Genomic DNA, 72,089 nt, shown 5'->3' on the forward strand with positions numbered 1-72,089 from the left:
TTTTATATCATGCTCATCCGCACTTCACCATAGTCAATATTAGGTTGTTCTCTAAATGTTTTTGGCACATAGGCTTCAACTTAGGTTTACTGAGTAGGTCTTAAAATATCTCTAGAACTATGATATTCATAAAACTGGGTAAATCTGGGTAATTTATGGCGAATTTTAGGAAATACCCATTTGAGATATAGAAGATGAAAATATTTTAGGGTTTGAAACCAAGTTGCTTAGGGGGCACGCTTCTTGGATGGTTTTTCTCTAAATCGCCCCCCAAGGATAGTAGTGGCCTGATTTTCTGATACACAGATCCCTAAACATCAAGGGTATGTTACGAAACTAAGGCGCATAGCGTAGGGTAACGCGTGGCATCTCGCAACGGACTGAGACTAACCCATCTTGTATATCAGATACATCATTCTCCTTCGTACTTCCATGTCATAACCTTTACAAACTCTTAGGTCGCCTACTAAGTAACTCATCATTATTGTTCGTTAGGCGATCTAATGGCACCCAAGAAGAATGCACCAAAGAAGAATGCTCCCAGCTCGTCTACTCAACAAACAAACAAAGGGAAAGAGATCGCCTCAGAATCTCCCCTTCCTCACTTCGACCCAATGGTGAAGAGGGAAGTTGTGGTTGACCCCAATGCTTTCTTCGAGGCAGAGACAATCGCTTCTAAGATTACGACCCAAGGAAGGGTCAACAAAATTATGTTGAGCCATAATATTGAGGTCGAATCTAGAGTCTTTATTGCCCGACCTCTGTTCGAAGGGGAACGGAGCTGCTTCCCTCTCCAGGACGACTTCGCGGCCTAGAGTGACGAGCATTTGAAGGCGGGGGCCTTTCTTCCCCTGGATCAATAATTTTCTGACTTCCTAAATTATGTGAAGTTTGCACCTATTTAGCTGCCCCCAAATTCTTACAAGCTTTTGGCGGGGTTGAAATACTTATTTTTGAAGCATGAGTGGGAGGTCCCCACTCCGGCAAATATACTATATTTTTTCTGCCTTAAAGCCAACCCGAAACAAAAGGGTCGAGGCGATGGATTCTACTACCCCGCTAGATTCCCAAACTCTGCTTCGGTCATCAAGCTCCCAAGCCACCCCAACGACTACAAAGACCAGTTCTTTATGTCGAACGAGTTCCGAAACTGTGAGCAACGATACTTCAACCGTCCTTGTAAGTTTTTTTTATTTTCTCTGATCTCAGCTCGTAAAATTTTTCTCTTTTCAAGACATTTTCCTTGTGCATGTGCTAATGGAGTTTACTTTTTGTGCAGCCATATTTGCGAGGACGGGGAAGTCAGTGACCCTTGGGAGTCAATATGAAACATTGTCTGGGCTCCCACCCAGCAAGAAGGATTACCACTAACTCGTGAATGATGCCAGGATGCTGGCGTGTAAGTTGATTGGCAAAGGCCAAACGCTGACCTTAAGAAGGACCCGGGCTACCCTTCCGATAATCCACGAGCTCCCGCCTTCTCAAGAAGAGGACTCACCGGCCACTGAAGGCGAGGAGTAAGAAGAGGACGAGGTGCCTCTTGTGCAGAAGAGGCGGGTTCCCGAGGCTGTTCGGGAACCGTATTTAGAACGAGCTGGATCAGGGGCAGCAACCGGCCCCTCCGGCCAAGGTAACCCATATCCTTATAGGGAACTAGATAGGGCTGTTGCTAATTTTAGGTTAGTTAGATTTAATCCAAATCATCTCGTCCATTGTCACCCTAATAATCCAGACCGTAATGTTACCCTGCTCCAGTGTGTGGATCACTTAGTGTTGCGTCATGATAATAGCTACCCTAAGGGCACCATTGTTGTAGATAACACCTTAAATTTTAGGTCCACCATCTTTGAGGAGTATGGGACCAATCGTAGGAGCTGGCCTTCTCTGCTCTAGGGCACCTTTGCCCTTGGAATTAGACAGTATGTAGATGAGTCCAACCCCAAGGTGGAACTTGAACCTGAACCTCCTAGAGTCCAAGAAATATTAGACTTACATTCTCCTTCTCCTCTAGTAGTCCCAAGGCCGGAGTTCGTGATAATAGACTCCTCCCCCAGCCCGGAGGGTAGGACCTTTATTTATTTCCTTTGTGTATGTTTTTTACTTTACTTGTGAACTAATCCCCTTTTTGTTCTTTTTAGGCAACGAGATGGAACAACCCGGAGCTCCTGACCTCCGTACGGCTTTCCAGGGCGGGAAATCCGACTCCGGCTCTGTCATGAAAAGTCCTCGATATACAATGAAAGCCCATCCTGCGGTAGGAAATACATCAAAATCCCCTGCTAAGCGGAAAGGCACGAGCTCGACAGCTCCAGAGTCTATTGTCAATGAGAGGAGGATTCCTCCTCCTCCTCCACCTCAGTTCACACTTGCTTAGGATCAGTTAATACAAGTTGATCCTCCAGCTCCTCCTGCCCCAGTTACTACTGCCCACATACCAGTTGATCCCCATGATCTAGAGAAGATCCTCGAAGCCTTTTGGGGAATCCTCTACGAGACGGCAAGCCACATGGTGGGGCATGCTTATAGAGCCAACTCGAGGGACTTGAGGACGATCAAGGAGCAGAGCCCATAAAACGCCATGGATTCAGCCTTGGGGATGACCCTCACAGTAAGTTATCATTCCTTGGTGACATTTTTCTCTTTATCTTGCCAAAGGATACATTTAACTTGCCTTGTTATTTTGCAGTTTTCCTTGGCTCAGCACCGCAGCATAGCCCGGGCTAGGGCTAGAAATGATGAGCTCCAGGTCGAACTCAATGCCGCCAAGACCGCCCTGGCCGCTGCTCAAGAAGGCGAGCAAGCCGCCAAAGCTGCCTTTGCGGCTACTCAAAAGAGTGAGTACGATGCCAAGTTTGCCCTTGCCTTGTCTCAAGAAAGTGAGCAGGCCGCAAAGATTTCCTTGGCTGCTCTCCAGGCCCGAACTGCCCTGCTCCAGGCCGAGGTTGTTGAGGCCAAAGAAAAATAGCTAGGGGTCGAGGCTGCAGTTAAAGAAGAGAAGGTGACCTCACTGTCCTCCATGGAAGATATGTTGTACCATTACTAGGCTTTTAACCAGGATGGCAACTTTTCTTTCATGGCTCCCATGCTGTGGGATCCATACCTTGAAAAATTCAAGGCCCGGATCTTGCAAGAGCCGTCAGAAATGGGGAATGCTTCTACAGCGGGTGAGTAAGAAGGCGAGGAGATCACGTCCTCAGAGCATCCTAGAGGGGCTCAATGACAGTCTTTCTTGTTTTCTTATATTTATTTGTAAACAATTTCCCTTGGGCTTGGTTCGAGGTTTTTCTCCTTGAGACAAATTTAATTTCAATTTATATATCTAACTTTTAGTCTATTTATCTTTCCTTGATTATCTCTCATTGTTTATGCATTCTTAGACTTGTACATTCGATATTTTAGGAATCAATTTTTAGATTAGGATAGATATCTTGAGTTCGGTTATATCCAAACTTAATGTGTTGATTTATATCATACCTGTTAAGAATCAGGCCTTGGATCCGATTCTATCTGGGATTTTAAATATTTTAAACTTAGTTCGTGTTAGGTTTATTAATAACACGAGCTTTAAAAGCCCTTTATTTAAAAAAATTCCCAACTTTCAAAGTTTTTGGACCTGGTTGTATCCAGGGCTTTTAGTGATTTAAACTTAGTTCGTGCTAGGTTCTTTGACATCTCGAGCTCTTAGAAAGTTTTCGAATAATCAATTTTCCAAGCTTCTAAGTTTCTGACCTTGTTGTATCTAGGATAGTTTTGTACCTGGTTGTGTCCAGGATTTTAAATGATTTATACTCGTCCAACGATCTAATTCTGATCCACTTCGGGTTATATGCCCCCTAAGTAACCAGAATGTAGAGACTTTCTTGGTTGCTTTTACAAACATTAACACACGAGCTAATACAACCTTACAAATAAAAAATTATTTAAAACCATTTCAACAAGAAAAATCATTTAATAATCCATCTGTTATTTAACTAAGTGGCTTTTATATTTAAGCCTTACATGGATGACTGTATTATTGATAATACTTTTTTAAGTGTATGGTGTTCCAGGTCCGTGGGACTATTTCTCCACTAAGCCGAGCTAACTTGAAAGTTTCCACACGCAAAACTTTCATGATCTAATATGGTCCTTCCCAGTTCGGGCCTAAAACGCCGTCCTTGGGATCCTTGTTTGCCAAAAAGACCCTTCGGAGAACCAGGTCGCCCAATCCAAAACTACGTCTCTTGACCTTAGAATTAAAGTAACGAGTGATTTTCTGTTGGTAATGTGCGAGCTATAACTATGAATCCTCTCGTTTATCATCAATTAGGTCGAGAGATGCGTTAAGTAGCTCATCATTCTGTTCCTGGCTGAATGTCCTTAGTCTGTGCGTGGCAACCAAAGCTTCGACGAGAAGGATGACCTCGCTTCCGAAGGTCAAGGAGAAAGGAGTGTGTCCTGTGGAGGTCCTGTGGGAAGTTCGGTATGCCCAAAGTACTTGCGAGAGCTACTCAGGCCAGACTCCTTTGGCCTCATCTAACCTCTTCTTAAGGCTCGCATTTAGGGCCTTATTCACAACCTTGACCTGTCCATTGGCCTGTGGATATGCTACCGAGGAAAAACTCTTAATAACGTCGTACTTTTCACAGAAGTTGGTGAAGAGATCACTGTTGAACTGGGTCCCATTATCTGACACGATCTCTTTAGGAAGCCTAAATCGACATACAATATTCTTCACCACAAAGTCCAGGACTCTCTTTGAAGTGATGGTTGCCAAAGGCTCGGCCTCTACCCATTTCGTGAAATAGTCAGCTGCTACCGCGTAACGAACTCCTCCCTTTCCCATACGTAAGGATCCTATTAGGTCAATTCCTCAGACTAAAAATGGCCACAGGGATGAGATCATTGTTATCTCGATTGGAGCAGCTCAGGCAACCGTGGTGAAGCGCTGGCATTTGTCGCATTTCTGAACACGGGAGATGGAGTCTTTCGTTAAAGTAGGCCAAAAATAGCTCTGCCTCAATATTTTCAATGCTAGGTTTTTCCCCCCAGCATGATCTCCACAAAATCCTTCATGCACTTCTTACAGAATTAGGAGAGGCAATGAATGACCACGTCCGTATAATGTACCATCCACTATTACATACCTCGGAGCTTGATAGAGTATTTTTCTTGCGTCCTTTCTTTCCTCAGGTAGCCTTCCCGACATAAGGTATTCCACTATGGGGGTCATCCAGGTCGGCCTTGCGTTGATCATCTCGACCTCTACCATTTTTTTTGTTAGGCTCGGACTCTCCAAAAATTCCACTGGCACTACATTCAAAGTCTCAGCTTCCTTGGTGGTGGCAATTCTTGCCAAAGCATCAGCATTAGAGTTCTGCTCACGAGGTATCTGTTCAATAGTATTGTACTCAAATTCTGATAGCTCCCCCTTCACCTTAGCCAGGTAAGCCGCCATCTTGGTACCATGAGCTTGATACTCCCCCAACACTTAATTGACCACGAGCTGGGAATCGCTATAACAATGTACGACCTTCGCTTTGAGCTCCTTCGCCACTCTAAGTCTAGCTAGCAAGGCTTCATATTCAGCTTCGTTGTTAGATGGTTCGAATTTGAATCTTAGAGCTGTATGGAATCGATGCCCTTCTGGAGAGATCAATATGATCCTAGATCCGGATCCATTCTCGTTCAATGAGCCATCTACGAATATTTTCCACAACTCCTGCACCGGTTCCTTCAAAAGCTCCTCTTGAAATCTGGTGCATTCAGCCACAAAATCATCAAGGGTCTGGCTTTTGATTGAGTTTTGTGGTACGTACAATATCTCGAACTAGCTGAGTTTGACCGCCCATTTTAAAAGACGTCCCAACATTTCAAGTTTTTGCAATACTGGCCTTAAAGGTTGGTCGGTCATGACGTGGATTGAATGGGACTGGAAATATGGTCGGAGCTTCCTGGAAGCCAATATCAGGCATAACGCCATCTTTTCTATTAGTGGATATCGTGATTCAGCTCTGAGAAGTCTCTTGCTTATTTAATACACCGGGTTTTGAGCACGGTCTTCTTATCAAACTAACATGGCACTGACTGCATTTTTGGTCACGGCCAAATAAAGGAGCAGAGGTTCTCCAGACATAGGCTTAGATAGTATTGGGGGCTCGACCAAGTGCATTTTTAGGTCGAGGAATGCCTGCTCGCACTCCTCAGTCCATTCAAATTTCTTGTTTCCTCTGAGTATGTTGTAGAACGGCAAGCACTTGTCAGTGGATTTTGAAATAAATCAGTTCAGGGCTGCCACCTTTCCAGTCAGACTCTAAACTTCTTTATGCGAGCTAGGTGAAGGCATTTCCAACAATGATCTGATTTTATCTGGGTTCGTCTTTATCCCCTTGTATTGACTATGAATCCCAGAAATTTTCTCGATGCCACTCCGAAAGTACATTTCTGGGGATTCAACCTCGTATTATACCTCCTCAAGATCTCAAAACATTCATTTAGATCGGATACATGATTATCGGCAGTCTTGGATTTGACTAGCATATCGTCGACATACACTTCCATATTTTTCCTGATCTGACCAATAAACATTCTGTTGACTAGCCATTGGTAGGTAGCTCCGACATTCTTCAGCCCGAAATGCATAACTTTATAACAATATACATTAGTTGGAGTCATAAAGATAGTATGCTCTTGGTCCGCAGGATTCATCGTGATCTAGTTATATCTAGAATACGCAACCATGAAGGACATGAGCTCACGTCCTGCGGTGGCATCTACCAACTGATCAATCATCGGCAGTGGAAAGCAATCTTTAGGACAAGCTTTGTTCAAGTAAGAGAAATCGATGCAGGTCCTCCACTTTTCGTGTGGCTTCGGGACCAAAACAGGCTTCGCGACCCAGATAGGATATTTTGCTTCACGAATAAACCCACACTTTAATAGCTGACCTACTTCTTCTTCCAATGCTTCAGCTCGGACTATTCCCAAACGCCTCTGTTTTGGGGATTTTGCAGGCACGCTTTTGTCCAAGTTTAGAGTGTGCATGATCACACTCGGGCTTATTCCCACCATGTCTTCATGCGACCAGGCGAAAACATTTAGATTCCCTTGTAAAAATTTAACCAGCTCCTTTTTCCTTTCATCACCAAGATTTTTCCCAATCTTAATGACTCTTGAAGCGTCTTTGGGATCTATGTTTATTTCATCGAGCTCCTCGATAGCTTGGAGCTCTGATCTGTCCGCGCCTATTCGTGGGTCGATATCATCACTTGGAGCGACGTCACTATCCTTTGTTTCTTGAGGTTCTTCCATCCCACAAGCAACTTCCACTTCCTGGGATTCCTCACCTCTATCACTTATGGCCATTGCTTGCTGCCCAGGTTGTGATTTTCCCTTCATAGAAATGCTATAGCATTCCCTGGCAGTGAGCTGATTGCCTTTGACGGTGCATATTCCCACAGATGAGAGGAATTTGATTGCTAGGTGGCGGGTAGAGGTTATGGCTTCAAACGCCATCAACGAAGGTCGGCCCAAAATAACATTGTACGCGGCTGGACAGTCGATGACCACGAACTCAAGCAACTTGGAGACAGTTCGTGGACCTTCACTAAATGTTACCACTAATTCGATCGTTCCGATGGCAGCCAACCCTTCACCAGAAAATCCATATAGAATCATTGAGGTTGCCTTCAGCTCGGTTACATACAATCCCATTTTTTTCTAAGGTGGACCTAAAAAGTAGATTCACAGAACTCCCGTTGTCTACTAGTGTCTTCCAAACTCTCTGGTTGGCAAGCTAAACAGTTATGACCAGAGGATCGTTATGTGGGAACTAGACATGGCTGGCATCTTCCTCCGTAAAAATTATTGGTTGTTTTTCCAATCGCTGCTGCTTCGATAACCTTTGTTCCGGGATGAACTCCACTCCGTTATGGGACTTTAGTTCATTGATGTACCTCTTCTGGGCACCTCTGCTCGTGCCTGCCAGATGAGGTCCTCCTGAAATGGTTGTTATATCTCCTCCTATTATCAGAGGAGGGGCGTCCTGATTCGCCTGGACTCCGGCTTGATTCATTGGAGCCTCAGGAACTGACGGAGGATTTTTCCTAGCGAGCTGACTAGGAGTCGATCTATTCCAGGCGTACTGGGCCAAAGGTCCCGCCCTGATGGGAGTCTTGATCTCATCCTTCAACTGTCTACAGTCATCAGTATTATGAGCGATATCATTGTGGAATCGGCAAAACTTCGAAGGATCTCTCTTCGCTCTTTGGTTTTTTAGTAGTTCTGGCTTCTTCCATGGAAGGCAAGTAGAATTAGCTAAGAAGATGTGTTCTCTAGTATCCGTGAGATTGGTATATGTTGTGTAGATCGGTTTAAATTTCTCCACGGACTTATTTTTATTTGTTCCGCTCTGGTCGCCCTCACCATTTCCCTTCCTCTTATTATTTCCCCCTTGGTTATTTTGGGCAACGGTTTGAGCCGTAGCTGCAACATCCGTTACCGCTCCAATGGGCTGGACAAGGACTTGGTTGGTTCCTGCGACGGAAGCTCGCGCCTCTTCCAGGTTAACCCACCTTTGAGCTCGTTTCAAGAACTCATCCACAGTAATAATTCCTTTCCTCTGTAGCTCTTGCCACAGGTCACCTCCAACAAGAATTCCCGTCCTCATTGCCATAATCTTGGAGCTTTCGTCGGCATCTCTAGCTCACGCAGCAACATTGGTAAACCTACTTAAATATGCTTTTAACGGTTCACCGGGCTGCTGCTTTACATTAGCCAAAGAGTCAGCCTTAATCCGAGCTGCCTGGGAAGCCCTGAATGCTCTCTTAAATTAGTGGAAAAATTCTTCCATGAGCTGATTGAATGCCTCTTATTGTTTGAACCACTGCCTGGCTGGCCCAATCAGAGTCGAGCGGAATATAAGGCACCTTAGCTCAGGCCCGATGTTGTGGGCCATCATTATGGTGTTGAACATCCCCATGTGATTAGATGGATCCCCATCTCCATCAAACTTTGACAAATGTGGCATCATGAAACCCACTGGATATGCATTCGCCACAATATTCGAGGCAAAAAGCTCGGGCTCATCCTCTAAGTCACACTCATCTTTCTCTTTCTCCGATAAAAGCTTCTTCATTAGCTCCTCCATCTGGGCTAGCCTTTCGATGGTTTGGTCCCTGGCTCCTATGTTATTCTGGGGTTGTTCAACAGCTCCCATCCTATCGTACGCATTCAGTGGGTTGTTGTCCCTCCATGTTCGAGCTTGGTTTTGTGGGACATTCCTGTTATCACGTACTTCGGAAGGACCTCCCTCTTGACGAGTGTAACTGACTCCTTCATTTTGAGCTGAATTTCTTCTCTGTGAATTCAGGCGATCTCGTAGATCAGGCTGTGGATCGTATTAAGGACTTTGTGCCGAACTTAGATGGTTTCTTAGATCGCCCTCGGACCTACCACTTCGACGACTTTCAGTCTAATAACTTCCGTTTGCGAAGCTTACTGCTCGCGTTTGAGACCGAGGATCTGGATTATCAACACGTGTTCGTGGGATATGGGCAGACGAAGGAGGGTTTCTCCTGCTGTCTCCATAAGAAGGAATGTCCCGTGTAGGACGAGGCGGTGTCGGATGTCTTATGGGTGATGGGAGATGCCTAACTGGCGAGGCAATTCTTGTCCCATCAGGGCGAACTAAATTAGCCCGCCTCTGTTCCACCTCATCATTTCTAGCTCTCTGTGCTTGGCAATCTGATTGTGACGCAGGAGGGTTGGCTAGAACATTTTGTCTTTGTGAGCCTGTTCCAGCTCTTTCCCATGGATTGCCATGGGTACCTCGAGGCGTTGGGGAAGGAGGTACCGAACTCGGGGTTGCGGTCCTAACTGACCGACTGACTTGCTGATGTCCTCTTCGAGGGCCACTAGGTTGAGCATTTTGGCAGTCTTGCGCCATAGGCACAGAGCTTGGGGTGGCAGTTCTGACTGACCAACATGGTTTGAATCGCCGAAGGCACCCAATAAGCTCGCGCTTTGCAACTTATGCATCCCTAGCTCGTATAATCATCGTGAAAACTGTGTTGTCCACACAGACAATAAATGGATTCCTTGGCTATTTCTTCCATGTATTTATTTGCTAGCTATACCCGAACTGAGTGAAAGACTCATGCTGAAATTAGGGTACACACTAACCCCTGCTTGAGGGTATGAGAGACATTCAGTTTTGGTATACCAGCCAAAGTGGGTAGTTCTCTGTCAAAAGTGTCAATGGGTGGACCAAAACTCAAGATTCAAAGTCGAGAGTGATATTTGGCGTAAATTTTGGCAGTTGAAGTTGCACATGAGACAAGCTACTCTTTTATGAAAGATTGGCTTCGGCTACTTGCAGACACATGGAGGAATCTTGCAACCATCTGTTTTGTCAATGTCCTATCACTAAAGGGTTGTGGTTCAAAAGTAAATGGGGAATAAGGATTGACAACTTATGGTCTAGTACAATGGACATGATTAAATGGTTGTGTGATTGCAAAGGTAGGGAAGTGATCATCTTTGCAGGCTGCTTATGCGAAGTTGTATGGAAATAGCATAATGCGGTCGTGGTGAGGAGAGACATGATGCCCTTTGAGACAATATGGCGGGACATTGAACAATGTTTCTTAAGTTCTCTGTGCTTCATCAAGAGAGAACAACACTCCTCAGGACGATGGTAGCTGGCTAGATGGAGCGGTTAACAAGGAATCCAATGTTGTAAGTATCCAGACAGATGCATCATTTTTTTAGGGCATAACAGGTCTGACTATGGTGGGCAGCAACATCCGACAATCCATAATGCAACAGATTATCGCAGATTGTGTACAAGTGAACAATGTGTTGGAAGCTAAATTGCTTGCTATCAAACTCGCCATTCAAACATCAATTAAGCAGGGGTGGAAGGAAGTTACCATAGAGTCGGACTCTAGGGAGGCGATTGAAGCTCTGCAGACCAAAACCATGTCTATCTGTTGGGGCTTTTTTTACTGCTTTTTCTTCATGTATTAACTTGTTATGTAATTTTGAGGATGTTTTGTTTGAGTTTATTCCTAGAAGGTATAATTGTATGGCTGATTCCTTAGATAAATAGGCGAGACTAACAAATGCTCATTTAAGAGGAAATCTCGAGGAGGTGGCCCTCATGTGGTTACCAATTTTTCCTTTTCTTAAATCTAATCCTTGAGGTTTATTCAGAAATAAAAAACCAAAATTTCGACTAATATCAACCAAAATTTTCAATTAACTAAAATTATATACTTTCATATCAACCCCACACACAATATTTATTTTTACGTACTTAGTAGTAATACCCATTAAAACCAAACCAACTTTGTTATTGTGACTTTGATAATTGTGATTGTGATGGTGGGTGATATTTTATTTTTATTATTTTAATCTTAATTGTAATAGGATGTAACATTTATAAAATTTTCCCCACCACATGTTAATATCATGAATAACCTTTTGTAGAAACCTGATTTGATAAAATTTAAAAAAGCAACAATAAAATTGTGTCTTGTACGTGTCTTGAATTCAACTTTACTCTAAGTCATATGATAAGACTTCACTCTCACTTCAATCCAACTCACTTTGTTTTCTTGCAGTCTCAGTTTCATATATTTACACATTTCCGTGTTACATTTTAGTTGTAAATGCTGTTTTAATTTACAGCTACTTATGCTCTCATAATAAAATTGCAAGGAAAAGAGAGGTGTTATTAGCAATCTGCAACTCTTGGGTAACTAGATTCTATGGCACTCGTGTAAAGCCACAACTTCAATTTTTCCTAGTAGAAAATCTCATTGTACAAACTAGCATTGGCTGCATATGTTTCACCATATGATATCCTCAACGTTCTGAGTGGTTTGATCTTCGTAAGTACAAGCTAACCAGTAGCACTTTCAGCTTGTTTGTATTAGAGGTCAAAATCATACAAGGTGCACAAAGCTTTGCTATGGATTGGGGTGTTCTCAAGAAAGCAACAGTTGTAGAAAGGTACAAAAGCATTACAGGCGCGAAGTAAATTTGCTAGGATTCCCAGTTCAAGCTGAGGAGTGATTCGATTGAGTTGGTGCCTCTCCTAATGGCGTTGTTGGATGCTTTCCTTTCCGGAGGTTGACATTTGTTACTCAAAAAGACACTGCTACAGAGCATCCATTGACACGAGACCCACATTGCAGAACATCTTTTAAATCGAATACGGATAAGCAATATAAATTGGTCAAATCCCCGTTTTCGAGTACGAATTCCAACACGCCAAGGACTAATTTTATAATGGTGGTTATGAGTAGAAGAATTTAGATCCTAATTTGACAGATAAATATGATGTCGTAGTTTGGATAATTTGACTAATATCATTCCTGTTACCCTGCTATACCCTGCTATACCTATACTAACAGTTGTAAATTATGTTCAACCCTCCAACGAATGGTATTGTTTGCTAACTATGCTTAACAACTAAACCCTTTAAGATGTTCACATTGGATTTGATTCGATTCTAAGAATAATAAAAAAAGTGAAAATTTTGGTACATATTCCTCGTTAGTCTTGCTTTTAATCTTCCTAGTGATATATTTTGAGTTAATTCAAGTCGTTTATTCATCCCATCTTGTATATAGTGACAACTTCCCTGATATAAATTTATATTAGAAAAGAACATGCCTAGTTTCAATGAGATTGCTAAAGACTCGTACTACTGCATGGCCACCTCGAAACTATGCCATCACAAGACCCTTCTCATAAAAAAAATTAAATAAAAAAAAAGGAAATGAAATGAATTGTGGACTGATATTAATTTCTGCACCAACCAAAAGAATCTGAAATGAAATTGGAAATGGTCACAGATTCAGATTTAGGCCATGTAATAGAGCTACATACAGTACAGATCCCTAATATAGCTTAAATTATCAGTCTCCAAAAAATAAAAAAATATCAGAAATGCACTTATGGTAAGTTACTATTCTAAAGTACCAAGAGCAGAATAGTTAAATATCCATATTGAAAGAAATGTTTCTTACTGCTGACACATCAGTACAAACTATCACCAATACAAATGGACAGATTCTATTTCATGTTAATACTACCTGAACGAATAATAGTCACTACAAACTTGCATACCAACTCCTCAAACCTACTCTGACAAAATGGCTTCCCAAAATGCAGGAAAGAAAAGGAATAACAGCCTGCACAATACGAGGTCAAACTGACTGAGAAGTGAGACAAAAAAACACTTAGCATCAGTATTTGTAAAGATCAGACAAGTTTGAAATAAAGTGTCTTCCATGTCACTGCATGATATTATTTAGGACTCACAGTTTCATTGTTTGGGGTAGTAGTAAGGGTAACCACCCATTGCCATAGGAGCAGTTGGTGGATGTCCAAGGGAGTCTTTCCTTAAATTGCCCGATGCATATGGCATTTGAGGTTGAGATGGGTATGGCGTAGGCCCTGTGGGAGGACTAGAGTAAGAAGAATCAGGATACGATCCTTGCGGGTAACCATATCCAAATGGTGGACCACCATGATGTGCTTTTCCAGGCTGCAGATATCCAGATGCAGTGGGCATGGCCATTGGAACTGTTCCTGGTGGTAATTGTGTTTGCACTGTTCTGCTCTTCTGGGAATCCGCAAGCTTGACAATGACAGTCCGCCCCTGCAATTGATAAACAACAACTTAAAACATTTTCTTACATATAATTTAAAGAAAAAAATACCAAGAAAAATGTGCGTGATATTAGGTAATATTTTTAATGTAAAACTCAATGAACAATCATGATGGAGAAAAGCAAATCTGGAACTTAAACAAGGTCAGATGTAGCTAGTAAAACATCATTATTATCATGATAATAACCCGAGTGATTCCTTGATTTGTTTTCAGGTGCCACAAGAAAGGTCCTCCTAAATTGAATTCCATTGAATTCACACCATCATGATACATAACTTCTTCCCAAGCATGTTTATACCATTTTTTGTATTGACTGATTGTATTTAAGATTTGCCACCAATTTTGTTGGATGACATACAAAAAGGACAAATAATTCACTTACGCCAAGGGTCTTATCTGGATCATTTATTGCCTTCTTTGCTGCCTCTACTGTTTTGTATGTAACAAAGCCAAAACCACTACAAATGAAGCACAAATGACAATTACAGATGGCTGTAAGAGTATATAAATAAGAAAAGTCTCTTTTCAGCTAGAGGTTGAAGGTAAATAGTATCATACCGTGATCCATTTGTATCTTTGTCATACGCAACTGAACCTTCTTCAATTTCCCCATGTCTTGCAAAGAACTGGAGAAGCATCTCACTTGTGACTTCTGGTGACAAGCTCCCAATGTAAAGCTTTCTCTGGGGAAGATCAGGGGTTGTACTTGTCCCAGTTAACCCCTCACAGGCGAGATTACAAACAGCAAGTCGACCCTGAAATCAAAAGATTCAATTTTATAAAGATATAAAGTCCCCTTTGTTCATGCAAGCAGTAACATAATAAACGGAAAACTGAGGAAGCATGTAGGCTTTAACTGAATCAGATAAGTGATTCACATGCTCACATCGATCAACTTGCTAGGCGCTTTTAGTGCAATCTGAGTTGACTCAATATGTTTGTAAGTAATGAAGCCATAGCCACGCGATTTCCCAGTTGCTTTGTCATAAATGACGGCCCCCTCCTCAATTTCTCCATGCATTTTAAATGCCTGGAAAAAAGATCCCCACAGTAAGAATGAGTACCGAATTTTTTTTTTAGCAGTCTAGGATAGTGTCAAAAGAAGATAGTAGATTTAGAAGTAGGATTGAGTTTCACCAACTCTTCTCATTCAATTTGAAAATGCATCAATACAGAATATAATAATTGAGCATGACACACCAAAACACAATCAACTATGCACTCACTTCACACAAAGTTTCTGAAGTGGTATTCCAGGCCAAGCCACGAACAAAAAGCTTTCGATGTACAGGATCTGCACTTGCCACACTTTTAATTTTGTCTGCAATTGAAGGATATTGGGAACCTCTTTATGCCTCAACATGCAAATAAACACACATGCACCGCGTCAATCACACAGCATACAATTGGGAGCAAACCTTTTATGTGCTTTCTACCACAAACACGACATCCTCACATGCAATGTGAACTACAGCATTGAGAGAAGCACAAACATTCACACAAAGACACAACACACAAAAAAGAAAAATGAGGGCAATTTCTTTAAAAGAGTTCTTTTTAACTCCTATTAATACCTGGGTGTAAATTCAAGATAGAAACTCTCACTAGTTACAATAGACAGCAATTGTAGAGCAGTTGCTCAGATACATCATCAAATTCTAATTACACCCAATAACTACAGTTTAATCTTCTCGGGTCTTCATTTTTCTTCAGTACCAAACCTTTCTCAGTAACCACTTTATTGCAGCTAACTAGCAAACCAAATAATCATTAACACAGAAAAGCATACACAATATAACACCGCACAAAATTAAACACTCAAATCAAAGCTAATAAGTCAATTTACACTGCTGCTCAAATTCCAAAAATTCATATACATGTATTGACAAAAAAAATTATAAAGAAAACCCAGAAACCCAACTTATAAATTAATAAGAAACAAGATGATAAATTTGAGAAAAAGAAACGAAAGAAAGATTAGAGTTTAGCGGTTGAAACTTTAAACATACATTTTTGCAAGAAGATCGACTAGCTGGGGCTTAGCAAGAGGGTCAAGCAGAGACCTCAACTGTTCCTCCGTTAGGATTTTGCCGTCGCTGGCGGCCTCGTCGAGGTCAAGCTTCCTCTTCTTAATATCTTCCATTTTTGTTTCAGTTGTCTAACTCACTGAAAGGAGTATGGAGTGGCGGCGGCGTTCAAAGGCGTTCCACCTTAACGAGAGGATCACTTTCTTTCGTCTCCATATTCTTCTTCTTCTTCTTATTCTTTTTGTTTTTGACAGCCACGTGTTATTTTATTAATTTATTTATATTAAACTTAAACTTAATATTATATTAATATATAATCTTTTATTATCACTGTCAAATTAAAAAATTAGAACAAATTTAAATTTAAATAAAAATAAATTAATTAATTAATTAAAATAAGATATTTTTAAAAATATTTTATGATAATTAAAATAATTAAATCGTATTTATTTAAAAATAATAAAGGCATACATATTATTTTTTTATCTTATAAATTTGTGTGATAGTTTATTTTTTATCAAGTAATTGGAGTTTTTTTTCTTCATCAAAAGACATTGCGAGATATATTAGAAACTAAAAATAGTTGATGCATGTATATTAATGTCTACACTATGACTTTTTTCATTCTTATTTTATTTCTATTATTAATTTTTTTTAAATATTATTTTAATTTATATATATCATGTAGCAATGTAAATATATATCATGTCAATGTTGTGATTAGATGTCATATATATAGAAATTATTGATATAAATATTTATATATACTGTAGAACTATAATTCATTCTATTATATATATATATATATAATTTAAACCATTTAATTTGAAATTATGGAATGGGCATGACTTAACTCTCCTAGTGCAAAAGCATTAATTTGATCCCCCATGTCATTCTAGTCCAAAAAGCTACCGTACTGAAAGAACCAGGAAGAATACATGAAGGTCAGCATGTCTACGGCAATGGGGCAAGGAAGTCCCATGCTGCTATTAGTCCTGGTCAAATAATCCAGGTATCGTTGCCTATTCCTAACTAAGCCCTCAATATGAGGGGCATAAGGTAAAACCAGGGGCGTTTTACCTTGCCCCGAAATGCTGGCCCTAGGAGCTCCAGTGTTGGCTTGCCTCTCCTCGAGAAGGGCATCCAGCTTTTTAGATTCGGCCCACTCTACACAACGCGCCTACTCCTTTTTAGTTTCTCTACATCTGCCTTGACCGTGGCCTCCACTGCTTCGATATGAATGAGGGCCAACTCCTCTCTCAGAGCAGGATCCCTCTCACATTGCAGCCCTCGAAAGCCAAGGGCGTCTATCGATTGGTGGCTGGAAATCAGCCTGACCAATCAAAGGTTCTCTGTAACGCCCTGGCTACCCCATAACAATTACGGAGAACAGTGAACCGGAAATTTGACCCGCTACCCGAGTCCTTTGGTTAAAAACGTGATCTAAGTGTTATTATCAGGTTAAGGTGGAAAACCAGTAAAAAGGAAAGGGTACATTTCATTAAGTAAATAAACTGCTCATGAGCCTTTCAAAATATTTACATGTAGTTCGTAATACAAAAGAGTCGCTACAGTTCCAAATTTACAAACTCCGCCGGCCTAAGCGGCAAAAATAGGGTAAACCCCTAGTCCCTCTGAGAACTCCTTGACCGTGGCGGTCAAGCGGCCCTGTATGTACATCACACCGCCCAAGCTCTCCACTCAAGGCTGGCCAAGCTTTTCCTTTCCTTTACCTGCACCACATAGCACCCATGAGCCAAGGCCCAGCAAGAAAACATGATAAAACATGATATAATATCAACAACGTTCACAATAATCATCCAGGACTATCAGTCCAGCAAATAGGTGACAATAGCCGAAAGTCACTATAATGAGCATCGCTCTCTTGAGCCATGTGACGATAGGGTCACCAGGGCTTAATCGATAAGTGTTTCATTCATAAGTTTGTTCAGGACAGGTGCATGGTGATTGGTCACCAACATAACCTTCCTCACGACTCTAGAGTCGAAACTATGGACAACGTCCCTTAGCCACGTGACAAACGGTCACCGGGGTCATATACCTTGGCTAAATTCATCTGGTCGTAGACCAGGCAAGCGCTTATAAGTTCTTCGACCTTAGGGTCGGTCCCGCATTAATGCCATAGAGCCATTCAATGCGTGATCGTCGACTTTAGAGTCGGTCCCTGACTAGTCAGTGTCTTGAACAGGTAATCAGCATTCATTAGCATTTAGTATGCAATCCACGTTCAAATATATCAACCAACATGCTTCAATATCAAACCATGCATGTCATATACCTGTACAGGGTGCAACTGTACCCATACACTGTTTTCTTACCTCAAGTTCGAGCGAGAAGTATGATAAAGACGACCCCTGAGAACGATCGGTCTTTTAGTTCCTTAGCGGTTACCTAATCACAACCAATTATAACCTCCATTAACGAGAATCCACAATAATAGGGTCTTAACCTAAGCACCATCCTCGGGACCTCGAAACATGCCCACACGGTGAGTAGATTCGATCCCGGGCCTTAAGGATTGAAACCCCAAGTCAAAAACCCTTAAAAACACTCAAAACAGGGTTTGGAAGGAACAGGGTAGCGCTACAGCGCTCAACCCCTAGCGCCACAGCGCTCTACTCAGAACCTCCCAAAAGCCAAAAAGCCTCCTGAGGAGCGCTATAGCGCCCTAGGGTGGGCGCTGTAGCGCTACCTCCAGCCCAAAACACCCCTGAACCGACCTTCTTCATCTCCTTCGTTTCTAACTCGATCTTCAAGCTTCCAAAGCCTATTCTTGATGCCAAATAAACCCAAAAACCATCCCAACATACCCCAAACATCACAAGCATGGGAACCCTAGCCAAAACTCCCAACAAAACCCATGAATTCACCCTAAACATTTCAGCTGCAAAACAAAACCAAAACAGAGCAAACCAGAAAAAACTATGGTTAGAAACTTACCCAAAGCTTGGCTTATGATGGCCTTCAATAGTGGAACACACTCCTAACCTCCCAAGGCTTGCTTCCCAAGCTTGAATCCTCAAAGTTGGCTCAAAAACCACAAAGAACAGTGAGAAAAAGGAGGTACGGGAGAACTCTAAAACATACTCTGTTTTCCTTCACTATTTTCTTCAGCCAAGAGTGTTATATCTATCCTAGGGGTGAAATGACCATTTTACCCCTAGGTCAATTAATGGTTTCTAAAGACTCCCAAGGGCATTTTTGGTACTTTCCTCCTAACTCGTTAATCATAATTAACGCTCTCCAATTCCCGTTATTCTCAATAATCTCAAACACCAATAATTCACATCCCGTTACCCTTTATCTCCCGGTAACGCTCTAACCATCAAAATCACCCCGAGACTCAAACCAAGTCCCGACACTTAAACCCGCTGTGATTAAACCGCTAATCAATAATCTACGATCGTCTCATGTCAAACAGCTCGAACAAACCCACATCATAATGTGGTCTCACATATATCATCGACATGCATACAATTAACATTATATTATAATATCATTCTCATAAACACGCATAAACACATTAAATAGCGTAATTAACCAATTATGGCCCTCCCGGCCTACAAATCCAGCCGTTAACCGTAATAGGGAATCCGGGGCATTACATTCTCCGTGGTCACAAACCCTCCCACATCCATCTCCTCGGCACTAAGGGTGGCATAAAACTTTTTATGGTCCAGGATTGACTTAGTGAGCCGGGTTTGAGCATATGGACTTGTTCACAGGAAAGTCCAGCACCAAGGTAGGGTTATTCTCTAGTAGGAATTCGGATGTCATGAACCAATAGTATCTGACATCCGGGTGATGTTTCCAAGAGCTATATGGAGCCGGAATGACGCCACGACTCTTCAACCGATAAAATCCATCCCTCGTTTTGTCTTTGGAGTTCAACTACGGCTCCAACCGATAATAGTACAACACCTCCAAGGGGGGTGGGTTCCATGATCTCATTCGAGGCACAAAATATACGCCATCCCGTAAGCAACTTGTATGCTTGGGGAAAAAGCTGGAAAGGCGCGATCCCCATAAACTTGACGAACCGTGCGAAGTAATAGTGGAGCAGGAGAGTGGCTCTCGCACTGATATGTCCTACACTCCAGGCCCTAAATGTGTCCACTCCAGTGCGAGCCTTCTTTTCTTTCTGTGTCAGCCTATTGTAGAAGAGCCCTGGAGTCGACTCTACCCCGAGGGATTTTTGCAGAGCGTTCAACATTCGATAGTTTTGGAACTCGTTCACTTCCCTGTCCATTTCTCACATGTTTACAATAGGAAGTTTATGTCCCTCCAAGACGATGGGGTCCGCATTCACTATATCTTTCGTGTAGAGGGTGACGCAACGACCCATGGTCGAAGACTTGGAGACAACATGAAAAGCGAGAACCAAGCAATTAGCACCAAAACCGAAGAAAATTGGTTATGGTATGGGGATTCTCCTAAAAGCTTCTTGGAGAGGTCCCCTCCGGACCCAGATTCGGGACCAATTAAGATCCCAGGAACATAAGTTGGGAACTAAAGGCCAAGGGTATTTTCTAATAAACTAATTTACCCAAACGATTTTTAGACTCCTGAGTTTAATGATTCAGAGAAATCAAGCCCGCTCCATCAATCAAGTTATCTACAGTGGAGTATCACCTAGAAAGTTCCCTATTGTTCATCTCTATCACTACCACTACTTAGAGCCACCCTACACGATGGTCACGACCCTAATGGCTATATGGTCGCGGAAACAACATGACAACAAAAATGACAAAAAGAAATAAAGAAACGACCAGAAAACTTATTGTGGGATAGTGGATCTGGAATTCATTGAGATACAAGCGACAACGCTGGCAGAAATTCGACCCTGAACCTGAGGAGGCAATACAACAGTTCATCGACGCTCCCAGACGGATCGACTGGAACAAGGTTGTCTTCTTGATGAGTGAAAAAGGGCTTCATCAGAAACAGATGGGCACGAAGATGCACTAACCCTCGGAGAAGTTTTTCGGCAACTTCAGACATTCAGGGTTTTAGCTCTCTGCTCTCTAATTTTAGAATTGGGGATCAGTAAAAGTGTGGAAGGGAGCCTACTCAGGTATTTATGGGAAGAAAAATTCATATTCAATCCAACGGTCCACAATGAGAATCCCAAGACAATCCTCATCCAATAGTCCCAAATGGCACATAAGCATTAAGTGCTAAATCGTGGATTCGTCAATTCATGATCCGCACCTCCCTCATCCAACGATCCACATTGAAAATCCCAAAACAATCCCAATCTAACGGCTCCCAATAATGCAGAAGCATTAAACAGCCCACTCGAGTGCTCAAAGCACCCTATAGATAGGACGCTTCAGGAAATGCGCTGACTTCCATCAGTCACCTCGGTCATCAAAATATTTTCCCTAGATTTTTTGGGCATGAGTGGTACAGACATATCATCTACCTGGAGACACGTATCCCAGACTGTGGGGAGTCGAAAGGACGAGGATTGACCAGTTGTCCCCTTAGTAAATTAATCAAGTCTTGGTAAATGAACCGGGACATAGGTAAATGAACCTGAAAATAGGTAATTGATCTGGGATGAAAAAGGCAAGTCTCCATCGCGCGAACGCAGATAAAGACTTAGGGGGTAAATGTTATCCATATTTTCCACCTTGTACGTGTGGCATGGAAAAATGCTTTCCATGGGCTCCCAGGAGAGGTCCACACCCAACCAGGGCCCAATGAACGATGAGCAACCAAACCCTGTCGGCCCAAACCATGTCGAGCCCAATAGGTCGCGAGTAGCACGTGCAACATCCAAAAAATGCTAATAAGGTTTAATGCCTTGATTAGCATGCCAGGAGGGCATAATTGGATGTATGTGTGATTAGTTGGTTAAATGCGTGACTATGTGGCATGCATGATATATATGAATGAAATGAATATATTTAAATGCATGTTTATTTGTATTAAATATGCATGTGGGCCCATTCTTGATAGTTGGGGCATATTTGTAATATTGGCCCGTTGCAGGCATAAATGTAACTATATGTGAGTAAATAATTGAGACCACATTATTATGTGGATATATTTGTAGTATACGACTCGAGGCGATCCTAGTGAGCGGATTAGCGGAATAGTCACAGTGGGGTTTAATACCCATCTCGGGGCGAGCCTAGGGGTATTTTGGGAAGTTTAATGTATATTTGGGGTTTATTGAGTAATGGGTAAGTATTTGGTGATTAAATGGGGACGTCGGGGTTAATTGAAAATTTATAGGACTACTCAAGGAATTAGCAGGAAATGTGGCAAATGAAGATTTTGCCCTTGGGGCCATTTAAGGTTAAGAATATACTTAGGGGGGAAATATGGTCTTTTACTAACTATTGGATGGATCTTGGCTGGGGCTAGAAACTTTTAGAAACAATCAGGAATATCCAAGAGACTCTCTTTCTCTCTTTTACGTCTCTCTCTCTCTCTTTCTCCTCCCTTTGGAAGGCTGAAGGAAAACCTTGGGGAAAGCTCGGACTTAAGCTGGAATTAAAAAACTGAAGAAATTGCTTAGGAATTTGAAGATGGGAAGCTTGGGAACTGAGGAACTAGAGCTAGGGTCACTGAAGGATTAGTTAAGGGGCATAGTTTGCAATTGGAGGTAAGGTTTGAACCCTATTTTCTTAATGAATTCTGCTATGGTTTAGGTTTTATTGAGGTTTAAACTTTGGGTATGAATCTGAGTTCTATTGAGGATATGGGTTAGTTTCTAGGGTAATTATGATAACTATGTTGTGTTATTGTGGATTCTAGACTCAATTTTCACGTTTGATTATGGTTAAGGTGTGTTCTTAAGGGTTTAGCTTGAAGAAAACGCAGAAAAGGAACTAGGTTTTATGGGTTCGCGGGGCGCGCCGCGACCCATTTCATGGGCGACGCGGCCCTCGTGCCCCAGAAGGCCTAGGGAGGGCTGCTCACATGAGGGTGCACTGCGACCCTAGGGGGCAAGTCGCGGCCCGCCTCCCTCCAGATGTAGAGGCTGCGCCTCTGACTTGAGGCGTGCCGCGACCCTTAGAGCTAGGTCGCGGCCCGCCTAGACAGTTCTGGCCAAGGTTTGTCTTAAGTCTCAGGGAGGCTTGGGGATTAATACCTAAGCGCTCGGGACGAATTCTACTACCTGGTTTAGTAGGATTCAAGGTCCCAAAGGCTAGTATTTGATTCCAAAGCTTTAAAATGGTTTAAGATCTTATGGTTATCCATTATCGCATTGTGACTAGGTTATAATGCAAGGGCTCAAGCATTAGGGATTATGCTCGGGGCTATCACATGCTAGTTGCTCGGGACCTGAGGTAAAAAAACTGCACCCGAGTTGTGATTGGACCTTAAACCCCTTGTATGAATATATTATGAATATGAACATATCTGTAGTTGAGAATATCTGATTGAGCATGCTTGTATACGCTGCCATTGATTACTTGCTATGCATTGTACATCTGTGATTATATTTGTTTACAGGCTCGCCTAAGGGTGCTGGGGGTCGATAACAAGCATGCAGAACGTAGCCCAGCCTAAAGGGTGCTGGGGTCGGTTATAAAGCCAGTGGACTCAGCCTAAGGGCGTCGGGCTCGGACATTATACAATAAACAGAAGCGCGGTTCGCACTTAACTATTTGTATTGATTCATGAGATTTATTTATACGTTTGATTATGATAAGTAGTTCTATTGAGTTTGTTACATATAATCTATTATTAGTTGAATCTGGTGAATTATATTTACTACTTTTATACTATTGCCTAGTTGTGCATGTTGTTTTAAGTTTTCTTGTTGGGCCTTGGCTCACGGGTGCTACGTGGTGCAGGTAAGGGAGTTGGTTGCTGGACCAACCATGAGTTGGAGAGTTTCAGGGGCGGTGTGAACATATGCATCGTACCCGATCGCCACAGTTGGGAGAGCTTGGGAGGAACTAGGGTTATACCCTGTTTTGCCGCTTAGGACGACTAAGTTGTAATCTATTTGTTTTTTACAGGTCTGTAAATTGATTTTTGGGATCCCGTGTACAAACTTAATATTTTAATGTAAAATAAACTATTTGTTGATGAAATATTTTATTACTTAACCTAGACTTAGTCTTTAATTACACATTTAAGTTCAAACGACTTGCTTAGAAGGTTAAGCACTATTTTAAACACACAATGTAACAGTCTTGGTTATCCAGGGCGTTACAATTTGGCATCAAAAAGGTCTAGGTTTAAGGGTTCCTGAAGATTGGCTGGGCATGTACACTCACTGCTAAAGATAAGCTCGACTCATGGTTAGGTACTTAATGACATGATTATGTGGTTAATTGTTTAAATTGAATCTATATGCCTTATCTGCGTGTTAGTATAGAGAAAGCATGATGTGGATGAGTGTATTTGGTAGTAATAGAATTTGATAATTAATGCATGAGTAATGTAGATTGGTGTTTTGATATGTATATTGTGCGTGTGATTATTGTGATTGTTTGGACAACCCGTAGGATGATTCTGGATATGAATATCAGGGTTGAAAGGTTAAGTTAGTGTTTGCGAACTGATTCATAATGTATTTTTCCAAGATAGTTAATTGGACCTGGTATCGTTAGAATGGGGGGTTGCAGATGATAGTTAGTGACGAAACCCTCCATTTGCCCATGGAATTTGCAATAGATGTTTGCTGGTATGCGAGTAAGGCTGCTATATCAGGATGAGGGGATTAGATGGTTAAGACAGCGGGTTTCATTGGGGAAATGCTGCTTCGTATATCTTGATAGTAAGTGCACCAGTGTTGGTCCAACCTGAGGATGGAAACAGATAAGAGTTATCGTATGAAAGACTTTAGAAGCATTATCCTCCAGTTTCTAGGGGAGGTTTTGGTTTGCTCAAGAACTGATTAGTAGATGGGCATGATTAACTCCATCCTTATTGATATGAGAATGGTAGGCCATGATAGAGTAGTTGTGCCATGCGCATGCGACAGGAGGATGCCTGGACGTGGTGGGAAGTAGTACCCTAGACCCACAATGTTGTCATGGTTGGTTGGGAGGAATTCAAACAGTGATTTGATAAAAAAAGACTACTGTGATGTAGTTTGAACTGCGAAGACTAATGAGTTTATGAACTCAGCTCAGAATGGTAAGATAATGATAGAGTATGTCTACAATTTGATGGGTTGGTCAATCCGCTTTTGATTTGGAATGGTTCAGCACGTTAGGGTGGATTGCCCGACATTAGAGAAGGGAGGACTGGTCTGCCTTGATACAGTTAGAGCTCGAGGCTTGTCCCTCGAAGGTAACCGGTTGGCTTTCTAGTCCTTGTACCTTATTATACATTGGGCTGATTGAGTCTGGTGCTACGTATCTCTTGGAATAGACACATAAATGGAGCACACACTTCAAGTTTGCTATACAATGGGGCTTGAGATATTGGTGCCTGTTGGGAAAAAGTTGGTCATTTCCAAGAGGAAGGCTAGAGTATTATTGGTAAAAGGTTTACACTAAAAGTGATTGAGTTCTTCGTATGAGAGTTTTGATACGATTCTGAGTAAGAGCTAATCTGTTAAATAAGGGACAACCATGGATTGCAGGAGATGGTAATAATGTCTGGATTTGAAAGGGAAGGAGCCAATTACGTCTATGGGATGCCTCGATATTGTGGTAGGTACCACTTGGAATATATCAGTTAAACTGAATGGAGATTGGATTGGCCAGTAAGGTTCTAGATGGGTGCGCAAGGAATTTTTGGGTACGCTACGGGCTTTAGGTATGGATAGAATTGGTATCAGGGACATCGTGAAGAATGATATTAGCTTAGCAGAAAGAATTAATGGTTCAGTTGAAGAAGTATTTGATTTGAGGATGGATCAGACGGAGCATCGCATCGTGGGACGCGTCGACATTTCCTGTTAAGGATGAAGGGTATAATTGCCTAGTTGCAAGATAGGACAATGTTCTCAGGAATTGATCTTCGATTTGGTTATTACCAGCCGAGGATCTAGGAAAGAGACGTTCTAGGAATTACTTCTTGCACCAAGTAGGGTGTGATGGATTATCAGCGAAGGTTCTTAATTGACCAATGGTTCAATGACACAAGTAAGTTCGACAAGCAGAGAGTACAGGAACGACATGGATGAGTCATATCTAGATTGGTTAGGAATGTGTTGGTATACTCCCAATTAGAAGCAAAACGCGAACGACTACTACGTTGATAATACTAAGACTGATGAAGCAGGGTTTCAGGTAAGGCTCCAGAAAGTGTAAGCTTTGATTTCTCCAAAGGTATTCAAGGTCACGTTTATAGGAAGTGATGAGATCATGTATGAAAGAATTCAGTTATAAGCCACAAAGAAATTACTGAAGAACACCTGAGGGGTGAGAAGTATAGTGAGACCGATAAGACACGTCAGCTACTACTTGAAGCATCTTCGAAGATAACTATACCCAAGATTGAGATAACACAAGAACCTAAAGTTTGTCTGAATGGATAGTTTCGTATTGGATTTTCAGAAGATAGAATAAGGATTGGTTAGCACCCTATGGTATTAGAATCCGTATGTATTCGACGGATACGAGAGGACAACATGATGGATATTGTCTTTGCTTAAGACATGAAACTATAAGGCAGTGCATCAAAGACTAAGAAGCGCCAAGGTATAGACTGAAAGGATGGTTGTTCGTGCTTCATGGTAGATGAAAGAATAAGAACACAAATATTATACATGGAGCATTAAGTTGGCGGTAATGCTAGATAGCCATGGTTAGGGTATAGTGCTGGCACCCACGAAATAGAAGTGAATGTATTAGCACAAAGGATTTAAGTGTTTAGTCATCTGTAGAGGAATAACCTTGAGACCAAGACCTAATGGGAATTAATGGGTGATTCACATTGGAACCCTCGATTGCATAAAGAAAATTAATACGGAAGCTAACATTTTGAGCTGGAAAGTTCTGCACCAGTGGGGAAGACGCCATGATTACAGTAAAGTCAGACGGGGTAACGATCAAGATTGGTATAGTATCTGCAGTTGATAGTTGGTAGTTGTAACTCTATGGACAATGAAGCTCATGGAGGAGGTCTAGTGGGAATAGTTAAGAATCCTACTATTTTGGTATGAATGGATTAAGATATGAAGTTCAGATGAGTGATCCGATGGAACCTGGTGTTGAGGTGGAGATTCTAGATGAGTATTATACTACCTCCTTATGAATATTGTAACTAGAAATTTTAAATGGATGTTAAGATCTAAAATCCGTATATTGGGAGGTAAAAAGGTATAGTAGTGGACCGTAAGGGTGGACCATATTAGACTGCAAGTAAGAAGGCTGGACATGAAAGGTTGTGACTCAACAGATTGAGTTAACACACCTTGATTCGTGTGAACGAGTATCACGATAATGTGTCTGAGCGACGGCAGACCATATGTCTCCGTGAGACACTGAAGTTGATGGTGTTGGACTGAGACCCTTTATTTTCCAAGTTCTAGAAAAGGATGTAGAAGACAAAGAGTATAAGATCGAGACTTAGAATTAAGGGTTACCTTCAGATTAATTGACAATCTGAAGAAGCGACTCAGATTTTGAGAATTATACATCGAATGTGTAAGTGTTTGGGGCATTGAGATAAGTACGGTCCCTTGATTGAATAGTCATAGTGGTGAATGCCGGTCAATCGCTAGGGTGTCTCTGAATAAGGTAAAGTAAGGTAGAGAGCGAGAAGTGTTTGTTCCAAGTAATGAAATGAAAGACAGAGAATATTGTGGTTCAGTATAGGTTTGGAAATACCAATGAAGTTATTGGGATTGTTAGGGCAGAAGTGTCTGCCTATCTGAAAGGACATAAGAGTTCGCAAATTTCAAATATGGGAACACGAGGTTCCAGGACGGGAGACTTTGTATTTCTCTGAATATTGTAGACAAGAAAGGATAAGATATTTTGGGAAAGAAAGAGGAGTTTTGACTCCCAATTTTATAAGACTTCTGAGATCTTATCAAGGACTAGGCCAGGGGCCTACAAATTAGCCTTACCCTAGTATGGGTGGTGGCTTATGAATGTTGCTGGTGCCAATTTCATGGAAAGAAATGTATGATATCACCGCTGACATGGTGAGGAGACCCTAGGATTCCAGCAGGAGTTATTGCACAAGGAAAAGCTAATGGAATTATGATAAATAAGATAAGGTCTTATGGAATAAGACTGTCACTCTAATGAGAGTGTTACTGAAGGATAAAAAGGTACAGGACCAGACTCTGTGATTGCAGTCAGGTTTACGGGATTTGTATCCCGAAGTGTTTGAATAAATTTCAAGGACGAAATTTCAATAAGGAGGGGATAGTTGTAACGTCCCAAAAATGCTAATAAGGTTTAATGCCTTGATTAGCGTGTCAGGAGGGCATAATTGGATGTATGTGTGATTAGTTGGTTAAATACGTGACTTTGTTGCATGCATGATATATATGATGAAATGAATATATTTAAATGCATGTTTATTTGTATTAAATATGCATGTGGGCCCATTCTTGATAGTTGGGGCATATTTTTAATATTGGCTGTTGCGGGCATAAATGTTATTATATGTGAGTAAAAGATTGAGACCTCATTATTATGTGGATATATTTGTAGTATAGGGCTTGAGGCGATCCTAGTGAGTGGACTAGCGGAATAGTCACAACGGGGTTTAATACCCGGTTCGAGGCGAGCCTAGGGGTATTTTGGGAAGTTTAATGTATATTTGGAGTTTATTGAGTAATGGGTAAGTATTTTGTGGTTAAATAGGCATGGCAGGGTTAATTGGGAATTTATAGGACTACTCGAGGAATTAGGGGGAAATGTGGAAAATGACAATTTTGCCCTTGGGGCCATTCAAGGTTAAGGGAATACTTAGGGGGGGCAATATGGTCTTTTAATGACTATTGGATGGATCTTGGCTGGGGCTAGAGACTTTGAGAAACAATTAGGAATATCCAATAGACTTTCTTTCTCTCTTTTATGTGTCTCTCTCTCTCTCCTCCCTTTGGAAGGCTTGAAGGCTGAAGGAAAACCTTGGGGAAAGCTTAGGCTTGAGCTGGAAAAAAAACTGAAGAAATTTCTTAGGAATCTGAAGATGGGAAGCTTGGAAACTGTGGAATTGGAGCTATGATCACTGAAGGATTAGTTCAGGGGCATAGTCTACAGTTGGAGGTAAGGTTTGTACCCTGTTTTCTTGATGAATTCTCCTATGGTTTAGGTTTTATTGAGGTTTAAACTTTGGGTCTAAATCTGAGTTATGTTGAGGACATGGGATAGTTTCTAGGTAATTATGATAACTTTGTTGTGTTATTGTGGATTCTAGACTCGATTTTCAGGTTTGATTATGGTTAGGGTGTGTTCTTATGGGCTTAGCTTGAAGAAAATGAAGAAAAGGAACTGGGTTTTCTGGATTCACAGGGGCGTGCCGCAACGCAAATCATGGGCGCTGGTGCCCCAGAAGGCCCAGGGAAGGCTGCTGACATAAGGGTGCACTGCAACCCTAGGGGGCAAGTCGCGGCCCGACTCCCTCCAGATGCAGAGGCTGTGCCTCTAATTGACCATCAGGGTACACTACACCAAAAATCACTTTCCACAACACATGAATATAATACTATTGAAAAAGTATTATATTTTCTTAACATAAGAAGCGGCAAACGTTCCCGCGTCTTCTCTCACTAAAAAAAAATGAGCCCCATTTTCTTTTCTCATTTCCCTTCTCAATACCCCAAAACCGAAACTCATTTCTCTCATTTCCCCAAATCCCTAAAACTCATTTTCCCCCAAATTACTCTGCTGCCTCATGCACGCCGCCTGGATGCTCACCCCGCCTGTGAAGGTTCTCTCCCCTTCATCTCTCTAACTTTGCTCTCTCAGGTGTGTATATACATATATATGTAACTTTGTTGACTGGAAATATATATATGATCGAGTTTAGGGTTATGGTAATATATAACTTGGTGGGATTTCAGGGACAGCGTTCTATTTCCGATCACATCAACGAGGGTGCAAGGTATATAAAACAAATCCTGTTTAAAATCAAAGAACTTGATGCTAAGAGAGATTATTTAAAGAAATACTCTTACTTGTCAGATTCGAGTAGTATTGGGTCGACTAACCATCACCATGGCAACGCTGGGAGCTCAACTAGCTGTACTCCCCTGCCTCAAGGTCATTTCTTAAGAGTCCAACCTTGTGGTTGTGGAGTTGAAATCGTGATCAGTAGCTGTGAGTTCGGAGGGCTCAGTGCGTTGCCCCTTTCAAAGGTTTTGCAAGTTATTCTTGAAGAACCTTAGTTAGTTGTATTTAAACCAAAGTTAATGGCAGAATGCTTCACACTATCAAGGCTGAGGTACTATATATTAGTGTCTTTATTGTTTTCTTTTGGCTCTCAAAAAATATACTATGTTGGCTAATTTAAAGTTTATATATTTATACATGATTTGAGAAAATGTTTTGTGTGTGTTATGCAGGTTTGTAGGCGTGATGGTGGTGGTGGTGAGGGTTCATGGTAATGGCTCAAAGGGCAAAGGGTGGTGTCTTCTTCATATCAATGTCTGGGTTGTTGAGTGATGCTGAGAGGACCCCTGATTTTCTACTGTCCTCCAAGCGCCTTAGCGATTTCCTTGCATTTCAATCCAGACCCAAAAAGAAACGTGCCCAGAAGAGCCATGCATTCACTGTTAGATCCATAACGATAGCCGAGGAGAGATACCGAGGCCAGCTCAACTCGCCTAATGGCCTTGCGGGGAGCCCTGTATGTATACTTTCCGTTCTGGGTTTTGGTTTTGAGTGGCTATGACTTTGTTTGTTTTTGCTGTTTGGTTGCTGAGAAATTTGGGAAGCCTCGTAATAACGTAAACGAAGATGAGCTATGCCTTTTTCCATTTTTTTGAATTGATTCTTTAACTTTGGTCATTCCGTTTCGTTTTTGGAGTTGTTAAATTCACCCTATTGGGGTTTTGTTTTATGGAAATGTTCTCTATATGGTAATTGTACAATTTTAAGGGACTGTTATAAGGTTACATGTGTATATATATTCTTTCCCTTGCATGGTTTCCGGAAACATATAAAGCCATGGTGAATTTTTGAAGTGGATGTGCATATTATTATTCATATTTTGTTAATTCTTATTTAAAAAAGCATTATGTAAACTTGAAGTATTCATAATTTATGTTTTTTTCTTTTGGTTTTCTTCTTTTTCAGGACAAGTACTCTCTTTATGATGATCAGTCCATTGAATATTACTCTATGGGTCAGGCAAGGGCAACTCCGAACAGTCGAAGAAAAACGAAGATAGTTTGTACAATTGGTCCCTCCACAAGCACACGTGAGATGATATGGAAACTGGCAGAAACTGGAATGAATGTGGCACATTTAAATATGTCTCATGGGGACCATTCATCACACCAGAAAACCATTGATCTTGTTAAAGAGTACAACTCTCAGTTTGATGACAAGGTCGTCGCCATAATGCTGGACACCAAGGTGTGTTGGCCCTTTTTCTTTATGACACAAGCCTATAGATAGTGCCCGCATTAAAGTATAAGTTGTTTCATATAAAGCATATGATTTTTTGTTTTAACAATGACAAATATGATAAGTTATTAGAATTAATATATTTTGTGCTTGCTATAATTTCTTTTACTCTTCTCCTCTGAATCAAATACTTGCTTCTGATGTCAAGTTCAAGCTATAATATTAAGTATAGAGTGCACCCTTTTCTATATTCACAAAGTGTACAGTGTCTAAAAAGCTAAAACTATGATTGGAGTGACAGTTGAAAACATCGTGCCTTTTACGATTAACTTCCTTTAAGATTAGTGTGTCTTTAGTACAAGAGAGTCTCATCCTCATTTATTTATATCTTTTTTCTTACATGTGTTGTGAAGGTGTAATGAATACAAGAGAGTGTGAGACAACCAATTTCTTCTTGCAGGGGCCTGAGTTTCGAAGTGGAGATTTACCTCAACCTATAATGCTTGAAGAAGGACAAGAATTTAATTTTACAATTAAAAGAGGAGTCAGCACAGAAAACACTGTAGCGTGAATTATGATGCCTTTGTGAATGATGTGGAGGTTGGAGACATGCTACTGGTTGATGGTAATTAGATACCTCTTCTATGTGCTAAGTTGTTAGATCAATGATCCCGTAAATGGGTATTCTGTAGCATATATTTGCGTGAATAGACTTTGGCTGTGAAGAAATAGAATACACGGTATATGGCTTTTTATAGTTGGTTTAACCTGAGTCTGATTTATTAGAACATTTCTCTTGTTGTTAGTCTATCCTATTTTTCGCTTACTTCCCTTACTTAGGCAACTCTGTATTAAAGACCTTGACTACTTTCATAATGACATTTCATTCTTCACCTCATGTTTGGTTGGAACAAGGGTTTCTTAGGCCAGGACAAAGCCTACAACATTGCCAATTGGCCATTGTATGTTGAGAGTGTTTTTGTTAGTTGTCATATGTGGAAGTAACTGTTGCATTGCTCAAGAAATTGTGTCTATGCAACTACTGTACTTTTGTAACGACCCCAAATTCGCTATTAAGGCTTAAGGGCCTTGAGTAGTGTGCCTGGAGGGCATGATGGGATTTTGTGTGTGAATTTAATGAGTTTTATGCATGATTATGATTTAATGCACGTTATATGACTATTTGATTATTTGAGATGCATGACTATGTGAATTAGTATGCATGTAGACCTGATTGTCTTAAGAAGAGCATAATTGTAATCTGGCCATTTTAGGGCATAACTGTGATAATTGTATTATGTGATTTGTGCCATGTGAGCGTGGTGTTTTTATCAGGATGCACGCATCGAGACGGTCCTAGTGAGCCAATTAGTCTAAAAGTCACAACGGGATTTTATACCCGGCTCGGGAGGAGCCTAGGGGTACTTTAGGAATTTCGTAAGTTGAAGTGAGAACTAATGGTTATAGTTTTGGCGATTCAGTAACCTGGGTAACCATTTGTAACTGCTGTGAGTAACAAGTTTTAGATAGAAAATGGTAGAAATGAAATAGAAGTGAAAGAACTTAAGTGCCCTTGAAGGTTTAGTTAGGAAGGGTTATTAGGAAGGCGTAAATTGGTCATTTGGCAAGGCAATTAGACAATTTTCAGCTGGGTTTATGGGGTACACGGTTTGGGCATTGGGTCATTTGGTGTTTTGATAAAATTGGAAGAGAAGAAAAAGAAGAAGAAAGAAAGGCTAGGGCAAGAAGAGGAAAGGAGAAGAGGTGTAGAAGGGGCTGAAGTGGGAGTTTAGGAGGAGATCAAGGAAGCTTTTAGTGTGGATTCTCCACTTGAGGTAAGGATCTTATGCATATTTAAGTTTGATTTCTGTTTTGACTTGTGAATCTAAAGCTTGAGTTAGTTTTTTTGAGTTTTGGTTTGAGTTGCTGAAATTAGAAATCAAGGGGTGGATTTTTGGGTGTGATGGTGTTTTGCTCTTGATTCTAGTATCTATAGGTTGTTAGATGGTTCATATGAGGTCTTGATTTGATTTTGGGGTTTAGGTATTTGTTTAGGATGATTTGGGGAGGTTGAAGCTCAGGAAAAACGCATGGGAAAACCCAGAAAATCTGGGTTCGCGATGGAGCGTCGCGGCCCTGTTCTTGGGCGCCGCGGCGCGAGGATGTTCCAGTCAGGAGAGGCTCTCTGACTTGCTGGGCGCCGCGGCCCTCTTAGGTAGCGCCGCGGCGCTAGGCCGTTTTCTGGGCATGAAAGTTTGCAATTTTGGGCTTTTGCCCGGGGACGCGGGGGGTTGGTTCCAATATATTGTTTTAAGGAATTTGAGGTCCCGAGAGTACGGGATTGGTCCCGGGAAGTGGTCTTGGGCTTGGTTAGTATTAAAAGTGTTTTATGTGTGTTGTGACTAGGATTTCGGGGAGGCTCGTATTAGAGGACCGTGCTTGTGACCTTGGTGCATCGGAAAGCTCGGGATACAGGTAAGAAAACCGTAACACCCGAGAATAGGGCATGGGCCCACAGTGTGATTGCAGGGCATGGCCCTAGATTGTATTATGTGCAAATGTGTAATCTTAGATGAACTATTATATGTTTGAATGTTTATTTCAAATGTAGTATACGTGTTATTATAATGAAATGAACGGCTAAGGCCGAGAGCGGCGAAGGCCGGGTACGGCCTTGGGGCCGGAAGTAACACTCAGCACATGGGATGCTTATAGCCAGGGTGGGACCCAAGGGATACATGAGTTATCCTTACGGTGAGGACCGAGACCCCAGGCTTCGGTAAGGCCTCTGGGGCGGCATGGCCGTGCTTGTTTAGTCTAATGGTTTTCCTGTTTATCAGTGGATTATGTCAGCTATATTATTTGCATATGTTATCTACTATTTGGGTTTTCTTGCTGGGCTTCGGCTCACGGGTGCTCCGTGTTGCAGGTAAAAGCAAAGAGTCAGTCAACCGGCCATGAGTATGGAGAGCGTGGGGGCGGCGCGTACATGTTCGGCCTGCTCGACTGCTTTGGTTGGGGGCATTTTTGTATATGGCTGTATTTACCATTCTTTTGATAGTTGATCAAGTGTAAATCTATTTTTGAGTTGTAAATATTTTGTAAACCTTATTTTGGGATCCCAGATGTTTTATACTTAACGTTTTCAATGAAGCTAAACATTTTAAAAGAGTACAGCCTTAAACTTTGATTTATTCACACTTTTGGTTTTAGAAACCACTTAGAGTCAGTCAAAAGCACGATTTCTGTCTTAAACTCACTAAGTAGCGGCTCTAAGGTAGTAGGGCATTACAACTTTAGTTTCAAATGGTTGCATATTTAATTTTTTGATTTGTATATGGGTACTATTCATCAATATTAAGCTAGCCAGTGAGCCTTATTTATTGTGTATTTGATTGATGTACAGTGACCACTACCTGAAGAATGCCATTTTTTCTTAGCTTAAATGTCTGATATCCATATTTATATATTCTTCTCATGGCTTTTAATGCCTGTTTGTATCTTTTATCATCCTTTAGTTAAAAGTTATTTGAAAGCAGATACAAGTAAGATCTTTTTTTTATTATTTTTTATTGCTACTAGTTTTAATAACTTGAAATTTTCCTATTATATGTTAGGTGGAATGATGTCTTTACTTGTTAAGTCGAAGACACATGATACTGTTAAATCTGAAGTAGTTGATGGTGGAGAATTAAAATCAAGGTGTTGACCCTGATTTTGGTCAACTGATATGGAGTCAGAAATGCTTGATGTGGACAGATATGTTGAAATGAGAATGATGACAAAAACAATAAAACACACAGAAATTTATAGTGGTTCGGCCCCAGAATCTGGTATTAACCTACGTCCACTTGAGCTGTTATTGATATAAAATTCAAAGGAGTGATCAAAGAACTAGGGTTCAATGAGTTTCACCAACCTCTCAAGAACAAAACAATATATCAGATATGATAGCTCTAATACACTCGTAAAACTCTAATCTTCAATCATTCGAAAGCCAAAAACAGTCCCCTTCCTTGACCTATCTTTCTCTATTTATAGGCTCAAGGAAGATTACATTAATTTGTTACAGATATTCTTTTCTAAATAATCGGATACTGAGGAAATCATGGGAGATAATTTCGGGTATGGTTATAACTGCCTAAGATTTTCTCCAAATATAGCGAGTATACGACCAAGCTGGTCGTATATAACCATTGAGCGTTGCGCCATAGATATCTTTTTGGTCGATGGTCAAGCAAGACTCTTGCCAGATGTCAGCCACGTGTACTAAACATTTGCCATGTCATCCATGTCTGTTTTTTGGATAACATTTGCCCCCCAAGTTTGTCTAATGCGACTAGCAATAAAGAAACTTTAGGGAAACAACCGTTCATATGCCCCACGAAATCTTGTCAGAATCCTCGTGCGTTTTTTAAAACTGTGACATAATTATGTCTAATCAAGCCTTTTCGGTTTTCAAGAAATCAATTCGGTGGCTTATACACTCCCCCACGTTTCGAAAATGGGAAAGTCATGATTGCCATTTTTTGCCATATCTCGACCTCTATAATTAACTTCCCTATTTTTCTTATAATTTTTTACTCACCATTCCCGTCAAGAACCTCAAGAACTTTGCTTCAGAGCCCAGGTTTTCAAAACTGCTCAGACGTCCTGCCGAAGGTCTTTCCGACTCGAAATCCTTTGTTTTTCTCTCCACCTTTGCCCAGGTAATCACTCCGTCTTTTAAACTCTACTTTATGCCATGCATGTAATTACTGTACTCTGTGATTTCCCGTGTTCTTGAGTAGGATTTTATGAGGATTTTTGTATAAACCTTCTAATGTTTGTTAAGAGAGTGTATTTCTGCTTTATATAAGTTAGGAGCTAGTTCGATAGTAAGGATCATAGGCTTAGGGCGTAAGATCGACATAAAAATTCAATCTTTAAGCTAGTTGAAAAAACTGGGTTTTTTCCCGCCCTTTAGGAGTTGAAAAAGTTCCTTCTCAGAAAACATTTTATTCCTTTTTTTGATCCGTTTTTCAAATTGCTAGCACCAAACTTAGAGTATGGGTAGGATGTTGCTGGTCAATAGACGCGATCAACGTTATCTCAATCTCCCACGTAACTCCGCAGACTATGTGTCTTATCTCCTCCATTGTCTGTTTGTAGTTCATATGCAAGACCCTTGGGGGAGGAGAAAGACCCATTGAAGACGACCTCCTGGCTCAACTGCTTGAAGGTGAAGAAAACCCATCTACTCTGATATCGGATATCCCTTTTTCTCGCCCTAGCCCAAACCTTCCTCCAGTCCCAACCCAGAGAATTGCTCGAACAAAAACAAAAGCTCAAAAAAGGAAAACCCCTAACTCCTCAGGCCAGCCTACTGCTGATGCCCCCTCGATCAATGGTCGAGGCGAATATGCTCCTGACACCAATGTTCAAAGGCGTGCCCTTCTTCGACATGCTGATCAGCTGGATGTTGAGTGGCACGTTGTTCCCCAAAGTAGGGTGACGATGCGGATGATCGCCAACTACTTAAATAAATACAACCTGATGGGGGTGACCTTAGTCAGACCTTCTATCGACCAACGGGCCAACCTGCCAGGCGGAGCCTACAGTGCCTGGTCGCGGTTTCACTTCGAGGCAGGTGCCACCTTGCCTCTTCATCCGTTCTTTCAGGGGGTGGCAAATTACTTTGGAGTTACCCCCCTTCAAATCACCCCGAATGGGTATAGAATGCTGGCCGCACTCTATATCCTTTACGAACTCAAGAAATGGCCAGAGCCTACTCCCCACGAGGTCAAATTTCTCTTTGACCTTAAGTCCAACCCCAACAAGATGGCACGGGGTTTTTCCATTTTTGCCACCAAGAAACCGGGCGCACTTTCTTGTCCGACACTACTCACATCTTTAACGTGGGGAGGTATCATCAGGAATATTTCCTTACTCCTGACTTAGCTGCAGACAATCTGGCTTTTACCCGAGGAGGTAAAGATTCTTACGCCAGTAGCTTCTTCGCTTAGTGTTTTTTTTTATCACAATGTCTTGACGTCCCACTGTGTTCCAGGCCCATGGTCACGCCCAACCCCAACTCCAGGGATGGAGTCAAGGGCGGAACTCTTAGCCAGCATGCTGAATGCTGATAAAAGTGTCAAAGGTTTAGTTACTGAGGCTAACCTTAGACTGGTCGGCCTCTGGAATCCTCAAGCAGCGACGAGCGAACCTCCGGCGAGGAATGCCCAAGCCGAAGTGGAACCCGAGCAGCAACCCCAAGCGTCTCCTCCGCGGAGGAGACCAACTGGGGTTACGATCAGGGAACGTGCCGTCCCTTGTCATGTAGAGAAACCCTTGGCTCCCGAGGGCAAAGGAAAACAAAAGGTTGTCGAGCCTACTGAACTTTCTGACGATTCGTCGGATGAAAATGGTATAACAATCTCGCTTTTAAATCATTTTCCAATTCCCTCTCATCTATTTGATGGGGATGGCAACTTTAGGAATGCTCCCTCCTTAAATTCTAATTTCTTCCAGGAACTAGGTAGTTCAGTAAATAATGTTACGGCCAGTAGTTGTAGCGCGGGTACTTTACTTATAATCCTTTTACTTTTATCCATGTATCCTGCATGACCATTTGGTCTTACTGCTTGTGTTGCTTCCCTTTGTGCAAGTATGGGTTCCAAGGATGTCTTTGAGCACTATCAGGCGGCCGTCGCCTCTTCTGTCCCAAAGAAGGATAGCAAGAGGGCTTGAAGGGAAAGCAGCAAGACCCCCTCGAAGAAGGCTTGAACAGACGATGCTCCAGCCACCGCCCCCTCCAAGGAGAACTCACCACCTTCGCCCCCCACCGAGCAGACGACTCCCACACCTGTTAATCCACAGCCTTCTTCTAGGGCTACTGACAAGGAGGCCTTGGACAACCTGCCCGAAGGCTCCCTGCCCAGCTTCGTGGTCGGCTCAGCCAGGGAGAGGATATACAAACTCTCGAAGCACAGACGCAGTCAGGCCGCCATCACTGAAACCGCTTGAATGGAGGCTGATCAGGTCATCAACAGAGGGTTGAATGAGATAGTTAGCGTAAGTTATCTCCTGTTGCTTTATCATTTACGTCTGATTTCTTTTCCTTATTTTATCTCACTTTTTGTCTTTTAGGGGCTGCTAACTCTAACTGCTGGTTGGCGCCGTGTTGGGGCGTTGGTTTCTCGGGGCAAGAACTTCGACTCCAGGCTTGCCCAGACAAAGCAAGCATTTGAGGCTGACAAGGACAAGCTGCTCGAGGAGAATAAGGAGCTGTCCAAATAATACGAACAAATGTGCTAGGACCAAGCTACTCTCACCAAGGAGCTTCTGGACGCCCAAGACGCCTTGAAGAAAGCCAACGATGCTTGGGAAAAATTCAAGGAAAGTGCCAAGCTCGTCACCCAAGAATGTAAGCAGCTTGGGCTTGATCTGACAGCCAGCATGCAGGAGACGAGGGAGCTTAAGAAGCGAGTGCAGGAGTTCGAGGAGGAAGGGGCCAAGAATTTGAAGAAGTATAAGGAGACCACTCACCTCTGCTTCTACGAATTCTGGAAGCACAACCGGGAGGCCAACTTCAACTACCTTTCCGAGCGGTTGAAGAGGACTCTGATGGCGCAGTGCGCCATCCGGCTGGAGGAGGAAGAGAAGGCCAAAGTGCCTGCTGCCGATACTGAAGCTGGTCCTCAGGCCGACCAAGGCACTCCTCCCAATCCTCAAGACCCTCCTGCTCCTCAATAATATTTTTTTTTCTTTTATTTCGTTTTTATGGCCCACGGGTCGTATTGTAAAGACAATTGGTTTTTATTGCTGTGAAGGCAGCTTTACTTTTAATTAAACAATTACATTCGAGCAGTACTGCTTGCGGTGTAAAAGAATGCTTTTTGATACTATAATATTTTTGTCTATTATATCATCTGTTCGCATGACCGAACTTAGCATAGTACTTTGGCTTGATTTAACAAAATATAAAATTTGAAAAATACTCTAAGTACCGTAGCATGCTTTCACTCATTTTGTTCATGTGCTTACATACTTATTGGTATGCTTTGCTATCGATGTACCTTATATGCCCCCCAAGTGATCGAGGAGCTTTAGGTCCTTGGTCACTTGCCTTGACCACGACCTGTTCGAACATTACTACTCGGTAGGAAACGTAACACTTATAATACAGCAAAACAACACACGTAATGAACAAATACTTGTAAAAATAAATTTACAAAGGTTGGCAAGAATGACTGGCTGCGCACAGTCCCTTATAATCTCGTATTAAAAATGGACTAAACATGTCTTTACGAGTGATCTTGAAAAGATCTTACACTTATAAGCGATTAGCCATACAACGTGGCTAACCCTTTTTCGAAACTTGTAAAAAGTAAAAATTAATACAAGCCAGTCCTTTAAAAAGGACTGTTTATTGGTAATACTTGCGCAGGTGTTCACCGTTCCAATAGCGCGGAACGAGATCTCCATTTAAGCGTGCAAGCTTGTAGGTGCCTGGATGAAGGACTTCTTCAATCTGGTAAGGTCCTTCCCAGTTTGGTCCGAGCACTCCAGTAGTGGGGTCGCGGGTATTTAAGAAAACTCGTCATAGTACTAGGTCACCGACGTTGAATTTCCTTTCTTTCACTTTTGAGTTCAAATACCAGGTGACCTTTTGCTGGTACGCAGCAACTCGAAGTTGGGCTCTTTCTCGTTTCTATTCAATTGAGTCTAGGGACTCCATCATCAGTTGGCTATTCTGGTCCTGGTCGTATGTAATGCATCGGTGTGAGGGGGGATCTAACTCGACAGGTAACATAGCTTCATACCCGTATGCTAAGGAAAACGGGGTATGACCTGTCGCTGTTTGATGAGAAGTTCTATACGACCAAAGTACTTCAGGCAGCTGTTCTAGCCATGCTCCTTTAGCGTCTTCAAGTCTTTTTTTTTTCAGGGTGTCCTTAAGCGTTTTATTCACTGCTTCGACTTGCCCATTTGCTTGTGGATGCGCGACTGAAGCAAAGCTTTCGATGATCCCGTGTCTTTCGCAGAAGTCTGTGAATAAGTCACTGTCAAACTGGGTGCCGTTTTCTGAGACAATTTTTTGAGGCAAACCATATCGGCAAACAATGTTCTTGATGACGAAGTTAAGAACTTTCTTGGTCGTTATGTTAGCGAGCGGCTCAGCTTCGGCCCATTTGGTGAAGTAGTCGACTGCCACGACTGCGTACTTTACTCCACCTTTTCCCGTTGGCAGGGATCCAATCAAGTCTATACCCCATATTGCGAAAGGCCAATGTAACGACCCAAATTTGCTAATAAGGCTTAAGGGCCTTGATTAGCGTGCCAGGAGGGCATGATGGGATTTATGTGTGACTTTGATGAGTTAAATGCATGATTATGATTTAAAGCATGTTATATGACTATTTGACTATTTGAGATGCATGACTATGTGTATTAGTATGCATGTAGGCCCTGATTGTGTTAGAAGGGCATAATTGTAATTTTGGCCATTTTGGGCATAACTGTATTGATATGTGACGATTGTTGAGACCACAGTGGTATGTGGGTGTATCCATGATTTGTGACTCGAGACGATCCCAGAGAGCAGGTTAGCGGAAAAGTTATGGCAGGAATTTATACCCGGCTCGGGGCGAGCCTGGGGGTATAAGCAGGAATTTAGAGAATAGATTGAGATTTATTTTGATGATGGGGAATACTTAGTTAGTGATTTTTCAGGTGTTGGAAAGCAACGGGAAAATATTAGAGACACTTAAGGATTAGCGGGAATTGGGTAAAATGACTAAAATGGCCCTACGTGAACAAAAAGGTTTAGAGTTAATAGGGGGGCATTTTGGTCAATTGGCTTTTGAGAGATAGATTAAATGAGGCTTTATATAGTGAGTGGGATTGTTAGAGAGTGTGAGAAATCTGAAGGAAAAGAAAGAAAAAGGAAGAAAAGAAAAGAAAAGAGAGAAAACAGAGGGGTTTCCCAAAGGGGCAGTTTGTGCATTCTTGCACCATTTCTCTCCATTTTTCTTGGAGCAAAGCTCAGTGGGGAGCTAGGATAGGCTGAGCATCAAGGATCTTAAAGTTAGACTTGAAGATTTAGCAAGGATTAGCAAGAACACATCAACTTTTGAGGTAAGTTTTTAGAAAGTTCAGTTTTAAGGGTTTGGCTGGTTTGAGCTGTGTTTTGAGCTGAGTTGATGGGAACTTTAGGGAATTTCTGAGCAAGCTTTGAGGAAGATCAAGCTATGAAGGTCTAGGAAGTGAATCAAGGTCGAAATTGCATCAACGGTATGAATTCTAAGCCTTTAACTTTGTTGTTTGACTGAATTTCTGGGTTTAGGGTTGATCATGGTGAATTTTGAGATTTGGGATGAATGAGCTTGGGTTTTGAGATTTGGGGATGCTTGGGATGAGTGGAGAGTGTTTATAAGCTTGATTTTGAGTTTGGTAAAGATTTGGGGAAGTTTGGGTTGAGATTGGCTCAAAGAAATCGCAGAAAAAGAAGTTGGGGTTTGCCTGGCTGCAACTAGCGCTACAGCGCTAGTTAGTGGGCGCTGTAGCGCTAGGCCCTGTTTTTAGGGGGTGTGGTTCTGCTTGTAGCGCTACAGCGCCCTCTTTAGAGCGCTGTAGCGCTGCACTATTCACATAAAGGGATTTTTGGGCTTTTGTTGAGGGATTTTGACCTAGGGTTCGGGGCTCGATTCCATCACTTTGTTTTGGGGATCTAGGACTTCCCGGGGGCTTGGGATTGGTCCCGAGGCTAGGATTTCAGATTTGGGGTTCGGTGTTGACTTTGACCTATGGCTGTGTTTAGGTGTACGCTAAGGCTTGAGTGGGATCGTGCTCAAGGAGTCAAGTGTTGAAAGCTATCAAATTGATAGGTAAGAAAACTATAGCACCCGTAAGACAGGGCATGGGCCCATGATGTGATTGCAGGGCTCGGCCCTATATTGCATGCTGAGATGATTGCAGGGCACGGCCCTATATTGCTTTACATGTTAGGGTGCAAACTTGATTGAATTGATATATGTTCAAATGTTATTTGAGTAGACTATCTGTGATTATAGTTGAATGAAACAGCAAGGAGCCGAGAACGGCAATGGAGCCGAGAACGATAGAGGCCGAGAACGGCCTTGGGGCCGGAAGTAGCACTTAGCACATGGGATGCTTATAGCCAGGGTGGGACCCAAGGGATACATGAGTTATCCTTACGGTAAGGACCGAGACCCCAGGCTTTGGTAAGGCCTCTGGGGCGGCATGGCCGTGCTTGTCCAGTCTGATGGTTTTCCTATTTATCAGCGGATTATATGTCAGCTATATTCTATGCATATGTTATATTCTATATGAGTTTTCTTGCTGGGCTTCGGCTCACGGGTGCTCTGTGTTGCAGGTAAGGGCAATGATTGAGTCAACCAGCCATGAGTACGGAGAGCATGAAGCGACGCGTACATGTTTGGCCTGCCCGACTGCTTTGGTTGGGGGTTTATTTGAGAAATGGCTGTAATAATCCGAGATTTTATTAATTAAGCAATTGTAAACTTATTTTAGGTTGTAAACAGTTTTCAAACCTTATTTTGGGATCCCAAATTTTTAATACTAGAAATTTTCAATGAAGCAACGCATTTTCTAAGATTACAGCCCTGAGATTTTGATTAGTTACACTTTCGTTTTAAAAACCTCGGTTAGCGAGTTCATTGCACACTGTTTTGTCTTAAAACTCACTTGGTAACGGCTCTAAGGAAGTAGGGCGTTACAGCCAAGGACTTTGCATCTGCTTTAACTCATTGGGAGCTGCGCGCGGGATCTTGGAAAATCTCTGACACTTATCGCATTTTCGCACAAACTCCATTGAGTCTTCGTTCATAGTCGGCCAGAAATAGCCCCGCCTTAGAATCTTTTTCGCCAAACTTTGCCCCCCAGCATGATCCCCGCAGAAGCCTTCATGGACTTCCCTCATCAGCTCTTCTGTAAAGAACACCATCGACCAGTATGTACTGGTGTAATACATCTGAGCAGTGGCATGGAATATCCTCTTCTGTAAAGAACACCATCGACCAGTATGTACCTAGCAGCCTGCCTCTGGAGGGTTCTGGCTTTATTTCTATCTGCCGGTAGTACACCATTTGTAAGATATTCCAAGTAAGGCACCATCCATGTGTCCCCCATCCGGATTTCCATATTGGTTTCATCTGCTCGTATGCTTGGCTCGCACAATCTTTCTACTGGCACAATATTCAAAGTGTCAGCATCTTTCGCGCTTGCGAGTTTGGCTAAGGCATCTGCGTTCGAATTCTGATCCCGAGGTATTTGCTGGAGGGTATACTTCTTGAACTGAGCCAACAGATCTCTAGTTTTGTTCAAGTAGGCCACCATTTTGAGGCCTCGTGCTTGATATTCCCCTAGAACTTGATTCACTACCAGCTGTGAATCACTGTAAATATCTAGCACCTTTATACTCATGTCTTTTGCCAATCTTAATCCAACGAGGAGTGCTTCGTATTCGACTTCATTATTTGACGTTGTGAAGTCAAACCTAATGGCGCAGTGAAATTGATGCCCTTCCGGCGTTATCAAAATCACTCCCGCTCCTACGTGAGATTCGTTAGACGATCCATCCATGAATAACTTCCATGATGGAGCTTCATCTTGGGGCTCAGGCGCACTAGGCTTTTCACACTGCTCGTTGTCTATGAGCTCAGTGAACTCTGCAATAAGATCAGCCAAGACTTGTCCTTTTACTACTGCTCGCGGTGAATATGTAATATCGAACTGCCCTAGTTCGACTGCCCATTTTAATAAATGCCCAGCCGCCTCTAGTTTTTGGAGGACTTGCCGAAGGGGCTGGTCAGTTAAGACTGTAATGGGATGGGCTTGGAAGTAAGGACGTAGTTTCCTTGAGGCCAAGATTAAACAATAGGCTAACCTCTCGATGGGAGGATACCTCAGCTCTGCTCCGATTAGCCTCTTGCTTACATAATAAACTGCCTTTTGTACGCCTTCTTCTTCTCGTACTAGTACCGCACTAGCAGCAATTTCGGTAATCTCCAGGTAGATGAACAAAGTTTCTCCTTCGATAGGCTTTGATAAAATAGGGGGCTGTGCCATATGGGCTTTTAAGGCCTGAAAAGCCTGCTCGCAGTCTCCTATCCATTCGAACTTCTTATTGCCTCTAAGTAGATTGAAGAAAGGGACGCATTTATCCATCGACTTGGAAATGAATCTACTTAGGGCGGCAATTCTCCCAGTTAAACTTTGTACGTCCTTGATCTTCTCTGGCGATTTCATGTCGATCAGGGCTTTTATCTTGTCGGGGTTGGCCTCGATTCCTCTTGAATTAATGATGAACCCCAAAAATTTTCCTGATCCAACTCCGAAGGAACATTTGAGAGGATTTAGTTTCATCTGGTACTTGTTCAACACATCGAAACACTCTTGTAAATCCTTCACATGTCCTTATGCTTTTTTTGACTTTACCAGCATGTTGTCCACGCACACCTCCATGTTTACTCCGATCAACTCCTTAAACATGTGGTTAACCAATCGCTGGTAAGTCGCACCTGTGTTTTTTAGTCCAAAGGGCATTACTTTATAACAGTATAATCCCATATCGGTCCGAAAGCTGGTGTGATCCTCGTCAGGGGGATGCATACTAATCTGATTGTACCCTGAGTATGCATCCATGAAGGAGAGGATCTCATGTCTTGCAGTTTCATCGACCAGCTGGTCGATCCTTGGGAGTGGGAAGCAATCCTTTGGGCAGGCTTTATTAAGGTCTGTGAAATCCACATAGATTCGCCATTTGCCGTTAGGCTTGGGAACCAGTACTGGATTAGAGACCCACGATGGATAAAACGCCACCCGGATGAATCCATTCTCCTTCAGTCTATCGACTTCTTCTTTTAAGGCTTTCGATCTATCCTTATCGAGCAGCCTTCTTTTTTGTTGCACGGGTGGAAAACTCTTGTCTATGTTCAGGACATGGCTGATAACTGCAGGATCTATCCCAACCATGTCTTTGTGTGACCAGGCAAAGACTTCCTGGTTCTTCTGCAAAAATTCCACCAGTGCATGCTTCGTGGTTGGTTCTAAGTTTTTCCCAACCTTCACAACTTTGGTCGGGTATTTTTCGTCAAGTTGGACCTCTTCCAGGTCCTCGATGGGTCCAACATTTTCCTCAAAATCCCCAAAGCGAGGATCTAAATCCCTATCCTCACTTTGGGCAACACCCTATTTGGTGACTCCATCACCGGATTGGGCTTATGTATCAATAGCCATCTGCAACCTATCTGGGGGAGTGGTCTTTGGCGTTCCCTTCTTCGCCTTTGTGACTGAGGCATTGTAGCACTCCCTGGCTTCCCTCTAATTTCCCAACACGCATCCTACCCCTGCGTCTGTCGGGAATTTCATAGCCAAGTGCCATATGGAGGTGACGGCCCGTAGGTCAACCTAGTACGGGCCTTCCAATGATGGCATTGTACGCCGAAGGACAATCGACTACTATAAAAGTAGCGAGTAATGTCCTAGTAGCAGACGATGTACCTGCCATGACTTGAAGTTTGATTGACCCTGCCGGGACAAGTCCCTCGCCAGAGAAGCCGTAGATTGTTTGGTTGTAGGGCTCTAAGTCCTTAACGGACAACTTCATGCGTTCCAGCGAAGATTTATACAGGATGTTCATTGAACTTCCTGTGTCAACTAGCACTCTCTTCACCATCATATTGGCCATTTGGATATCCACGACCAGTGGATCGGAATGTGGGAACTGGACATGCTGAGCGTCGCTATCAGAGAAGGTTATTTCACCCTCTTCTGACCGAGCCTTTTTTGGTGCGCTGTCCTCCACAGTCATCATCTCGATGTCCTGGTCGTGACGCAGAGTCCGTGCATATCGTTCCCTGGCCTTTCCACTGTTTCCCGCGAGGTGCGGGCCTCCACAGATGGTTAACAATGTGCTAGTTACGAGATCAGGTTGCAAAGGTGGCAAGTGTTGGCGTGTGGGCGCATGCTCGTTGCCACCTGGAGCTTCTCGTTGGGAATTTCCCGAGGCCCGTATATATCTTCTCAAGTGTCCTTGTCTAATAAGGAACTCGATTTCATCCTTCAGCTGGTTGCATTCATTGGTATCATGTCCGTAGTCGTTATGATAACAACAGAACTTGGTAGTGTCTCCTCTCGAAATATCTTTTCGAATTGGGGCAGGTTTCTTATAAGGCACATTGGAACTCGTGGCTTGATACACCTCTCCCCGGGACTCAATAAGGGCAGTGTAGTTAGTGAACTGAGGTTCATAACGATTACCCTTGGCTCATTTATTGTCAGAGGTGGAAGGCTCATTGTGCGGCTGTTTCCCCCCATTCTTGCCATTGTCGTTGCCGTTCCTGTTGCCTTTGCCGTTGCCGTTGGGTTTGGACCCATTGGCGGCCTTGGCGGCCTTGGCAGTCCCCTTATCTTTGCCTGGGGGCTTTCCTTCATTGGCGATGGCATCCTCGAGCTTGATATATCGATCAGCTCGATCCAAAAATTCCTGGGTAGTCCTGACCCCATGCTTTCTGAGGCTGTCCCAGAGAGGCGTGCGGCGCTTAACCCCTGCAGTTATGGCCATCATCTTGCCTTCATCTCCCACTGTTTTCACTCCAACAGCTGCTCACATAAAATGCTGGACGTAGTCCTTCAGTGGTTCTCCGTCTTGCTGGCGTATTTTGACCAGCTGATTTGCCTCAGTCGGGTGCACACACCCGCATAGAACTGTCCGTAAAATTCCTTCACGAACATTTCCCAGGAAACTATACTTGCAGGAGGGAATTTGAAAAACCACTCCTGTGCGGCATCAGAAAGTGTTGCAGGGAAGATCCTGCACCGAGCGTCTTCGGACACTTTCTGAATGTCCATTTGTATCTCAAACTTGTTGACGTGAGATACCGGGTCACCATACCCGTCAAAGTTCGGAAGCGTAGGCATCTTGAACTTGCTAGGAGTTTCTGCCATAGCTATCCTCTGGACGAAAGGAGTGCCCTTTCTCCTATCGTGGTCGATATAAGATGCTCTTCCCCCAACCAACTACTGCATTGCCTGGTTGAGGGCATCTATCTAGGCCTGCACGGCGCCAAGAATCGCCGGGGCCTCTGGTGCTGGAGGAACGTACTCGTCGTGCCGTTCCCAACGATCGTTGCGTACATCTCTTAAATCCTCGTCTCTCCTCCGCTGCTCGCTAGCTCCGAGCCGGTTGAAGACGTTATTTTGTCTGGGCTGCCCCCCAGCGTCCCATCTTTCGGGCTGGTCATCCCTGGGTGGTAGGCTTCTGCCCCCACCTCTTTCCTCATTTCTTCGACCGGTGTTTCCTCTGCCTGAGTCGGCCTCATTATAATCATGGTCATCTCTGAACCTTGATTGGCTATGATGGGATCGACTGTTCCCTCAGTTGCCTTCCCGGGCTGGAACCTCCCGAGCGTTAGAGGGTGGCCTGCGTTGTTCGGTAGGTCCCCATGCATTATCATGCTGTGGGGGGCCTCGGACCGCAGAGCCTGTCTCTGAGTTCCTTCTACTGCCAGGAGGATGCTGTCCTCTGCTCGGAGGGTTTGGCTCGTCGCCCCTATGGCGTCTAGGACTGCGAGGCGGCTGCCCGGCCCTATTTTGCCTTGGTTGCGGGGGATTGCCGCGACCAGCCTGGGATGGAGGCTGTGCCTCAGGGTCCCTTAGCGGGACATCGTCCTGAGGCATCGATGGCTGCTCGGGCCTTTGGGGACTCGAGGGCTGGATAGGCGGGCTAGGATTAGGACCCCTTTGTGGCGGCCCATTTGTAGGATGATCAGGTTGCGATGCAGATGCAGCCTGATTCCTAGCCAGCTGTAAGGCTGCTTCGAGGGCTGCCATGGCCTCCCTCTGATGGCGGTCCATCTCTGCCTGCCTCTCACTCAGTTCCAGGCGCTGTCGTTCAATCTCTTGTTGCTGCCGTGCCATAATCTCGGCAGCACTTTCCTGGCTGGCCCTTAGATTGGCCAGTTCATCCTGCAATACCCCCAGGGTATTCCTCAGCATCTCGGAATCCATTTCTTCCTCATCGAATTCCAAATGTGGCTCATCCTCAGTCACGTTTGGAGGAGGAGGAGGCGAGTGAGATGGTGCAGCGCTAGCCGCCTGTCCAGTTTTCTTGGTAGTTTTCGCCATTGATATTTCAACGATGTTGTATCAAGCTCTCAATGAAAGCACCAGAATGTTGACCCAGATTTTGGTCAACTGACACAAAGTCAGAAATGCTTGATGTGGACAGATATGTTGAAATGAGAATGATGACAAAAACAATAAAACACACAGAAATTTATAGTGGCTCGGCCCCAAAATCTGGTAATAACCTACGTCCACTTGAGCTGTTATTGATATAAAATTCAAAGGAGAGATCAAAGAACTAGGGTTCAATGAGTTTCACCAACCTCTCAAGAACAAAACAATATATCAGATATGATAGCTCTAATACACTCGTAAAACTCTAATCTCCAATCATTCGAAAGCCAAAAAAAGTCCCCTTCCTTGACCTATCTTTCTCTATTTATAGGCTCAAGGAAGATTACATTAATTTGTTACAGATATTCTTTCCTAAATAATCGGATACTCAGGAAATCATGGGAGATAATTTCGGGTATGGTTATAACTGCCTAAGATTTTCTCCAAATATAGCGAGTATACGACCAAGCTGATCGTATATAACCATTGAGCGTTGCGCCATAGATATCTTTCTGGTCGATGGTCGAGCAAGACTCCTGCCAGATGTCAGCCATGTGTACTAAACATTTGCCATGTCATCCATGCCTGTTTTTTGGATAACACAAGGCATCATTTAAATGTTCGTGGCAAAAGTGCAAATCTCCCTTCAATTACAGGTAACAAGGAATGCTTGGTGCTGATATGAAGTTTTTCATTTACTTTATTTTTGTATATCGAAAGAGGTTAATAAGTCTAGTACATGATCTGTTGTATCTGTCTTTTGTACAGATAAAGACTGGGAAGATATCAAGTTTGGAGTGGACAACTAAGTCGATTTCTATGTTGTCTCTTTTGTAAAAGATGCTAGAGTGGTTCATGAGTTGAAAGATTATCTTAAAAGTAAAATATTATTTCTATCATCAGTTTGTTCAGTACCAGTTACTTGTTTAGAACTAATTTTTTAAAATCTCTTTTCTAGGTGCTATATATGGAGGTTTTACTTAGCTCTCTTTCATAGATAAAAAGATCAAAGTTGCAGAGTATTATTAACATATTGGATTTATTGCATTGCATTTTAATCATGATTTTTTGTAGCTTTTGTGCTGTAAAGACTGTTATTTCTCTGTTCTTCATCAATTAAATTGAATCCTTTAGAGCAGTAATTAGCTATATTAATGAGCAAGAATCACTACAACACATGAATCGAATTTTATATTTGCTTTACATGTGGTTCTCTTATCTTGTTGTTGTTTTGGAATTTTTTTTTTTTTTTTTTGCTTTCGTTCATGGATTTGCTCTGCAACTTTGCCATGGTTTTTTATTTGTAGTGTTCACTATGTTTATTTAATTAATGAAGTGTTAGTGCTCTCTTCTTTGAGGCTTGGTTCATACCAAAAAAAAATCTGGTCTATAAAGTACAATTGAACTCATAAGGAAACGGAAAATAGTGTGGTCTATAATTAGTTTGAAGCTCTTGTAAAATAGTTATTTTGATTTATTAATATCTATTTTGAACTCATAAGGATGTCAAAGTATATGATGATATGATTGACTATATCAATAGTAGTTGCTGGTACAAAATAATGGTAAGCCTTTTATTTTGGTTGCTTTCTCACGAGCATTCAATTAAGTATCAACGCAGAATTCCAACTATATTTAGCTAGTCTCTCACAAGCCTATTTGCACTTTTGATTTCTATAGACATGACTTTCCTTCTTTATTTCTTTTATTTGTAGCAAATCATACAGTTTAATTGTTATGTATGCTTTTCTAATTTTTTCCATTCATACTTCTCTTCTTAAGGTACCATTTTCTATCTTATAGTTATGTAAATTAGAAGAATTTTTCTATGCAAATAAAACCCGACAACGGTGCTCCCTTTTGAGCAATTGCAATGGTGAATCTAAGCATAATAGTATTGACTCTCAATATAAATGTAATAAACTTTAATTGGACTAATATAAGATGAGTTTTTGTTTTAACTAAGAAGTTTCTGATTTTTATGCCATGCTTAGGAGGCTGGAAATTATGTAAAAGATGATGTATGGCTTGCCCTTATTGTTGAGACAAGCAATGCTTCTGATCTCCATGGATATACTGTCAGGGCTTTATACAGGGCATTCTAACATCATCTGAACAGGTGGGCTTTTTATTTCCCTTGTGCACACTTGTTGACGCGGTTCTTCGCCAACAGGTAATTAAGAAAATAAGAGGAAGGGATTAGTGCTTATGTTGAACCGAAATAGATGAATGATCTTTTTCTAGAAATGGGCTGGTGACACAACTACGTTTTTAGGTGGTTCAAAGGTTAAAATCCTTCTACTCCACCAGTCAATATTATTGATATATGCTTGGTATTCTTTTACAGGGTATTTTTTACATAATAGAATCCAACCCCTTGTAACTCCCAAGGCCTCCATATTTATAGGAGAAGGCACCTGGGAGTTGGTAAGAAGGTTATCCCGTGACCTTCTTACCTATCATGTCAACTCTGTGACATTCATGATTAATTCCTAAAACCTGACACATAAGTGTGGTCTAATCAATAGGTAAGGGGATAATGGGCCGCACGGCCCAACCCAGTCGTGGGTGTCTGAATACGCACGTTCATGCTGCGTGTCCGAGAAGTCAGGGATATATCAGACCCGTGATGTCTGATATATGCACGTTTACCTTGTGTGGTTGAATTTATAAGGGGTCACAGCCTCCACATCCAGCTCGTACCACGAGCTGGATGCCTTCCTCGACCTGTAGCCTTCAAAGTCCAAACTTAGTCTAATCTTGGCGAACCCTTAGGTTATCTCGAGCTGAGGAGGTAGGATCTTTCTATGGCAGCTCCGGTCTTGGGGATGTCCACATGGTAGACATGATTAGGCCGTATCTCAGCTCGCTAACAGCCCGTGGGAAAACCAGGGCGTACACTTGCCCCCCAAGCCCCTGCTCGTGGTACACGAAGTTGCATAGGGCCACAGTAGGGACTTTTAGGCTTCCCCATGAACTCTTCATATTCCACATTCTACGCAGGCGCCGAATACGTGGAACATCGTGGTTGGCGACGGTACGTCTTCCGAGAACCGCATTTAATGGCCTAGCCTATACTCAGCCGTCGTTTCGTCTTTCGAGTGGAGGGCCTTGGATCCCACTTCAGGGCAATCCAATGGTCCTCCTCACGTGGCCCTTCACGTATATAAAAGGGTTGGCCACCTTACGCATGGGCCACCCGTTTATTTTAAATTTTTCAGAAATTTTCTTCTTCTTCTCTCTTCATTTTCAAAAGAAAAAACCCTCTTCTTTCCGGCTGCCATTCCCAGCACTCAAGAAGTTCAGGTGCAAGGACTCCTTCGAAGCTTTGGAATGAACTACCCTGACAAAGCCCCAACCTAGGTGATCCCTTCATCCTCTTCTCAACCAGAACATTCAGTAAGTCTCCTGACCGTGCATGTTTTGAAATTATTTTTCACTGTAGCTTAGGTAAATATTTACTGTAGCCACATGCAAGGTTTTGTTGGTGTTTTGTGGGCATGAAGGGTAAAAGCTTTTTAGGTTAGGGTATCTTTGCAGTAGAAAACCGTTTAGGAGCATTGGTGTGTTTTCTGGAGAAATTTTCTGGGTAGGATTTTAGGTATGCTTGTTTAAAGTACCCAGTAATTTGGGTGCAAAACCAGATAGCTTAGGGGACACGCTTCACAGGCGGTTTTCCCTCTTTTGCCTATGGAAACTTTCCTTCCAAGGCAAATTCTATCCTGACCCTCCTGACACACGAATTTTGAGTAATCGGGGATTTTTTGGGAGCACAGGCGCGTGTTCATAGAACTGCGTGGTCTCACTCTCCACGGGCTGGGCTTACCTCAGCTCGTGTCAAGGGAACACACTCAGATTTTCCTCCATTTTTAGGTCGCCTTCTTCTAAAATTTCTTCTTTTTGTTCACTAGGCGACCAAATGGGACCCCAAGAAGAACGCTCCCAGGAAGCCCGTAGGCAGCTCGTCTTCCCAACAGAACAAGGGAAAGAAGGTGATGGCTGAATCCCCAATCCCCAACTTCGGGCCAGCCGTGGAATGGGAGCTTGAGATGGCCCCCGACGCATTCTTTGAGGCGGAGAGGATCGTCTCGAAGATCACTGACCAGGCGAGGGTGAACAAAATATTCCTCTCCCATAACATCGAGCTGGGGAGAGGAAACGTGGTTGCCCGACCTCCTTTAGAAGGCGAGCGGAGCTACGCGCCACTTGATGAGGTGTTCTCGGCCTGAAGCGATGAACATTTCAAGGCGGGGGCCTTCCTCCCATTGGATCAGTACTTCGCCGATTTCCATTCCAGCTCCCCCCCAACTCTTACCGTTTGTTGGCGGGGTTAAGGTACTTGTTCTTGAAACAGGAGTGGGAGGTCCCCACTCCTGCGGACATTCTGTATTTCTTCTGCCTCAAGGCCAGCCCGGAGCAGCGGGGGCGAGGTGACGGGTTTTATTACTTAACCCGGTTCCCCAACACGGCTGTGGTCGTCGAGCTGCCCAGCCACCCCAACGACTTCAAAGATCAATTCTTTATGTTGACGGGGTTCCGAAACTGCGAGCTGTACTACTTCAACCGTCCTCATAAGTGCCTTTCAACCTTAGCTCGTAAGTTAAGTACCAGTTAGCTCCTCCTGTTTCCATTTCTGACTTAGATTAATTCTGCAGCTATGTTCGCGAGGACAGAGCAGTCTGTGATCCTCGGGAGCCAGTACGAGACACTGACGGGCTTGCCCCCCAGTGAAAAGGACTATCGCCAGCTCGTGATAGACGAGACAATGCTGACTTGTAAGCTGATCTCCCCAGGCCAGACTCTGAACCTGAGGAGGCCCCGAGTGCTTCCCCCAGCCCGCGACACGAGGCCTATCATCGTGGAGGAGGTCGCGGGGGATGAAGATGAGGAGGACGAGGAGGAAGAGGTGCCTCTCGTGAGGACGAAGAAGCAGGCGTTGGAGGTCGCCCAAAGGACAGACGGGGAAAGGATCCGGTCCGGAGCAGCGGCAGGTCCCTCCAGCCAAGGTAACCCTTATACGATTAGGAACTTAGATAGGGCCACTGCAGACCCCCGGCTAGCTAGGTTCAATCCCAGACAGATCGTCCAACGCCATCGAAGTGACCTAGGCTTAGATGAAACCCTGCTCCACTGCATCGACCAGCTCGTGCTGGACTACGAAAGTAGCCGCCCTAGGGGGACCATAGTTGTAGAAAACACCCTAGCTTTTAGGTCGATCCTATTCGAGGAGTATGGGACTAACCTTCGGTCATGGCCATCACTCCGGGAGGGTACCGTAGCTCTAGGACTTAGGCAATACGTAGAAGAGTCTAGTCCTAAGCCAGCCTCGGATCCAGAACCCGCGCCAGCTCGAGAAGTGATTGTCTTAGATTCCCCCGAAGAAGCTCCGGGGCCGATGGTCGTAATCGTAGACTCTTCCTTTAGCTCGGGGGGTAGGATTCCCTTTAGTACATATATATATACTTGAATTTCGCATTTTTTTCCCTTTTGCTCTTATTTTTGTTTTTGCATGACTGCTAACTTGTGTACTAACCATATATTTGTTTTGCCAGAGGAGATGTCTCAGTCCGGGGGAAAAAAATTTGGGCTGTGTTCACCGGGGGGAACTCCCCAGCTGGGGCCTCTGGGCCCAAGATGAAGAAGCTCCGGATGGCGAAGAAAGCCACCGAGACCCCAACCAAGTCTCCTGCAAAGGAGAAAGAGCAGCCCCCAGCCGCCTAGGTCGAGAAAACAGTACCTCCTGCTACAGGAGGGAGCATGCCCCCAACCCCTCTGCGAGCTCCGGCCTTCGTCCGGAGCACAGGGGCGGAGCCCGGGACTTCGGCGATTGTGCCTTCCGAGGTACGCATCCCGGTGGACCCCCAGGATCTAGAGAAGATCCCAGATGTCTTTAGGGGGACGGTGTACGAGACGGCGAACTACACCGTCAGCCACTTCTACCGTTTCAAAGAGACGGAGCTACGGGCTATCGAAACGATGAGCCCGGTGGGTGTGCTGGAATCTTCATTGGGCATGGCCCTTACGGTAAGCTGACCTTATCATTTTGTGATCTTTGATTAGCATGCCTTGCCCTGTTTTTCCTTTCTCCCTTCTCTTTTTCTTAAGGCAGTTGCTTCTCTGTTTTTGTAGAGCACCTTGGCCCTTCACAGGAGCATAGCCAGGACCAAGGCCCAGCTCGAGGATATGAGGGGCGAGCACCAGGCGGTTGTGGCCACCCACCAGACTTCCTTGCAGGAGGTTAAGGATGCCCTGGCGGCCGCACGGGCTGAGCTGGAAGAAGCCCGTCCCAAGCTTCAGGAGGTCGAGGCAACCAAAGCCGCCCTTACCGCTGCGCGGGCAGAGCTAGACACTGCGAAGGCCTGGGCCGAGGAGGCCAAGGCCGCCCTGGAAGCCGAGAAGGCAGCCTCCAGCACCGCCATGGAGGACATGCTCTATCACAGCTGGGTCTACAACCCGGACGGTGACTTCTCCTTCTTGGGAGAGGACGTCTGGGAACCCTTGCTGGAGGGGTTTAAAGCTCGCCTCGAAAAAGAAGCACCTTCCGAGACCGGGGAAGTCTCCGGCGCAGCTGAGCAGGAGGGCGAGACGACAACCTCCACGGGGCAGCCTAGCGGAGCTTAGGGCCTTCCTCTTTTGCACCCCTTCCTTTAATATCATTTACTTTTTTTTTTTTTTTGTAACTTTTGCATGAGGTGTTTCCACCTCGAGACAATCTAACTATCAATTTTATTTTTAATTTATTTATTTCCTTGTCTTTACACATTTTAGTTACTATTTTGAAAAACTTAGTTTGCGTTAATTTTTGTCAATATCTCGTGCTTTTTAAGAAAAACAACGATCAATCGATTTAAATTAACTTCTAAGTTTCATGACCTGGTTATATCCAGGAATTTAATTTGAAAACTTAGTTCGTGTTAACTTTTATCAATATCTCGTGCTTTTTAAGAAAAGCGACGATCAGTCGATTTAAATTAACTTCTAAGTTTTATGACCTGGTTATTTCCAGGAACTTAATTTGAAAACTTAGTTCGTGTTAACTTTTATCAATATCTCGTGCTCTTTAAGAAAAGCAACGATCAATCGATTTAAATTAACTTCCAAGTTTTATGACCTGGTTATTTCCAGGAACTTAATTTGAAAACTTAGTTCGTGTTAACTTTTATCAATATCTCGTGCTCTTTAAGAAAAACAATGATCAATCGATTTAAGTTAACTTCTAAGTTTTATGACCTGGTTATATCCAGGGACTTAATTTGAAAACTTAGTTCGTGTTAACTTTTATCAATATCTCGTGCTCTTTAAGAAAAACAACGATCAATCGATTTAAGTTAACTTCTAAGTTTTATGACCTGGTTATATCCAGGGTACAGCTTAGTTCGTGTTAATTTTTATCAATATCTCGTGCTCTTTAAGAAGAACAACGATCAATCGATTTGAATTAACCTCTAAGCCTTTTAAGGCGACCTGGTTATATCCAGGTACCATATGCCCCCCAAGTAACTGGGAAAGGGTCTTTCGTGGTTACTTTAGATTACACTTGTAAACATGAACAATCATAAATGAAAAGTTAATTATCATTGCTTAATACATAATAAATGGCCTTTTAGGCCCTACAAGGGAATCATTGATAATATCTCTTCAAATGGATGGCGTTCCAAGTTCGTGGGACTGCCCCTCCATCAAGCCGAGCTAGTTTATAAGTTCCCTCTTTAATGACCTCGATGACTTGATAAGGTCCTTCCCAGTTCGGTCCCAATACTCCATCTTTGGGATACTTACCGGCTAAGAAAACCCTCCTGAGGACTTGGTCGCCCATGCTAAAGGCGCGTTTTTTGACTTTGAGTTGAAATAACGAGTGATTTTTTGCTGGTAATGCGCGAGCTGAAGTTGCGAATCTTCTCGTCTTTCATCAACCAAGTCAAGGGAAGTGCAAAGTTGCTCGTGGTTGAAATCCTGGTCGTATGCCTGGACCCTATGCGAAAGTACCTTAATCTCCACAGGGAGGACTGCCTCACTCCCAAAGGTCAGGGAGAAAGGAGTATGACCTGTAGGAGTCCGATGCGAGGTCCGGTATGCCCAGAGAACCTGGGGGAGCTATTCTGGCCAGACCCCCTTGGCTTCGTCTAGTCTTTTCTTGAGGCTCGCCTTTAACGTCTTGTTGACGGCCTTGTCCTGGCCATTTACCTGAGGATAGGCCACAGAGGAGAAACTTTTCACAATTCCGTACCTTTCGCAAAAATCGGTGAAGAGGTCGCTGTCGAACTGAGTCCCATTGTCAGAAACAATTTTCTTGGGCAGCCCAAATCGGCAGATAATGCTTTTAACCACGAAGTCGAGGAATTTTTTGGAAGTTATCGTTGCCAAAGGTTTTGCCTCAGCCTACTTCGTAAAGTAGTCGATGGCCACCACGGCGTAGCGGACCCCGCCTTTTCCAGTGGGGAGGGCGCCAACTAAGTCGATCCCCCAAACTGCAAACGACCATGGGGAAGAGATCATCTTCAGCTCGACTGGGGGAGCTCGGGCAACTGTGGCGAACCGCTGGCACTTGTCGCACTTCTTAACATACGAGATCGAATCCTTGGACAGAGTGGGCCAGTAATATCCTTGCCTCAGGACCTTTAGGGCCAAGCTTTGCCCCCCAGTGTGATCTCTGCAAAAACCCTCATGCACTTCCTGCAGGATGGCCTTTGCCTCGCCTGGAAGAACACATCGCAGGAGAGGTAGGGAGTGTCCACGTCGGTACAGCACCCCGTCTACTATCGTATACCTGGGAGCTTGATACAATACTCGCCGCGCATCATTATGCCCTTCAGGTAGCTTCCCCTCGGTGAGATACTCAAGGATGGGGGTCATCCAGGTCGGCCTAGCGTCGATCATCTCGACCTCCGCCTTGGCTTCTTCTATACTTGGTTTTTCCAAGAACTCTACCGAGACTAACCCCAGAGCCTCTGTCTCCCTGGAGGTGGCGAGCTTGGCAAGAGCGTTTGCGTTAGCATTCTGTTCCCGAGGTATCTGCTCGATTGAGCCTCGCCCAAACGCGGACAGTTCAACTTTTACCTTTGCCAAGTAGGCAGCCACTTTGGGTCCTCGTGCCTGATATTCGCCCAGAACCTGATTTACCACGACCTGGGAGTCACTGAAGCACTGGACAGAGCTCGCCTTCAACTCCTGGGCTATTCTTAGCCCGGCCAACAAAGCTTCGTATTTGGCCTCGTTGTTGGAGGCCTTGAATCTGAATCTCAGTGTCGAGTGGAATCTATGTCCCTCAGGGGATATTAAAATGATTCCAGCCCCGGAGCCGTTCTCATTGGATGACCCATCCACGAAGATCCTCCACGACGCTTGGGCCGAGGTAACCTGGGGTGAGTCTTCTGCAGGATCCTCCCGGAATCCTGTGCACTCTGTTATGAAATCGGCCAGGGCTTGACTTTTTATAGCAGTTCATGGGGTGTACAAAATCTTGAACTGACTGAGTTCGATAGCCTACTTTAATAGACGTCCCGATGCTTCAGGTTTTTGCAAAACCTGCCTTAAAGGCCGATCGGTCATGACGTGTATTGAGTGAGACTGGAAGTATGGCCTGAGCTTTCGAGAGGCCATGATAGAACGCTGCTCCGGGATGAACTCTACTCCATTATGCACCTTGAGTTCGTTTACGTACCTCTTCTGGGCACCCCTGCTCGTGCCGGCCATATGCGGACCTCCAGATATTGTGGATATCTCTCCTCCTATCACGGGAGGAGGGACGTCCTGATCTACCTGAGACCCGGGCTGACTGACCGGGACTTCCGGAGCAGGTCGACTTGCTGGAACCCTGTTCCGTGCGTACTGGGCCAAGGGGCTAGCTCGGATGAGAGTCTCGATCTCATCTTTCAAATGCCTACAATCATCGGTATTGTGGCCAACATCGTTGTGAAAACGGAAAAACATGGAGGTGTCTCTCTTCCCCTTCTGGTGCTTCAACGGCTCCAGCCTCTTCCAGGGGAGACGAGTAGAATTTGCCAGGAAGATATTCTCCCTAGAGTGAGTGAGCTCTGTATAAGTCGCGTAGATGGGCTTAAACTTGTCTACGGGCTTATTCTTCTTTGGGCCGTGCTGGCCGTTCTCGCCATTCCCCTTTCTTTTTCTTCCACCGAGCTGGTTATTCTGTGTGATGTTCTGGGTTGCTGTCATGACCTCCGTCCCCACTCCAGCGGGCTGCTCAGGGACCTGGCTGGTCCCTGCAGCTAAGGTTTCGGCCTCCTCCAAGTTGATCCATTCCTGGGCCCTGTTAAGGAATTCGTTTACTGAGCTAACTCCTTTCCTTTGTATATCTTTCCAAAGTTCCCCTCCAACGAGGATTCCAGATCTCAGGGCCATGAGCTTGGAGCTGTCATCCGTGTCTCTGGCCCGAGCAGCGACGTTCGCGAACCTGCTCAGGTAAGCCTTCAGAGACTCGTCGGGCTGCTGTTGCACGTTAGCCAAAGAGTCGGCCTTGACGCGGGTAGCCTGGGAGGCTCGGAATGCCCTTTTGAAGTCAGCCGAGAAAGTCTTCCAGGAGCTGATTGATTGTCTTTTGCTTTGCTTGAACCACTGCCTGGCTAGTCCAGTCAGTGTGGAGGGAAATATCAGACACCTCAGCTCGGGGCCAATGTTGTGGGCCATCATTAGGGTGTTGAACATCCCTAGATGATCCGACGGATCTCCGTCTCCATTGAATTTGGACAGGTGCGGCATACGGAAACCGGGTGGGTAAGTCGTTGCTGCTATGCTGGGGGCGAAGAGCTCCATCTCATCCCCCGAATCATATTCATCTTTCTCTTTCTCCGACAGGAGCTTCCTCATCAGCTCCTCCATCTGAGCCAGGCGCTCGAGGGTTTTGTCTTGATTTCCTTGGTTATTCTGGGGCTGCTCAATAGCTCCAGGTCCATTGTACATATTTGGTGGGTTATTGCCCCTCCTATCTTGAGATAGGTTATTTGGGGCATTCCCGCTGTTACGTACTTCGGACAGGTCTCCCCCCGAGCGGGCATGGCTGCCGCCTCCTACTGGCTCTCCTCGGTGAGAGTTAAGGCGATCTCGCAGGTCGCCCCTGGGTGGTTTGAGGACTTTGTGCCGAGCTTAAACGCTGGCGTAGGTCTCCGCCAGAAAGGTCGCTCTGGCGACTGCCGGTCCAGTAGCTCCCGTTAGAGAAACTCGGAGTTCGCCTTTGGTGGTGAGGATCTGTGCTTTCTCTCAGTGCCCTGCTACGTCGGGAAGGCTCTGCAGATGGCGGGTTTCTCCTGCTACTTTCGTAGGCTGGAATATCTCAGATGGGCCGAGGAGGAGATGAATATCTTATTGGAGAGGGAGGATGCCTGATTGGGGATGCGATCCTGGTTCCATCAGGGCGGATCAAGTTAGGTGGGGGCCTTTCGGCCCTGCCAACCTGAGGGTCCCGCGCCTGGCGATCTGGATGTGGCACAGGACGGCTGGTGGGGACGGCCTGATGCTGTGAGCCCTCTCCAGATCTCCTTCTGGAATTTCCTCGAGCTCTCCTGGGCGCGCTCGAGGCTGGTTGGGAGCTGGGAGTTGAAGTTCGGACCGAACGGCTGTACTGCTGTTGTTCGGCTCTAGGCATTTCTTCAAAGTTTTCCTCTCGACGGTGCGATGAGGGAATAGAGTTAGCTGTCGGAGGTCTGTCCGAGCGGCTATGCCTGGACCGATTCCCCCGGCGGGACTTATGAGTCTCGCCTTGCCTCTTTCCGACAGTAGCGTCGGTTGTAAGAGGGGGTAGTCGGGCCAACACCTCCTTGATCTGCTGATTAGCTGTTGCTAGCTGGCTCCTCAGCTGAGCATTCTCCATCTCCACCGCAGTGTAATAACCTGGGTTTTGATTAGGTGGCCGAGGCGCCGAACTTCCAGTGTCATCTTGGCCCACCGGCTGCTTGCCCGGCCGCTGTTGGACCTCAGGAATTTGTTCACCGGGGATGGCGATATGATGAGCCTCCTGCCCATCATGTTGTTCCATCTCGTTACCGTGTTTTGATCGAGTGGTCACCATAGTGGATGTTTGCGACAGCACCAATCTAGCTTGCTCTCAATGAAAGCACCAAACTGTTGACGCGGTTCTTCGCCAACAGGTAATTAAGAAAATAAGAGGAAGGGATTAGTGCTTATGTTGAACCGAAATAGATGAATGATCTTTTTCTAGAAATGGGTTGGTGACACAATTACGTTTTTAGGTGGTTCAAAGGTTAAAATCCTTCTACTCCACCAGTCAATATTATTGCTATATGCTTGGTATTCTTTTATAGGGTATTTTTTACATAATAGAATCCAACCCCTTGTAACTCCCAGGGCCTCCATATTTATAGGAGAAGGCACCTAGGAGTTGGTAAGAAGGTCATCCCGTGACCTTCTTACCTATCATGTCAACTTTGTGACATTCATGATTAATTCCTAAAACCTAACACATAAGTGTGGTCTAATCAATAGGTAAGGGGATAATGGGTCGCACGGCCCAACCCAGTCGTGGGTGTCTAAATACGCACGTTCATGCTGCATGTCCGAGAAGTCAGGGATATATCAGACACGTGATGTCTGATATATGCACATTTACCTTGCATGGTTGACTTTATAAGGGGTCACAGCCTCCACATCCAACTCGTACCACGAGCTGGATGCCTTCCTCGACCTGTGGCCTTCAAAGTCCAAACTCAGTCTAATCTTGGCGAACCCTTAGGTTATCTCGAGTTGAGGAGGTAGGATCTTTCTATGGCAGCTCTAGTCTTAGGGATGTCCACGTGGTAGACATGATTAGGCCGTATCTCAGCTCACTAACAGCCCGTGGGAAAACCAGGGCGTACAACACTATAAATGATTAATGGAAAGATTGTAGTACTTTTATTACTACAAAATTTATCTATTAAGTGGTAGCTGCTAGATCTGTTATGGTTTTCTATGAATCTGTTAGTCTTACTCTAATTTTTAGCTCATTATAAGTGATGTATTCTCTTCTTCTATTTAACACTTCTATATATTTCAATAAAGTTCAGTTCATTCATTCTCTATCCTCTCTAATTTTCTCATTCACTTTCATTTCTGAATTTAACTGTTTGTTTTGTGGAAAATTCACATGCTTAGATTTTTCTTTCTTAATAGGCTATTAGTTGGATTTTTTTATTCTTAGCTACACTGGATTGTTTAACTTTATTTGAATCTAGGGAAAATGCTTGTAAATATACAGTAGCATATGTAGACAAGCTTTTAGATTTAGTTCCTTTCATTGCCTCATTATCTTTTATTTGTATGATCTTTGTAACAAAATAGAAAATGAGGCATTAACATAATCAGCTAGTTTATGGAACTTCATGACCCATGGCGTTCTTTTTTTAGTTTATTTTATTGTACCTTAAGTCTACTTTCAATAACACAGTAAAAAAACTCTATTAAAAATGTATTATTGTATTCATTCTTGGTTGCTTTTGCTGATTTACTTCAAGTCACATTTGGCCTAATATTTTCTCTTATATTTTTGCTCTTATTCATATATAGTCGATTTAATCTTCTTACCAATGCCCCTATCTCCCTTTTGAATTTAGATGTGTGAAAAGTATTCAATTAGTTTGTCTTGACATGGTAATCATTGTTTTAAGTTCTACATTGGCACTCTTATGGATGGCTTTTATATAAATTTTTTCTTTTTGATTTTGTGTTCTTGCTTGACAGTCTCAGTAAATGAAATTTCATTCTGTACAGAAAAAGTGATTATATTTTGATTCTCCTTTCAACAAAATAGCTTAACTCAAAAATTGTAAAAAGTTACAAAACTTAATTTTTTTGAAAGAAAGGCCAATCAATAGTTCTATTTTCTGTTTTCAATAGGGATAGTCAGTAATATTTCTTATTGTATCATTTATACTTGGTTTGTTATGACCAAAAATTTTTCTAATTATCATCTTGATACTAAGTTGAAATTTACTAGGTTGCCAAGGACTTGTGTTCCTACCTAAACATCTTTAAAAAAATCCTCCTTGCTTCCCATTCTAGTTGGTATATTTCTGCTTTGATTTTCTAGTTGGGAATTGAGATCTCTTACTTTCATTATTTATGGAAATCCCATGCTTTTTGTATAGAGAAGCAATGCTAATATATATGTTTTTGCCTTGCTTTTTAACCTGTTTATGCTTTAGCCAGCCATGGGTAATGTTTCATGAGCAATTTTTTCTTCAAATTATCTCTCTATGATTTCTAGCAAGAAGCCAATTGGTTATTTCAATTGCAAAATGTTTTATTAAAACTACTGTTAAGATTCTCCCTTCTTGAGATGAATTGAGAAACAGTCAACTTTAAACAATTTGTAACCATAACATGTTATTGGCATTGATATCTGTTCCCTTTTTCTGATGGAGATAACATAGATTTGTTTATTTATTCGAAGTTGTACTGTTTCATTGTTATAAGATTAGTTTATTGGTTAATGATTGGTATGTGTATATATGAGGTGGCTTCTCTTTGCAACTCATATCTACGTGTTTTTTCATTAATACAAGTTTCGTTAAAAAGAAAAATGATGTTGCTTCTCCTTTTTTTTTGCTGGAGGATGGGACTTTTCTTTTATGGTGTTCTTTTTTACTTATTTCTTGATCCTGCAAAGTCAAACATGTGATCATAACTTCATGATTAGTAATTAATTCTTATTCTTATTGTTGCAGAGTGCTCCTGTACAAACTGGGCAAACACCACCCCTTTTGCAGTATTTGGTACTCTCTTGACCAGAGGAAAGCTTAATGCTTTCGATTCATTGGAACTATCACGTCTTGTTGTGAACTAGAACAAGAATAATTTGTTGGAAAATTGGCTAGCAGAAGACAGATTAGAATGTAGGGAGGAGCTAGGAGATCTTGTGAAGGTTAGCATTATGGAATTTGTTAATTACACAGTCTTGTGTTTCTTTTCTCTTGGCAATAATTTAGTTGTTTACTTCAAATAATGTCTGTGTCATGTTGTTTATGGTATATCTTAGTTTCTTTTTAATTATTTAGGTTTCTTCCTCTAGTAATGGATGTGAGATTCTAACTAGTCTAGTATTGGTTATCTGAAAATCTCATCTTCTCAAGCTTCAATTTTTTTTTTAATTCATTTTGGTATCTTTGTAGTGATTTTATTTTTGCTATGTTTTTTGGTATCTGAAAAGAAAGTGCATGTGATTTTATCCTTTGTGGGTTTAGCTTCTATAAATATATATGTACATCTTTGTGCCTATTGATTGTCTGATTACTTTGAAGAAATAAGAATTTCTATTTAATGACACATTTGATATATATATTGTTATTAGCTTGTTGTTGTCTCATCTATTTGGGAGTATTTCATGGCATAAATTGCATGTATAGACACTGTGAGATTGATAGACTTAACTGGTTGTGAGTTTAGGCACCTAAGGGATGGCTTGTACTAGTTGGCTAAAAGCTAATTTAATCACAGTTATGCCCAGCTAGCTGTTAGTTACCAATTCTCTCTTTTATTTTGTTTATGTTTTTCTATATGTTTGTGTGAATATAGTGGTTTGATATGAAAGATTTTTTGTCTTATTTTGTGTTTGATTTTTAGTATCTAGCTTCTGTTCTGCTTCTACTTCTGGGGGTCTCTACTATTGGAGTACCAAGCTTGCTGGCCCAAAATTCTCACCATTTGCTTCATGGATAACTGGCTGGTATGTAATAATATTCTTTTTCTAACTGTTAACTTGAGAAAATGTCTTTCTTCAATTTTTTCTAGTTGACTGTTTATACTCTGGCTTGGAGCTTTTAGAGTTTCATTTGGGGTTTGAGACTATAATGCCTGTACAGTACAAAGTCACCATTAGTAAGTATAGCATATACTTTAATCTTAGCACTAGACCTTATATATATAATTTAGTTAAATCAGTTAGTTTAGTTAAGTTATTGAGAGTAATTTTGAGCTTAGTACTGTACCTTATATGCCTAAATTAGTTGAAACAGATAGTTTATTTAAGTATAGAACTGTATCTTACTTTTCTTGATTCTTCTTTGTGGCATGTATATATTGGTGCCACTTGTATTCTGTATTCATTCAATTCAATACAATTTCATTTTCTTTCATAATATGGTATTAGAGAATTAAACTACTCTAGCTTCATTTATCTCCTATACTTTAAAAAGACAAGGTTCAAACTTGTATCTTAGGCATGTCTTTGACTAAATGAGATGTTCTTCATTGGAGATCATCACTTATAGATTTGTAAACTTGATTAGAACAAATTTTAAGGAGCTAGGGTCTGGTCTATCCTATATAGGGTCAAAAAGACTGATTTTTGACACAAAATAACTGTGCCAAATCCATCTTTTTGAAATAACATCCTCTGTGAATATGTATCACTGTTTTGTAATTACTTGTTAGTTCCCAAATAACTTAAGGTCTAGAGTTTAGTACCTGCTTGAGCTCCATATTCTATTACACCTCTCCTTTAAATGAGATATGAGATTCGATGGATCTACCCTAGATATAATAGTATCATTCTAAATGCTTTTGTAACTCAAATCTCCCAAACTTTTAACATGCTGTCTCAGTAATTAAGCACCTGAACCAGAGATGTCTTTAGGGTGAAATTGAGGCCCCTTTAACCTGAAAATGTTAATGTTTGTTTACTGTATAATATGTATCTATTCACTGTGTGATAGCAGTATTTTGACTTTTGAAGTATGTTCACCTGGTATTGCTTGCTTAGGTCTTATATTGTATACAGTTTTATTATTTGATTCATATTATTTAATTTTTTAAGCATATACCTTACCTTTTATCTGCTATTGCAGGAGAAAAATGTCTCTTTCCCCATCAATTGGAGGAGAAAATGATACTTAATTTTGAAGGCTTTGTGTTGGGTAGCTGTAGAATATTTTGTGCTGAAAGTAGTAACTTTTCAATATGTTGAATATTTAAGACTACTTGAATACTTAAAGAACATTTTGTTGTTGAAAACAGTGTTGAATGTTTTAAACTAATTTGTGGATTATTAATACAATATTGAATGTTTTAAACTAATTTGTGGATTGTTAATACAATGTTGAATGTTTTTACTTTTTGTTATTTGAAAATCAAGTTCATTTGATTATGCTAGTATATATTAGAAAGTTAATTTTAATTATATAAAAAAATTAAAATATAATAGAATAAATTAGTGTTATATAAATGAATATATAATGAGAATTTAAACTTATCTAAATATTAAAATAATACGAAAATTGTGTTATAATATCTGTTACAATAACACTTTTTATGTAAAGAATTTTGTTATGCAAACTTCATTATATAACACAAATAATGTGTTATACAAAAGTATAGTATAACACAAAAAATGTGTTGTACTAAAGTGTAGTATAACAAAAATTTATAAGTATTGAAATGTGTTATATAATCGACTATAAATAAATAATTAAACACTTATCTATTTATTAAAATAACACAGAAAGTGTGTTATAGTTGACAGTATAATAACACATATGTATAACAATGATAAAGTATTATGTAAAGTACCCTGACCTACGATAACATAGTCGGTCTTAACACATCAAAAAGTGTTATGGTATGTTTTGATAACACATTTTTGGTGTTATTAAAAGCATTTTTTCTTGTAGTGGTAGGTCGAGGTCCGCCTAGATAGTTCTAGCCTAGGTTTGTCTTAAGGCTCAAGGATTAAATCCTAAGCACTCGGGATGAATTCTACTACCCGGTTTAGTACGATTCGAGGTTTCGGAGGCTAGTATTTGATTCCAAAGCTTTTAAATGGTTTAAGATCTTATGGTTATCCATTACTGCATTCGGACTAGGTTATAGTGCAAGGGCTCAAGGATTAGGGATCGTGCTCGGGGCTGTCATATGCTAGCTGCTCAGAACCTGAGGTAAGAAAACGGCACCCAAGTTGTGATTGGGCCTTAAACCCTTTGTATGAACATATTATGAATATGAACATATCTGTAGCTGAGAATATCTAATTGGGCATGCTTGTATACGCTGCCATTGATTACTTGCTATGCATTGTACATCTGTGAATAAATCTGTTTATATGCCGGCCTAAGGGTGTCAGGGGCCGATAGCAAGTGTGCAGAACACAGCTGGGCCTAAGGGTGCTAGGGTTGACTATAAAGCCAGTAGACTCAGCCTAAGGGCTCCGAGCCTAGACATTATACAATAAACAGAAGTGTGGTTCACGCTTAACTATTTGTATTGATTGATGAGATTGATTTATACGTTTGATTAAGCTAATAGTTCTATTGAGTTTGTTGCATATAATCTATTGTTAGTTGAATCTTATGAATTATATTTAATGCTTTTATAATGTTGCCTAGTTGTGCATGTTGTTTTAAGTTTTCTTGCTGGGCCTTGCCTCACGGGTGCTATGTGGTGTAGGTAAGAGAGTTGGTAGCTAGACTAGCCATGAGTTGGAGAGCTTCATGGGCGGTGTGTACATATGCAGCTTGTCCGATCGACACGGTTGGGATAGCTTTGGAGGAACTAGGGTTATACCCTGTTTTGCCGCTTAGGACGACTAAGCTGTAATCTATTTGTTTTTTACAGGTCTGTAAACTGATTTTTGGGATCCTGTGTACAAACTTAATATTTTAATGAAAAATAAACTATTTGTTGACCAAATCTTTTATTACTTAACCTTGACTTAGTCTTTAATTACACATTTAAGTTCAAACGACTTGCTTAGCAGGTTAAGCACTATTTTAAACACACACTGTAACGATCTTGGTTATCCAGGGTGTTACAATTTGGTATCAGAGAGATCTAGGTTTAAGGGTCCTGAAGACTGGCTGGGCATGTACACTCGCTACTGAAGATAAGCTCGACTCATGGTTAGGTACTTAATGACATGACTATGTGATCAATTATTTAAATTGAACCTATATGCCTTATCTGCGTGTTAGTATAGAGAAAGCATGGCGTGTATGAGTGTATTTGGTAGTAATGGAATTTGATAATTAATACATGAGTAATGTAGATTGGTGCTTTGATATGTATATTGTGCGTGTGATTATTGTGATTGTTTGGACCTACCCGTGGGATGATCCTGGATATGAATATCAGGGTTGAGAGGTTAAGTTAGTGTTTGCAAACTGATTCATAATGTATTTTTCCAAGATAGTTAATTGGACCTGGTATCGTTAGAATGGGGGGTTGCAGATGATAGTTAGGGACGAAACCCTCCATTTGCCCATGGAATTCGCAATAGATGTTTGCTGGTATGCAAGTAAGGATGCTAGATAAGGATGAGGAGATTAGATGGTTGAGATAGTGGGTTCCATTAGGGAAATGCTGCTTCGTATATCTTGACAGTTTGGGCACCAGTGGTTATTCAACCTAAGGATGGAAATAGATAAAAGTTATCGTATGAAAGACTTTAGAAGCATTATCCTCTAGTTTCCAAGGGAGGTTTGGCTTTGCTCAAGAAATGATTAGTAGATGGGCATGATTAACTCAGTCCTTGATGATATGAGAATGGTAGGCCATGATAGAGTAGTTGCGCCTTGCGCATGCAGTGAGAGGATGCCCGGACGTAGTGGGAAGTAGTATCCTAGACCCGTAATGTTGTCATGATGGGTTGAGAGGAATTCAAACAATGATTTGATAAGATTGACTACTATGATGTAGTTTGAAATACGAAGACTAATGAGTTTATGAACTCGGTTCAGAATGGTAAGATAATGATAGAGTATGTCAATAATTTAATGGGTTGGTCAGTCCACTTTTGATTTGATACAAGGGGATGTAGCCCGAAAAGAACGATTTATTTAAGGACTGAACTCTGGGATGGCCCAGAGCGTTAGGGTCGCCAGTGCATGAGATTTTCATCTATGCTTGGGCAGTAAGGAAGGACTCGTTATTAAAGACATAAGAGATGGGATATGGAGTGAGAATATCGTAGGGCAAGAAGCGTAGGCCGAAATCATAATTGGATCCCGTCTCTAGTATGATATGCAACGCAATAAAGCGGCCACTCTTGAAGAGTTTATAAGAAGGTCTCAAGGCTTCATCAACTGGGAAGAAGCTTGAATCCAAGCCTTTGGATGGCCTCCGACACCACAACCAACAACACAAACCCTTCTTGGGTACAGAATGCAGTACCAGGCAAATCTCTATTCGGCACTTCCAGCAATGTCCGGACTGGCTGGAACTCCCAGGATGCAGTTCATGACCCCGACTGTCTATGCTCTCACTTCATCGGGATATGCTCAATCTTCATTAGCCCCTTTCTTTGGGTACAGAGTGACACCAACTGAATATAGTGTTGCTCCCAGAGTGGTTCAATCATCCCAGATCGAAGCAGCCAAGGCGAGCATAAACCCCTCCCGGGGAAAACGATCCAGCAAGAATCAGAGTCAGACTGAGCCCGCAAAGAAGGGAAAGATGGGTTATGAACCCCAGTACACAGAATACATGAACTTGGTGGATACTCGGGAGAATATCTACCTTGCAACAGGCAACGTAGTATACTACCGGATACCAAGCCCCATGTTAAAAGGGGGAAAGAACCCGAGGGATGCAAGCAAAAGATGTGCCTATCACAAGGACATAGGCCATACAACTGAGGAATGTTGTCTGCTGAAGGATGACATCAAGAATTTAATCAAGCTGAGGCACCTCCACCAATGGGTCAGGATGCCGAGTGGAGTTCCAGGACTACCCGCAGCTCCCGAAAAACTTTTTCCCAGGGAGCACAAGAACAGTTAAGAACTCCTCAGGGAGGGTACACTCTAGGACCGAGAGCACGGGCCCCTCAGGAGGGCCCAATAGTTCGACCTCCTGGAGGCCCTTTGGATCTTGGACCGGGGATGCCATATCCGCCTGGAAGCGCACCCCCTTGAGTAGATGGCCACATAGCCACCATCTCAGGAGGCACGCTCCTCAGAGGACCATCCCGGAATGATAAAAAGAGGTACCTTAGTGAGCTCGACCACGACCATGAGATGTGTGCGTTGCTTCAAACTCTGGCCCAACGCCCAAAGTTTATAAATCTACCAATAACGTTCACAGAGGAAGATGCCTGAAATGTCCACTTCCCACATCCTTGGTCATTTTTTCCCAAATCGCCAACAAAAGAGTATCCCGAGTGTTGGTGGATAATTGGAGCTCTTTCAATTTCTTGTTCAAGCCGGCCTTCACAGTGATCGGCCTAACGGAGGCGGACCTAGCATTGTGTCCAACGCAGATCTACAACTTCAATGGGGATTCATTGCTCCTGATGGGCAAGATACAACTCCCTATTACATTGGGGAATGATGTTCAAAACACATTCAAGTACTGCACATTCGTGGTGGTGGATTGTCCCACTGCGCCCCACTCTAGTCAATTTTTGTGCTGTTACCTCAATCCGCCACTTATGCTTGAAGCTCCCGTGTGATAACGGCGGAGTGGGGATAGTATGAGGGGATCAAAGGAGTGCCCGGAAGTGTTATCACATCTCCGCCAAACCAATCTTCATGGTCCGCAAAGAGCCCCTTGAAGAGGAGAACGTCACCCCGGTCCCACAACCACAGCTAGCACAGAGGGTGGTTTGGGAAGACGACGAACTGGATCCCTAGATAGAAGTAAACAGGGCATTAAAACCAATCGAGGAGGTAGACAGGTGTGCATCAGTGACACCAATCTGACCAGAGTAATCCAAGTAGGAAGAAATTTGAATCTGGAGGTCAGGGATGCCATAATTTCCCGAGTAAAAGAAAACCAGGACGTCCTGGCCTAATCCTACTTGGATATAACCGGGATTGACTGTAACATTATATGTCTTGCCTTGAACATTGTCGAAAACGCAACTCTAGTCCGACAGAAGAGAAGGCCATTGGGCACAGAACGGGCAGAGGCCCTTAAGCTAGAAATCGAGAAGTTATCCTTGATTAACTTCATCCGGGAAGCACTGTACCTTGTTTGGCTGGAAAATCCGGTGTTGGTGCCAAAACCAAACGAGACAAGGAGAACTTGTATAGATTTCACAGACTTCAACAAGGCGTGTCAAAAGGAATGCTTCCCTCTGCCCTGGATAGACCAGATGGTTAATGCCATGTCTGGGTACGAGTTGCTAAGCTTCATGGATGCCTACTCCGTCTACAACCAAATTTTGATTCACGTAGCAGACCAAGAATACACTAGCTTCCAGACGGACAAGGATGTATACTGCTACATTGTAATGCCTTTCAGACTAAAGAATATCAGTGCCACATATCAAAGGCTCATCAACAGGATGTTCCGGACCCTATCGGGAAGAACATGAAAGTCTACATAGACGACATGTTGGTCAAGTACAAGATGTTGGCCCAACATGCATACGACCTGGCGGAAGCATTTGCCATTATTTGGAAGTACGAGATGAAGCTAAATCCTAAGAAGTGCATGTTTGGCGTAACATCCGGGAATTTTCTAGGTTTCATAGTAAGCTTTGATCGACATGCCATCGCCACGGAAACATAAAGACGTTCAAAGTCTGACGAGAAGAATAGCGACTTTGAGCCGCTTTGTGTCAAAGTCCACGAACAAGTGCATCCCATTTTTCAACATACTTCTTGGATACCAGAGGTTCAAATGGACAACCAAGTGTGAAGAGGCTTTTCGAAAATTGAAAGTGCATTTGGCTCAAGCACCAATCTTGTCGAAGCCGGTTGATGGGGAACCACTGTACCTATATTTGGTTGTGTCAGAACATGCCATAAGTGCCACCTTAGTGTGAGAAGAGGGAAAGGTCCAACTCCCGGTCTATTACATGAGCAAAAGGTTGTTGGGCGTAGAGTCCAGATACCCTTTGATCAAGAAACTAACATTTTTCTTACTGACCACTTCCAGGAAGTTAATTTTGGGGTTTTATGCCCTAATTAAAACCCAAATTCTTTGTAATCTCATTTTATTATCAATAAAAGAATATAAATCATTTTTTGACTTGGTTAATCACTTTGCTCACATGTTTTATTTTCATGATTATTTGTTTAATATAAACTTCTATTAAATCCCGAGCATATAGCTAATCTTATTTATAGTGACGTAATCACAATGGAATATAAATATGATTATATGTTCAAAATAAGTGAGTCCTAAGATTAGTCAGTGCACAGGATTTACACTGACTTGCTAATCTACGATATGATCTACTTACACATCATAGTGTTATGTTCTTTCCAGAACATTAGCAAAGTAGATAAGATCGGATGTATTTGCTACATCGGACAGGACCGATATTGACAATTGATAAGATAAGTAAACATACCATTGTTATCTATTCTAGTCATATCATATAGTTGACCATAGGTCAATTCAATCTCAATTCTGAGTGGTTAGTATTCTAACTAATTGTATTATTTGAGTTCTTTGACTTGTTTGTTACCAGCTTACCCTACGGACTAGCCCATACTTACATCTTGGGAACTCGGTAGTATAATTGAGTGAAAGTGTTAATCATAGATATGAACATCTATAGCTTCTGATGAAGAAGTGAAACGATGGTTTCCTTTTAGTTTGGTTCAAGGTGTTAAATGATAGAGATCTCATTTCAGTAATTAAATTAGTTTACTAAAATATCATTTACAAGGAACTAAGTGTTTTAAGGATAAAATACAATGAGGGGTAAACGGTATTTTAGTCCTATCTCATTGTCGACCGTCCATAGAGGACTGATTGACAATTATGGTTGTAACAATGGATAATTAATATCATATCTATATTTTTTATAGAGCGTTCTATGAATTCAAGAGT

General features: G+C 42.6%; 2 protein-coding genes across 2 annotated transcripts; one reads left to right on the plus strand and one right to left on the minus strand.

Annotated features, from left to right (window-relative positions):
* Window positions 1-12,767: 12,767 nt before the first annotated feature.
* LOC133823397 (UBP1-associated protein 2C-like) lies at window positions 12,768-15,914 on the minus strand. The gene is made up of 7 exons (XM_062256171.1): window positions 15,673-15,914; window positions 14,890-15,010; window positions 14,550-14,693; window positions 14,222-14,418; window positions 14,046-14,121; window positions 13,312-13,651; window positions 12,768-13,181 (listed from the first exon to the last, which is right to left on the minus strand). Exons 1-6 carry the CDS (start codon window positions 15,804-15,806, stop codon window positions 13,316-13,318), a joined length of 1,008 nt encoding a protein of 335 aa, XP_062112155.1. The 5' UTR covers window positions 15,807-15,914; the 3' UTR covers window positions 12,768-13,181; window positions 13,312-13,315.
* A 14,296-nt stretch (window positions 15,915-30,210) lies between these two features.
* Window positions 30,211-31,765, plus strand: LOC133821513 (pyruvate kinase isozyme G, chloroplastic-like). The gene is made up of 3 exons (XM_062253761.1): window positions 30,211-30,441; window positions 30,891-31,172; window positions 31,624-31,765. The coding sequence occupies exons 1-3, from the start codon at window positions 30,238-30,240 to the stop codon at window positions 31,732-31,734; spliced, it is 597 nt and encodes a 198-aa protein (XP_062109745.1). The 5' UTR covers window positions 30,211-30,237; the 3' UTR covers window positions 31,735-31,765.
* Window positions 31,766-72,089: the final 40,324 nt, after the last annotated feature.

This window comes from Humulus lupulus, chromosome 3 (assembly GCF_963169125.1).
Source record: "Humulus lupulus chromosome 3, drHumLupu1.1, whole genome shotgun sequence".
NCBI lineage: Eukaryota > Viridiplantae > Streptophyta > Magnoliopsida > Rosales > Cannabaceae > Humulus > Humulus lupulus.

What these genes read in the sequence shown, in the direction of transcription:
- LOC133823397 (XM_062256171.1), bottom strand. Translation starts at nt 15,806, where the DNA reads ATGGAAGATATTAAGAAGAGGAAGCTTGACCTCGACGAGGCCGCCAGC. An exon ending in AAAGATACAAATGGATCACG is followed by an intron (nt 14,122 to 14,221) that starts GTATGATACTAT and finishes CTTCATTTGTAG; the next exon opens with TGGTTTTGGCTTTGTTACAT. An exon ending in ATCCAGATAAGACCCTTGGC is followed by an intron (nt 13,652 to 14,045) that starts GTAAGTGAATTA and finishes TATCAATTGCAG; the next exon opens with GGGCGGACTGTCATTGTCAA.
- LOC133821513 (XM_062253761.1), top strand. Translation starts at nt 30,238, where the DNA reads ATGTCTGGGTTGTTGAGTGATGCTGAGAGGACCCCTGATTTTCTACTG. An exon ending in ATGGCCTTGCGGGGAGCCCT is followed by an intron (nt 30,442 to 30,890) that starts GTATGTATACTT and finishes CTTCTTTTTCAG; the next exon opens with GACAAGTACTCTCTTTATGA. An exon ending in CCATAATGCTGGACACCAAG is followed by an intron (nt 31,173 to 31,623) that starts GTGTGTTGGCCC and finishes TTCTTCTTGCAG; the next exon opens with GGGCCTGAGTTTCGAAGTGG.